Consider the following 71,821-nt stretch of genomic DNA (forward strand, 5'->3'; position numbering starts at 1 on the left):
ATCATGTTTTAAGATTGTTAGAAAATTTGTCTTAGGAACAAATAAAGATGAACAGAAAAGGGGATGGAGATCAAAAACTTGAAACGTGTACTAGGTACACTTTTCTTAAAACCTTATTAAAGGTTACAAGGCAAATTGTTTACCAAGATATGATAAGCCTTTGTGAAATTACACAAAGTAATTTGTGGAGATTTCAGGATAGGAGCATAAGAACATGTCAACATGATGATTACGGAAAAGATATTTATTAGCATAAAATCTAATATAATGGTTTCTTCTCTCTCAAATTCTTTACACTTTTGATATATATTGATCACTTCAAATCAGATTTAAGAAACACTTATCATCTATATAACAAAACAGAACTGGGTAAGCTGACTAGGACAAAATAAATACAAGGCTGACTAGGATAAAATAAATGAAACTTATTCAAATCTTAAACCTTTCAGTCTCAACTGAATCTGAACCCTTAGATCCTCCTTGAATTAGCCATCGAAACCCTTCTTTCGCCTATCTTTTCCTTTACAACGTTACACACCTCTCTCTCATTACTCGAGTTGATTCTGAATTTCTTCCTCTTCTCAACAACAAAATCGACTCCAACTTAAGCGTCTCTCTTCCTAAAAGACAAGAACTTGGACGGTTTATGGTAATCATATCATCTCCCCTCTCTCTGGTTCCATCTCTCTCTCAAATGGATTTTATTTTTTTCAAGCACATAATTCACCAATGTGTTCGAGTTCATGCTGATGAGAATGTCGTGGCTTGCCGTGTAATTGAACATTCATCTCAAGGTCTTCTGGTATCTCTTTTTTTTAGGCTCAATGGGTTCAAAATCATTTTCTTTCTTCAATTAGATCAGTGGGTATTTGGTAAGATAATTTTAAAATGAGGGGAGTGTCTTTTCTTCTTATGATCTTCTTTGTGTTCTTAGTTCATGCTTTTGTTCTTTTTTGTTTTCAGATTTTCTTAGTATTTTTTTTAGGGTTGCATTAGTAGTCCGTTTAGGATTTATTTCATGTTTTCAATTTAGGGATCATTGTTGTTGTGTGATCAGGTGCAGGTTAGGTTTTCTCCTTTGTATTTGATTAGAGAGTAGTTGATACCAATTGAATCCTATTCATTATATGTAAAACCCACTAAAATTATCATTTTTGTGCCTTCTATTCCACTTATTCAAATTGTGAACTTATTTTTGACCACTTGTCTTTCAGATATTATTTTCAATTTGAAGTTCCTTATATTTCAAGTTTGATTGGGAAGCCTGAACTCAAAATGCTAAAATGAAAACTGGAAGCCTTCCCCTTCCTAGACAAAAGAGGTCAAGAAAGAACAAACAGGTTTTCGACGAGAATGCTCCTTTATTGTTAAGGAAGCAAGATGAAGATGGTGCTGGAATTATGCCTTTATAGTGGAGCAATCTTTGGTTTATCAACCACCATTGTTGGTGCTGGAATTATGCCTTTACCAGCGATCATGGAGGTTTTGGGGCTTATCCCTGGGATTCTCATGATCATACTTACAACATTCTTAACAGAAGCATCAATTGAGTTGTTGCTAGGGTTTAGCAGGGCAGAGAAATCGGTTTCTTATGGAGGACTCATGGGAGAAGCCTTTGGAAAGATTAGGGGGATGGCATTGCAGATCTGTGTTGGCGTGCTTATCGTTTACATGATTATAATTGGTATAGTAATTTCTGTGCAACTGATACTTGTTGTTGCTTTTGCTTATTATTTTTCTTCGAACATCATTTGCTACGTTATGGGTGCTTGCTTTAGTTTATTTATTAGAAACTTGTGGTGGTTAACAGAAAAAGTTTGTGGACTCTGTCATAGTTATTTTGGTTATTGGGGATTAGTGCCAAATGTGTCGGCTTTGAATCCTTTCTTTCTGGGTTTCTTTTAAGGTGATATACTTTTCGGGACATCTTCAGGCGGGAAGCATCACTCTGTTCTCCTCGAGGGATGGTTCGGAGTACATTGGTTGACCGGTCGTTTCTTCGTGCTGCTTATTACTACTCTTGCTATATTTGCCCCATTAGCGTGCTTTAAGCACATATGTAAGTTTCTTCCCTCTTACATGTACTCTGAGTATATATACTTTGGTAACCCTATTTCTCTATTCTCTGCTTTCTCTGATACCCAAACAGTAATTATATGTCTTTATCTACACCATTGTTTCTTCATTCATTGTTAATTTGTTTCCAAATCAGATTCTCTAGGTAACTGATTGTTTTAAGGTTTGATTTGCAGAAAATTAAAGTTCATCATATCTAATCAAGTCATAGAGGCTTGCAATAACTCAATCCTCCTTCTCCGACCTCGTGGTTGTCGAAAAATTGTTGTAAGATTTATTTTGCTGTTTAAGGACCGCCTCAAATCACAACTACCATTTGATATATGATGTTCTTGACTGACCTTGTCATTTTATAGATTCACAAAAAAATGTCACTGCAAACTCCTTTTCTTATACCATATAATTAGTACGAGGGCATTCCTTACATTCCCTGAGAGATTATTATTCACTATCCTATTAGTAAGGATGATAGATTTCGGTTTGAGTTTTGTTATTTTCATATTAGCATAAACAGTTTGTACAACACTACGGTTTCAAGGTAGCGATATTGGTAAGGATTCTTATTTAGCTATGTAGTTCTTACATTTGACATATGTTGTTTAACACTTTAACTATCTTATAAATTGATGCAAATTGTGCATATCCCCATAAGAATATTTCTTGCGTTTCAGATTCTTTACATATGAATATTAAGCACAAGAGGTGTACCCTGTCTTGAATAATAGGACCTCTATTAATAACCATGTTGCTTTCAGCTAAACTCATTGGTTGTATGTGGTATGATCATACAACTATTTTTGGCAGAGGAGATCGTGAAGGTGTTGAAAATCCCAAAGGGCAAGGAAAAGCCTTCTTCAACCCTTAAAAGAGTTAGATGTTTTTTTGAAAAAAAAACTAGAGTAAGAGCTATAATTTCTCTAAGTTGAGTGTGGCTATAAATAAACTTCGATGGTAGAGACAACTTGGTTCCTATATTTCTTCAGTTGGTTTCTGCGTTAAGTACAAGAAATATGATTTTAAATCAATATCGTTTCGTTGTTGTTGTGAATTAAGTAGATTTTCTTGCCTTTATGCTAAAGGATGTTCACAAAAGTTTTTTGTCTTGCATATTGTGACTGTAGAAGGAAGAATACGAACCGTTTAATGATATATTCGAAGGTAAAGAACTCAGTTGGTGTGGATTGTGAAGTAATGTCCGACGAGGTCGCAGAGTAGAGAGAGAATAATTATTCTTCTCTATGCTACTACAATAGAAGACAAGCTTCAAATGTGGTGCAAGTATCTCAAAAACTTGCGTAGTTTTCTTTTCAAATATTCACATTGCAATTGACATGGGATGCCAATTTGTTATGTCTAAAATGAGTTTCTGGTTGTTGAAATTGGGCGAACTTGCACAAGTTGGTATAAAGATATCGGTTTTGACCATGGATAAATTGAAAATTCCCAGCAATATCAGGTATGCATAAAACATGTTATGATTGTTTGTAGTATTTATATATAGCAGTTAGGTATCAGCTAGGCAACATTGCCGACTAGAATGAAATTTATAGGTTCTCATGTAGTTTGGATAGACAATAAAATAAAACAAATTATTATCACCTCAGAGACTCCATAAATTAAGGCAACAGAAAAAGAAATCTTAACAAGTCTACTATCGGAAAGGTAAGAAATCATATTTCATTTCTTTCCTACATTTTTTTTCGATGCTGTCAACCATTACAGATATAATGTTTCAGTTGAAAGGGTGAAAACGACATGTGACAAGAGTAAAACCTTTGGAACCATCCGGTTACAAGTTCTTGGACTATTTGGAAGTGGAGGAACTCAACCATTTTCAATGAGAAGAAAGTGGATGCAAGAGTGAGTATTTTTCTCAGGATAAATAATCTTTGTACTTGTTCGAGAAAAACACCTTGCCCTTTAAAAATTTGTGTATTAATTTCATGTATGGATGCCACTATAACTTTGTGTAATGACTACATCTTAGTAACATTGTTGTGGAAGCCAAAGCATACTGTCTTAAAAAAAATTTGTTTAAGCTTAATGTAAAACCACTTGGTGATTTGTATACAACATTTATTTGCAGTAAAGAACAACACAAGAAATATTTGCTAGAGCTGCAACCTTGTGAATTGTTAATGTTATAGGCTTACACATCATTTGGTACACGCATATATTTTTATGATCTCCAAAGTTGATTGAGCACCGAACTCTTTTTAGAAGGTTATTGTTTGGTCAATAGATCAGGCTACCATACGTATTACCTCAGTACTTAATTTTTTTACATCTTGAAAAATATGAAAAAAATTTAGGTTTCTCATTTTTCCCGTGCGATACATTATGTGATTAATGATTTTATTCGTACGAGTTGGAATAGTTTAAGAAACAACAATTGCAATATACGAATACCAATAAAATTACTCGACTTCCATTCCTGCTAAATAGTTAATAGCGCACCTAAGAAGTTTTACCGTGCCGAAGGCACGGGATATACCTAGCATACATTAAAACAATTCAGGGTACAAGTCTGGTATAATATCTCCTTCATGTAAATTAAATCAAAATAGAAGGGTATTAGTGTAAATTGATTTAAACTTTTTTATTGGTTAGTATCTCTTCCCTATTTTTTATGAGTTTGTTAGTGTCTCTTCCCTATTTAAATCGATTTAAATTCTTTATTTTCTTTCCAAAATCGACATCATCTTTATTACTCATTCTTCTTTGTGTTTTCAATATCCAAGAGTTCTTCTTAGGAATTTTGATTCAATTGTCAATTTTAAATTTACAAGTGGTAAATTTAAAAACAAACGGGAAGTTAAAATTTTTTTCTTTAAATTTACAATTTTTATTTCGATTTGTTGTGAGTTATCAATTTTAGATTTCCGATAAATGTTGTTGGTAAATTAGAAAAAAAAAAAAAGACTAGTAAATTTGAATTCAAACTATTATTGTGAATAGTCACAACTATTACAAATCTCTTTTAATTTTTATAATATTAATTTTATTAAGAGTCCATGGGTATATAGACCAAAATTAATTTGATAATAGGTCTATAGACCATTCTTCTTAGATTATGGATTTTTGGTCCTTTTACAAGAAGGGTATAAAGTATGGCTAATTTATTGGGTAATACCAAATGTATCCCAAATCAAAAAACCCCGGGTTTTTTGAATTTACGAGGGTTTTAGGAAACTTTCCCAAAACCCGTGGGCGTGATTTGTGGGGGATCTTTATTCAGCCGAAACAGATTGGATACCAATCTTCATAAAGACACTTTCTCTCTCTAAACCTACTTCATTTGGGATTTCAATCGGTTTAATGTACCTTGATTTTAGGATAAATTTAGGAAAAAACGGTTAGATTCTCACGAAAATTTCTCTCTCTTCTATAATCTGTTTAGAAACAAAATCTAAACTTTCCCAAATCAATTTTCTCTCTCTTCTTTACAGATTTAATATGGAGATTTATTAGCCAAAAATATGGAGATTTATTAGAAAAAAAAAGATAGAAACAAATCATAATTTCTCTCTCCTCTAAACAGATTTGGAAATCAAATTTTTTATTTCCTATTATCTGAATCAATCTAGCATCAATTTAGCGTGATTTGGGGGTTAATATACAAAACATATATATCACTTTCTCTCACTTAACTTTCAGTTTTGGAAATAGTATATTTTTCTGGGAACATTAAAGCAGCATTTGTTTTCGTTTTTACTCATACATAAATACAAATCGAATACAAATTATGAAACAAATACGTAAATTATGTATTATTTATGACGAATAAACCATCATTAGTCAAGTATACAACGTAATTTATCAAATGTATTTGGGTCTTGTTCAGTAAATTACACATACTTTCTATTACATAACACATAATTTCTTTTACATTACACATCGTTTACATTCTGTTACCAAAAAATCGTTTACACTATATTGTCGAAGAGCATATGTAGTCTTGAGCAGGACAAACAACATTTACACTATATTGTCGAAGAGCATATCCAAATGATTTTGCACCACCAGGAAACAAATGACCAACTTCAGTAGCAAATTCCATAAGTAACAACAAAACTGCAAAAAGAAAACATATACATTTGTTAACAAAACAAACAATTTACTGGAAACGACATGTATAATGGAATAAATTATGCATACTGTTTGTTAAACTTCATAATGTGTTAGAAGACAAACATAACGTTAGTTCGAATCACAAGGTCACTGTTATGTGAAAAAATATGTATAATGTGCAATAAATTACATATAATTTTTGGAACATTTATTGTACTATAAACGGCAACTGTTTTGTGAAAAAAGTACGCGTAAAGTACATGTACTTTATATCCAGAGAAAACAATGAATCTGAATATACCGCAAATCTGAGTCCGTCAGTGAAGATGAATCTGATCTGAAAAAAACTTCAGTAATGATTAAACGAAAATCTTAAGATACATACCACGAAAATTGAAAGATATAGAACATACCTAGATTCAATAAAACATTAAATATGATATAAAGATCAAAGATTTCATTATTGATATTAAAATTTTAGAGAGAGAGAGAAGTTTAGACTTCCATTTCAGATCTATCAAAGATGGAAATATATATTATGAGAAAGATCTACAATTGAATCGTTTTTTCAGAAATAATACATAACAATTTGATACAGTTTAAAAAATTAATTATTAGATCTTAAAAATGAATCTAAATACAAAACAGTAATATCAAATACATGAAAACAAAAACGAAATCTTACAAATGAATGTTCTCATTATGATTTTAGCAAAAATAATTACCTTCAAGAATTGATCTTCGATAAGTTTAATGGAGATGAATGTAGAGTTCTGATGTTAATAGTGGTTAAACAACTAGGTTAATGTTCTTGAAAATGAGATATACTATATTACGGTTACATATTAGATTTGTTAATATTTCTTTCATTATAATTCTGATTGGAGAGAGAAAGATGGAGACAATTAAGGAAATGATATATACATGATTATTTTGGCAAAAACGGTTACAAAATATATGGAAAGGTTATAATAGGTATTAATAAGGATTAAATATTATAGAGATTTGATATTTCTCTCGAGATGAATACAAATGGACTAGATCTCTTTTATGATGATTAATTTGGTTTTTAAATCCTTTTTAGGATTATAGAGGATTAAATCTCCTATTAGGACCCTATTTTTGGTCTATAGACTCAAAAATTATTTTATTAATTTATGTCCAAATTTTCAACATTTTTTGTGTCACCGAAATAATATATATTCGGTGAAGAGACTAGTAAATTTTATCCTCGGGGCACTTTATCTTTGTAATAATTTAAATTATCTAACAATATAAGCAACCATTTGTATTGGCTAATTGATAAACGTATCTCCACTCCTATAACTACAATTTCAAGTAGTTTCAAATATGTATCTTTTAATTAATATAAGTGGATATGTATCCATTTGGTTGTTTAGCAAATTTTGACAATTTTCACAGTAGGGATATAAATTCAGTCAAACGCGGATAAAGTTAATGCTAAAATCAAGTATTTATAAACTTAAACCTTATTTTTTCTCTTAATTTTTTTACAAGATGAGTCATCATTTCATTCCCAAATTAAGATCGGTTGATTGGTGTTTTAGGCTTTTTAGCCGAGTCCGAATGGAATATGTTTTTGTTCAACCCAAAAATCATGCCTTTAGTTCACCCAAATTTGACCTGATTTTGTTTTGTTATTTTAGATTTGAGCTAATGAGATTTGTTGGTGATTGCATGTGGCCTACTTAAGTAGCCATCAGTGAAGAACTAAATTTAAATTAGCAAGGGAAGCATAAGCTCTAGTGGGTGGGGGCACGTACAACCTTCCATGGGTGCTACAGGCATAAAAGTTTGGTGCAAGTGCAGTAGTTTTCATAAAATGTCATGAAAATTCTTAGATCTGTAAGGACAAAGATACTTAGAGGGTCACTCATTAACATCTTCCAATCAATTTCATTTTTTTGCAATTTTTTCTAACACGATTTTAGATTTTATCCGAATCTTAATTGATTTGGATTCCGTACCTGTTCTCGAATAGCAAAACCCGCACAGGTAAAGGGCTCCTTCTCACTCAAGCCCACTCGAAAACAACGGTAGGTTAGACAGTGCAGTGTCAACAGGGAAACCGCCTGCACACCTTGCCTTGGAACTAGGGCTCACCCCTACTGCACTGCGGAAAGCGCACCTGACTTACAAAATAAATGGATAACTAGTCTTAACTTGGTCACAAATAAGTGATCAACTGAATGATAGTTTCAACTTTTTTTTTTTTTTTTTTTTTGAGTTGTCAGCGTGTCTCGAATCTGTGACTTCTAAGATAGAGAAAGTTCACACAAGAAATAAATTCAGTAGAATTCAAACCCTAAGAATTGATAATGCCTTACTATTGAACCGTAATTTCATATATTTTCATGATCCATTGGTAATTATATCATGGTGAAAAGACCGAATGTTTGTGCCACTCAGAATTGAGAATTAATTCAGTTGGTTCATGTTACTTTCAATCAGTATTCATCACATAAACGAGTTTGTTAGCATGCATGTAATTGCAATGACATATTCATTTCTAATGCATTTTTGTCCGATTTTTTAATCATATGTATATCTATATATGTACACAATTAGCTCTACCATTAGTTAAACTTTGTGTAAGGATTTTAATATGAAAAAAAGATGAGGGATGAAATGGTGAAAAGAACATTTTTGAGTGATAAACGCTTTGAGATGGTGGAGGAAACTTTAAGTGGTAATTTTAGTAAAAAGAATGTTTTATTTTACAAGTTTGAAGATTCATCTCATATGTTAGCAATAAAATTACACATTAACAAAGAGATTACTGGGAGAAGAAGGGAGAACAATTATAAAATCTAAAATTTGGGAGGGAGATTTTATAGGGGCCTCCCATTATTGTTAAAAGGCCCCTCCTTTAAAAGCGCCCCTCAAATCGTAGAAGGGCCCCTTCAGAAAAAGGCACTCCCTTCCTTTTGTTTGACCTAACGGCAAAGTTCAAACTAAAAAAAACTCCCTTAACCAATCAAAAGTCCCACCCCTCTTTCATCTTCCTCATCTTCATCTCTCCCTCATTCTCTCTCTCTCTCTAATATTTACCACTACCTCCATTTCCACGTTCGTCTCTCCCTTGTTCTCTCTCGTTCTCTCTCTCTCCCTCTTTTCATCTTCATCTCTCCCATTTTCATCTTTCTTATAATCCTAGGTTTAATTTTTTTCTCAATCTTTTGAAACTACATTGTTTGAATACTTGAATCTACTGGTTAGCTACACAAGGAAGAAGATTAAAATCAAGAGAGGAAGAAAACCCCCAAGTGAGATTTCTGTTGCAAATAATTTGATGGGCTCAGTCCGAATTTTGTAACATAATTCGGTGGGCTCAGTCCGAATTATGTACATAATACGGACTAAGCCCATCGAATTCGGTGGGGTCGGGCCGAATTATGCAAAATTTTCGGCCCGAGCCCACCGTAGGTGATGAATTCACTACGGTATTTTTCTATCGATTAAATCTCTTTACTAAGAAAAATTCTATTCGGTCTGGTCTCACCAATGCTCTCATTATTCGGTGAAGCAGACCGAATTGAGGTTCGTGTTGAAAGCAAAAGAAAAATCACACAACCAACAAATATATCATAAAACATGTAAAAAAAAGTGTTAGGAAATGTTCATGTAGCTCTTAAGAGACTGAATTTTGTGAGAAATTGATTTTTGAGATCGTTTGCTATTTCTCCAAAACTTTTAAAAGTTTCTTCATCCATGGATGTTTGCAACAATGAAGATACTTCGTGGCTTTAGAGATGAGTGCAAAATAATGTGGGGTACCATACAATTTCGGCTAACTTAGTTTGTTATCAGTGGTCATCAGCGATGGATGACAATTTCGACGGAAGAAGATGGAAGAAGAGTGAAAGAAGAAGAAGAACTTTTTGGAGAGATTTAGGGTTGAGATATGAAGATTGCTAATGTGGGTGATACACCCTTAAAGTGGGTTTTTTAAAACACATTATATGGGAGGCTCCTTTAACCAAACATGGTCAATGACTATTTACCAAGTCAATGTGTCCATGGGGAGGCCCTTTAACAAAAATAGGGAGGCCTTATAAAACTTCCCAATTTGGGAGATACTACGAAATCAATTCGTAAAGTACAATTTTACCCCTAAATGAAATTTCTCGACCAAATCAACTTGAAAAATATTTTCAATCTGTTTTGAACAACACTAGCATTTTGGCTAAAACATTTTTCAATTTGTCTTATGAAGGAAGAAATAGTTTCCACATTTTTGTTATGCTTTTGAAATAAAAATTTAGACTAATAATGCATCTTTTAATTTGTCTTTTGCAAAAATTAAAATGCTATGCATATTACCCTTTGTATTTTGACAAATCTATTAATGGAAAAATAATATTTTGACTAATGCATTATATATGTTGTTAAAAACATAATTATATATATCGTAAACATTTTATAACAAGTCACAACAATTATATATGTTGTCAACATTTTATAATAAGTCATGACATTATTTCATGTGTTGTCAAACGTTTATATATAACAAGTCACGACAATTATATATGTTGTCAACATTTTATAATAAGTCATGACATTATTTCATATGTTGTCAACCGTTTATAACAACATATTTATATATGTTGTCGACATAGAAGGGTAAAAATGGAATTATGAAAAATATGACTGTCTTGTTAACAACATAATAATATATGTTGTCAATAGTATAAAAAGTGTTACAAAAATGAATTTTTTTACATTATTATTTTTGAATTGATTTCTTTTCTTATTAAGGTCAATATTTTGGATTTTTCATGCACTTTTTATATGACTAGGGTATATCCCGTGCCCTAGGGCACAGACACTTGTATCAATCAAATGTTACGAAATTATTGTTATATTTTATTGAGAGAGGGAGTTTTATTAGTTATTATTTTTTTGTAATACTTTTTTGTTTCTTTTCTCTTAAATTAGTTATTATTCTATTGAGAGAGAGAGAGAGATTTCAATTTCTTTTTTTAACCCTTGAAATTTATTTTGTTTCTTTATTCTTAAATTAGTTATTTTATTTTTAAGAAGGAAACGATTATTGTTTTTTAAATAGGTAACTTTATTTCTACGAAGGACTATATTTTAAATCTTGAGAAGGGCTTTTAGACAATATCCTTTATTAAAAAAGGATGTTTGTCCCAGTTATCGTTTTCCCTTCTGTTTTATTATATAGATGTAACGATGTCACTAATTCGTAAAAATGAAGAGGAAATTCGTTTAATAAAAAGTGAAGAAGAATAGATGAAATTTACATTTATGAGTGACCAAACACTCGGGGATGATGACTAAAGGAAACATTAATGATTAATTTAGTAAAACAAATGCCACAATTACATTTTGGAGACTTATCTCATTCATTTTCAATCAAATGTTCTATCTTTTTAGAGTGTTCTAGAGTTGAGGGTTGAAAAGTTTGGACATTGTATGGACCAAAATGCGTCACCAACGTCTCATAGAAATCCACGATTAATGGGCTCACATGGTGACCAAGCCTATGAATTTACGGCTAATGGGCCCGATCCACTAAGTTTTGGGCACCCCAAAGCAACGTCAAGATACGCAAGTATTTCCAACCCTGGATAAAGAGGTTCGTCCTCACCAGCAGACCTCCCACCATATATCTGTTGGGGGGTGTTACTCTCATTCAAGACGGCAATATCCTGGATATACCCGTTAAGGGGAGTTACGATACCCACATTTATGATGACAGCTCTATGTGTTACCGCATTAAAGAGACGGTTCATTATCGGGTAACAGTAAACCCAAAACACTAAAAATGAGCAAGCAGATGAAAATACGGATCATCTGATTCTAGGCAAACACATCGAAAACTGGCTTAAACATCATCACATGCTATCTAAACAACCCACATTCTCTCTCATAGAGTCTTGTTCTTTCATAGAGTCCCGCTCTATCACATAGTCTTGTTTCTTTCCTCTCATCCAAGCACCAGTCTTACATTCACATACAGAACCTTATCAAATATTGTGAACAGGGATACGAGATTTTATACCATTCACAAAGGTATGGGATCTCACCAGATACAAGACTCTACCAAGTACAGGGTTATCTTATCAAGTGCAGGACCTTTGAGGAGACAAACACATACTTTCCCGTGAAAGTACAAGTACAGGTTTTATTAAGGGTTTGTCTATTTTCTCTCTCCTGACAACCACTTTACCAAGGGTTTGTCTACTTCATCAAGGGAATTCATCTACTTTAAGGGTTCCTTACTTTAGAGAGGTCAGGCCCTTCCTACATCACCCACGTGGTTATCTATAAAGGTTTGCTCACTTTATCTCTCTAGAGGTCAACCCTTCTTGTCCACTCTCCACATGACTATCTACAAGGTCAGGACTCCAAAGATTCCCACCTATTTACGGTAGATACTCCTGGACAAGGCAAACCTATCCAAGGATGTCTCATCCACAAGGCAGACCTCGTAAGTATTGTTACAATCTCTTTCCAAACAAGTCAGTCTATCCGTAGAGATCGAGCTCCAGCCACTCTACTAGTTGTGCCTAAACTCCGGCCATTATCCAACCAATGGTAACATTCGAAGGATATCACTCACGTATCTATTACTTCTTTTGCAAGCTTACTGACTTGAATGTCGGAGCCCCCTTAGGCCGGCGTCATCCTAGTGCCCCATGGATCTTACGATCACGTGTATTTTGTGTCTTTTGTCACAAGTTAAGTCCAAAAACGTCGTTGGTGCCTGCAAAAATATCAAACGGTGAAGGTCCAACTTCCGGTCAACAGCCTGGTCCTATTCATTTCTTAACCCGCGAATTCGACCCCTCGCATATATTGGTTCAAATTAGTAGATATACGAGTAAATCTAGCGGTTGAAACGTTTTGGGCATTAGTTCTGTACATATACTAGGGTATATCCCGTGCCCTAGGGCACGGACACTAGTATCAATCAAATGTTACGAAATTTATTGTTATATTTTATTGAGAGAGAGATTTTTATTAGTTATTATTTTTGTATTATATTTTTGTTTCTTTTCTCTTAAATTAGTTACTCCCTCAGTCCCATTTTGTTTGGGTGTTATTCCTTTTAAGGAAGTCCCAAAATGTTTGTCCACTTACTTGAAATAAGACTCATTTATTACTAATTTTATTGATGTTTCCTAGTCTACCCTTACTTTTAATACTAATAAAAAATTTTATTGGTTCTACACTAGTTTCAATGTAGTTTTAATTGTAATACTCTAAAGTAAATATGAGTAATATAGGAAAATACATTTAGTTAGGAAGCAATAAATGAAAATCCTTAATAAGTTGGATCTCCCAAAAGGTCAAACAAAATGGGACGGAGGGAGTATTATTTTATTGAGAGAGAGAAAGATTTTAATTTCTTTTTTTAACCCTTGAAATTTATTTTGTTTCTTTTTTTCTTAAATTAGTTATTTTATTTCTAAGAAGGAAATGATTATTGTTATATTTTATTAAGAGATAGAGATTTTTAATAGTTATTATTTTTTTTGTATTATTTTATTTCTAGGAAGGAAATGATTATTGTTATATTTTATTGAGAGAGAGAGAGAGAGAGATTTTTATTAATTATTATTTTTTGTATTATTTTTTGTTTCTTTTCTCTTAAATTAGTTGTTATTTTATTGAGAGAGATTTTTATTAGTTATTATTTCTTGTACTACTTTTTGTTTCTTTTCTCTTAAATTAGTTATTATTTTATTGAAAGAAAGAGATTTTAATTTCTTTTTTTAACCCTTCAAATATATTTTGTTTTTTTTCTTAATTTAATTATTTTATTTCTAAGAAGGAAAGGATTATTGTTTTTAAATAAATAACTTTATTTCTAAGAAGGACTATATTTAAATTTTGAGAAAGGCATCTAGACAATATCCTTTATTAAAAAACGATGTTTGTCTCAGTCATCGTTTTCCCTTCTGTAATAAAGATGGTTTAATCTAAAACAAAATACTTGAATATGGTTTATCCATAGTATACCTATATTTATTTGGATTTTTTTGTTACGATGAACTCTTTTTTCGGTTACGATAAGGTTACAAGAGACAAGTTTTAACAATTGCACTATGTGGGACTATATAACAATTCAAACATTCCCCCTCAAACAAATGACTTTTGCTCGTGAAAAATTCATGAGTTTGTTAAAAATTTGTAGAGTTTGACTTGTTATTGATATGGAGACATCATTGTGAGGTTGTTCGTGTATTTATATCTTGTATTTTTTCTCTATTTGAAGAAAAGTTGGCACCATTGTCAGGTGTTGGCACCATTGCCAGGTTTTTTTGTTATTGCTGCCGTCTTTTCTTTATTTGAAGAAAAGTTAGCATCATTGCCAAGTTTTGACAATTACTAACTATTATCCGGTTTTGTTTGGAGTTCTTCCTCCCTTGGTTTTAAAAGGTCTCACACATGATGCATACTCCATCATTGTGAGGTTGTTCGTGTATTTATATCTTGTATTTTTTCTCTATTTGAAGAAAAGTTGGCACCATTGTCAGGTGTTGGCACCATTGCCAGGTTTTTTTGTTATTGCTGCTGTCTTTTCTTTATTTGAAGAAAAGTTAGCATCATTGCCAAGTTTTGACAATTACTAACTATTATCCGGTTTTGTTTGGAGTTCTTCCTCCCTTGGTTTAAAAGGTCTCACACATGATGCATACTCCAACATCATCAATGTAATATATTTCAAACCCTTGATCTACTTGATTTTATTCTTTGTTAAACATAAACACTAGCAATCATCGTTCTTGAGTTTTTCCACTTCTATTCTTCTTTATATTCTTTCTCTTGTCTCCTTTTCATTTGATCTTACGGAAAAACTAACGGAACAAATTAACTATCTAACGGAACAAAGGTTTGAGAGTTCTCAACTTAGAAATAAGACGTATGAGCAAATCACATACACCATTATCAATATTCCTTATTTCATAACTCCAATGGCAAATAAAGTAAGAGATAAAACTTGTTTGACTTGAACGAACCCATGAACATGTTTAAACATCAAAAGCAAACCGTCTTTGAGAATACCATCATTTCTTCCCACGTTCTATCGAACACTTGGTGTGCATACTTTAGTAAATCAAAATTGGAAACACTATAAGTCTAATTTCAAGATATACATGGGGTAAATATAGTTTTAATAATAAACCTATGAATTCTTTCCCCCTCTCTAATAGCTTCTCAATTTCTCTTTGTCTGGACATCCCAAATAGAGCTTCATTTAAATGATCCTTGATGAACATAGGTTTTATGTCGTGGAGAATTTGGGACATTTGAAATGCTTGAGATCATTTAAAAGCTTATCTTTTGATTTCTTCAATAAATTACTCTTGTTTTGATCTTTCTTTCTTGTTAATCTTCATCATTATCAAATACTATAGTAAAAGGTATTGAATAATGACTAGATTTGAATAATAGAAGAGAACTACTCTTATTGAAAAAAAAAAAAACTAAAAACATAAGTTAAATTCCGGTGAAAGTCCGGCGAACGGTAACCATTCATGGGACTACCGCTGCCGGCTTAACGGAAGACTATGATTGACTAACTATTCTCAAGAAAGAAAACCTGGGAACCGTTTGATACATGAGAAAGTGAAGTGGGAAAATCGATTTTCGTAAGAAAGTCGATTTTCCACTATTTGAAAAAAAAGTGAATTTCCATTGGAAAAAAAGATTGGAAATAGGGTCTTAAAATTTTCCCATAAAAAAGATCTGTAACCGAACCAAACCATGAGCGATTTGAGAAACCACTAACCAAACCATGAGTCGTTTGATAGCGAATGACACCAAAATACCAGATACCAAACCAACGAACACCCCTACTTGGGCACAAAAAGAGAAAGCGGGTAGAGTAGAAGAACGGGGCGCCTACAGACGCTCCTAAACATAAAGCACAAAAGAAAGAAATCTATAATCATTGACATTGAAAAAGGTACATCTAGAAAAGAAAAGGGACAATAGACTTGACATGTTTAGGAAAATCTGGGAACTTAGACAGGTACCATTCCTTAGTAGCATAACTCCTACCTGTCAAGTAACAAGCAGTGCCAATAGTGAAGCAAAAGGGATACACAGTTTGAGATGTTAAAGAGATTCCAAGGAATATCAGAATTTCAAATAGATAATGTGGGCAAACCACAAATCCAAATAGACCTCCCTTGGGTATTTTATACCCTTTGTCATTCTTATTCCTCAATGTTGAAAGGATGTAATGGTGGTACAAGTTTCCAATCATACCCACCAAGAACACAGCTATTCCGACAGATTTCAGATCGATTGGGGGATCGGGGATACCTTGAATCAAGTGTTGGTTGTAAATCATGCTCACTGTTGAGAGGAAATAACTTAGAGAGATCATGAGGGTTGTGTCAAGTATCATCTTCCCACTGTAGCTGTGAACAAATAGCACCTAAGAAAACCAGCAAAATTGAAAGGTTAAAAATAGCACCCTATTAACACAATAAGGTCATGTAAAGTTCAAATTTTCATACTTCTAAGATCAATGGACATTGCTCATCAAAAAGAAAAAAGATCAATGGACATGTTCATGAATCACTTAATATGTCCTAAAAACTCATAAATTGGTAATGTAAACTTCTTTTTAGGCTCGTGGAAGTCAAAATTGTTAATAAACCCATACAAGGAATGTATGAACTAATAAGACTATATTCACGTAAATGTAATATTAAAAAATCTACTATTTAGCTTCTGGACCAACCGATTGTTTAACCCTTCATGCAATGCAGGTCATTAGTCATCCAAAAGGAGATTGTTACCCTCACTTAAGAGTCTCTCATTCACGGCATTGATGATACAATATGTTATTTTGATTTTCAACTGTTAAGATTTTTAAAACAGTGGATGAAAGTATGTGCTTAAGATTCTAAGAGAAAAAGAAACAATTCTCATCAATTAGTACGTAACCTTGTGGGTCCAGTCCTGGCCGAAGCAATTTACCTTAAGATGGGTATAAAGAAAGTAGATGGTAGTGAGTGATGACTTTAAAGGTCAGGAATGTTGTTTACATTGCGAAAAAGAGAATTTATTTTAGGCGGACATCCAAAAGAGTATAGGAGAATAAAGATTTAACAAATCAAGATTAACTTAAGGGAAATCCTTATTTTTAGCTCAAAAAATGTATTTGATTGCATATTGCCTCCTAATTTTAATATTCACCTCCACCACCACAACTTCTAAATTCTAACCACCGACCACCTCTTCTCTCTCTTCTTCACTCTAGCTCTATCACTCGTGAGAGAACAAGATGAGCAGATATAGAGACAGAGAGAAAAAGATGGTGGTGGTGGATAGTGATAGAAGGTGGGAGATGAAAATTAGAAGGCTAAAGTTAAAAAAATTAAATTTGAACTCAGAACAAAGTGAAGACCACCATTTTACTATGTTGATGGGGTTCATCATTTTAGTGTGCACATGGTGAGGACGGCCACTTGTTATAGAAATGACTCTCAAAGCCAGTATTTACACAAGTGGTGATCCCCACCATGTGCATACTAAAATTGTGAATCTACCAACACATATAAAATTCAAGAGCCCCCTTACGGAAACCTAACTGACTAAAGGACCTTTTTGAAGGAAATGTCCTTAGACCAAGATGCACTCAATTTGGCGGATGGGACAAATGATGATTTTGTCCAGAAGATTGTCAATTTCGGTTGATTTAGGGATCGTAATGCTAACCTAATAGCCAACTACGATCGTCGAATCAATCTAATGATTCGCGGTTAACTTCGACCAGACCTTACAACGGGTTATTACACCAATGAGTGTCACTTTGATCGAAAGATATGACTAAAGAGACAGAGTAAAAGGTTGGATTAGATCCAATTTGATAGGCTCAAAAAGTCCGGACAATAGCCGGACACAATCGAGCCCAAAAGGGACACCCGGATATATAGAAAGGTGCTGGCCATTGCTATAGTCCAGCCAGGCCCAACCCACTAAACAGGCTGCCCTGATTAGCCACATTAAGGGATGTCCCAGATGGGACAGAACTCCCATTTGGGAATCCCACTCAGAATAGGATTTTGAGTCTTTCTATTTTTGTGATCATTTAGAAAACCTAATTTGATTAGGATTCCGACTCTAATAGAATAGAAAAACTTTAGAATTTTCTCCGAGTAAAATCAATATCTGTCATGTCAAACAGAGAAAGAGTTAGAGAAAAAATCCCAAGCTATATATCCAGTCTAAAGAAGAATCGCTCTTCGTATTAACTTCTAAACAAAGGTCATAGTTGACTCTAAAGGAGAGAGAACAAGTCAATTGCTCGGATGTCTCAAGTAGAGGAGCTGTAAATTTAGTCTTCGTGAAAGCGATTCAGGTAAATTTCTATCCTGAACGAGTTCATCTTTAGTTTATACATGAGATCATGGGAAACTAGTATTAGACGTCTAAGATTCCGCTTACAACACTAGCGGACTCCATAACCCCACACTTTTTTTTTTCTTTAGGATGTCCAAAGCCACGGCCTATAATGAATCAATGCCAAATGAATCTTGAAGACACTATTTTTTTTCTTTTTGGTTCAAACCAATCTTTAAGAAACTTGCCCCATAGGTGAATTCTGTCATGCCCTAACAAATAAGAAAATGTCTCAGCCCCTCCCCCCATCCCCCATCCCCCATCCCAACCAAAATATACTGGGACAGGATTGTGGCAAGGGCAGAGCATCAACCTGTGAAAATAGATATACTAGATCCAAAGTAAAATAGGGTTTCCAGATTTACCTCGAAGTCCCTTTTGAAGAAATGAAGAGTAAGAGCAGAAGTAACCAACAAAAACCTAAGATCATGGTTAGGGAAAATCAATAATGAAATAGCTCCAGCTAGAAAAGCAGGTGTATATAGAATTAACATCCCTATTCTGCTTGATATCTTAATCTCCTCCTTATTAATCTTAGATGATGATTTCTGAGAAGACTTATTAGCATTCCAGAATTTGGAATATTGAAGATGTTTTCCTTTGATCTCTGAAATTCCAGCATTTGCTAAGCTAATAAAACTGATAGCTGACATGGCTGTTATGTATATAGATGGTGGTGGTGGGTATAAAAATTTATCAAACAAAGATAAAATGTTCATCGTCTCTCTCTCTTGTTTGATCTTTTCTTTCTCTCTCTAGGATTTGTGTATGGTCTTCTTCTTCTTATAAAAGTTCAAAGGGTTGGTCTGGTTGTGGAAGGTGAGTTGTTTGATCAAAAGAGGAAGAATTAGGGATTTGGTTGGAAAGAAGCCACGCGTTTGTGATGTAGTGGCAACTTTAAAGCAAGGAAGTTAGTAAGGAGTTGGATTCTTTTCCCTTTTGAGGATCCATTTGTTAAGTGTGAAAATATAGTGGAAAAATTAATTTTTCTACAAAAGTCGATTTTTTTGTTGTTTAGTTTTTTTTTTTTTTTTTTGTTGAAATTTGTTGTTTAGTGATGTAGAAACGCAGCGGAATTAAAGATATGAAATAACTAAATAAGAACAATGAAATTAAAGATCAAATAACTCTAAATAATAAACTTTATTAAAACTTCAATGGGGTTTTTCTCTCAAATCTGAAAATAATAGACAAACTAGATATCCCTCTTATAGGGTTTTGGACTTTCCTAGATAGACTTGAATTAGAATTCCTAAATAATTAAATACTGCAACTTGCCTAAATAACTGGACTAACTCTGGACCTTTCCAATTATTGGAAATATTAAAATAGCATAATTCCTAAACCAAAATTAATTAATAAACATACTAAAATAAGAACTTTCTAAGTCTTCTCTCCTTGGCCGGTTGGACCATGACCGGGTTCGGTCATGGAATTAGTCTCCATGCCGGGTGCCCCTGCATCATTTAGTTAGACTAAAGTGGTGATAAAACCGATTTCTATGAATAAAATGGTGAGAGAACCTATTTAGAGCATCTCCAATGCAAAACTCAAAAAAAACTCTAATTGGCTTATGTGTTGAGTCTCAATTTAGATTCTCTTTCCTATGTGGCTAACTTGAGTGTCTCTAATTCAAGTCCTTCTCCAATGCAATACCCAAAAAAACTCTAATAGAGACACATGTCACACATACATTTAATAGAAAAAAGTGGTTGAGAAAGAAAGACTTTTTATTGGTCCAAAAATTAAATTTGATGACTATGACACTTAAGACTCTCAAAAGAGATCTCAAAAATAGAGTTTCTAGTTGAGACATCTTAAAACTTAATGCTTCCACATCAACTTAAGATCTCAATTGAGTTTTGCATTGGAGAGGTTTTTTCTCAAAAAAACTCTAAAGTCCTAGGTGGCACTTAAGATTTTAAGATTGAGTCTTGCATTGGAGATGCTCTTATGTGGGAAAAAAGATTAGAAAGTTTAAAGACTTTTTATCACGAAAAAAGTACATGGAGCCGATTTCAAGATTCTTTCTCACTAGTTGAAGATCATTCAATTGCGGCCATTAAGTGTACCTGCAAGCAGGGGCGATGCCACATAGGGGCATGTGGGGGCACGACCCCCACAGCCCCTGTGGCTTGTACTATTTACTTAGAGCACAGGTACACTGAAAATGAAACTTGGGAAATTTTAAAAGGCCCCCCCGTTTTTGTTAAAAGGCCTCCCCGCTAAAAGCGCCCCTCATTATAACCCATTTGGTTATAGGGCCCCCTCTACAAAAGAGCACCTCCTTCATCAATATTTGACCTAACGGCAAAGTTAACGCCGTTAGGTCAAACTTAACCCAAGACCGGTGATGTTGACCACGCCACATCATCATCTTCTCCGGCAAGGTCGCCGGCCGGCGACCTTCAAATTTTTTTTTTTTTTTTATTCTCTCTCTCTCTCTCTAAAAACAAGTTTTTTTTTTTTTTAACTCTCTCTCTCTACAGATCTAGAGAGAGAGCAGATCCTTTGAGGTCTGCGAACAGACCCCTTTGGAGGTCTGTTCGCAGACCTTCAATGGATCTGCTCCCTCTCTCTCTAGATCTGCAGAGAGAGAGAGGGTTTAAAAAAAAAAAAATTTTTTTTTTTTAGAGAGAGAGAGAGAAGAGAGAGAATAAAAAAAAAAAAAAAAATTTGAAGGTCGCCGGCCGGAAGTATGGCCGGCCGGCAACCCTGCCGGAGAAGATGATGATGTGGCGTGGTCCAATGTGGGTGAAATACACCTTTAAAGGGGGTTTTTTCACCCATTCAAAGAGGGGGGCCCTTTAACCAAGCTAAGTCAAAGGCTTTTTACTAAGTCAACGAAACTATGGGGAGGCCTTTTAACAAAAACGGGGAGGCCTTTTAAAATCTCCCATGAAACTTATATATATAATTGACGCACCCTACATCTGTAGACCTTCTCTGCAGCCTAGCTGGTAGTACGGGAGAACCCTTTACATTTGGTACACCAGGTCATGGGTTCCAAACCCAGGACATCACTTTTTCTTTTTTTTGCAATTCTCAACTTTTTTGTATTCTTAACCCAAAACGATACGTGACGGGTTCGAAACTCGGGACTTCAAATTTTTTCCTTTCTTCGTTCATAGTTCTTAAATTAACTTAAAATGACACATTAAGGCTTTTAGTGCTTATTAACAATTTAATTGATGTGGATATAAGAAAAAGAAGTCAATGACATTTACTTCCGTTTATAAAGATTTATTTTGCTTAATTCAGTTAAGGCGTACAACATAAATATTTTACGCTAATATTTATGGTATAAATAAAAGTGTTTATTTGTTGCCCTAGCTATTTCATATTTACAAATCATGTATGAACATAGGTATTTCATATTTGTTGCTCTAGGTATATTATATTTATACTAAATCATAGATCCACCATTATTTTCAAGTATGAAAATTGTTAGAACTAACCACAGTATTGAATGGTAAATGTATAGATATAAATGATAATTTGTTGTTTGATGTAATGATTTGATAACTATTATAATGATGAAGATTCTTGTACAATTATAAATATGTGTTGGTTGAATGAACCACTAAATATATATTTTTTTTATTTTTTAGTAAGTATATTTGATTTTTCTGAAGAATTATGACTGAAAAGTGTCCCCATTGATATAAGTTTCTGGCCTCGCCACTGCCCGCAAGGCTGCAACCGGTTTTAAGTTCTATAATCCCTTCACTACAAGCTATCTGCTCACTATTTCTTCAACCAAAAAAAATGAATTTGAGTGAGATTTTGGAATATTTAGAAAGTTATATTTTTTTGCTTCCCAAGAACAACATAGACTTCTGTAAAACCAACCTTGATTACAACAGGTGCCTCTTCATGTATACAAAGAGTTCCAACAGTAATATTGTTTGGGTGCTCTTAGAAGTTTCTCTCAAAATTTCCTTTACCAAATTCAAAAAATTGATTGTGTAAGAAAAACTTGATTTCCTTCCCATAAAAATATGGTTTTCGCACATATCACGGAAAGTCACATAGGATGTATGTCCAGAGTCTGTCTAGTTTTTCTGGTTTTCTATCATTCTAATGAGTAATGATAGGGAACGAAATAAACTAGACAGACTCTGGACATACATCCTATGTGGTTTGTTGTAATTCGTATTTTTGATGATTCTAATCTATTAAATAACGAATCACGGAAAGCCACATAGGATGTATGTCCAGAGTCTGTCGAGTTTTTCTGGTTCTCTATCATTCTAATGAGTAATGATAGGGAACGAGATAAACTAGACAGACTCTGGACATACATCCTATGTGGTTTGCTGTAATTCGTATTTTTGATAATTCTAATCTATTAAATAACGAATCATGGAAAGCCACATAGGATGTATGTCCAGAGTCTGTCTAGTTTTCTTGTTCCCTATCATTATTCAATTAGAAGAGTAACGGGAGGCACCTTTAACATTTGTATGACCTATAAGAGGTTGCATTTATTTATCTTAAAATCGAATTGTGTTTTTATTTTTAACGTCTGCAAGAGTCATTACAAGACATTGATATATTATTTAGAAATAATAGAAAGATACATCACAATTACGAATTGAATAACACTATAGCAAGCTAAATTTAAGACATTCAGAGTCTTAAAAGCGCCATAAATCAACCCTTAAAGGCCATCTACAAGAGACGTTACAATGTCATTTAGACTTGGTCGATCGACCCTCTGCCAATAATCAAGCTTCATTACAAAAGAAAAAAAAAATTATTTCTCTTCTTCTTATCTCCTTCCACTCCCATCTACCACCAAATTATAAGAAAATATGCACTTTTGAATGAGATGTTTACTTTTTGTTGAAATAACAAACGGAGATGTTGAATACTAAAACCCAAATACTTATTCGTTTGCAAACAATATACACCTAAAATACAAAAGGGATGATTGCCTTAATATGTTTAGGGAAATTTGGGAACTTAGAGAGGTACCATTCCTTAGTAGCATAACTCCTTCCTGACAAGTAAAAAGCAGTCCCAATAGTGAAGCATATTGTATACACTGATTGAGAGATCAATGAGATTCCTACAAATACTATAACTTCGAAGAGATAGTGTGAGCAAATTGCATATCCAAATAGTCCTCCCTTGGGGATCTTATACCCTTTATCATTCTTATTCCTTAGAGTTGAAAGAATGTAATGGTGGTAAAAGTTTCCAATAATACCCACGAAGAACACGACGACTCCGACGAATTTCAGATCTACGGATGGATCGGGAACACCTTGCATTAAGTGTTGGTTGTATATCATGGTTACTGTTGAGAGGAAATAACTTAGAGAGATCAAGAGGGTTGAGTCAAGTATCATATTTCCACTATAGCTGTGAACAAAGATTACCTATGGAACAAGAAAAATTGAAGCTAAAATCAGTACTTTTAGAAGTCATGACACAATTATATAGATGCTTTGTAAAGTTTCTTGCTTAAAAGTTGTGGAGTCCAAATATGGAGAAAGGTTCATTGTTATTCTTGACCTCTTGAGGTGCTCTAAAATGTTAAAAAAATGTTCAATTCTTACGGGTATGAAATTTTGTTCTAAGCAAAGGCTCCACTAGCCTACCCAGAAAACCTCTATACTTACTAAATTTGTATTTGTATCTATAGTTCAAGGTCGAGGCGATCCCTTAAATTACGTGGGACTAACACGTCGTCCTCTTAATTAGCTCAACTAATTAGTTAAGTGGGTAATTAAGAAGTATATGATCTTAAAATCAAATCAATAAAGTATTACCTCCAAATCCCTCTTGAAGAAATGAAGAGTGAGAGCAGAAGCTACCAACAAGAACCTAAGATCATGGTTGGGATATATAAAGAATGAGATAGCACCTGCTAGAATAGCTGGTGTATAAAGAATTAGCATCCCAATTCTGCTAGAAATCTTAATCTCCTTGATTGTTTTTGGTTTCTGAGAAGAACTATTAGCATTCCAGAATTTGGAATACTGAAGATGATTTCCTTTTATCTCTTTTAATCCAAGCATTGATATTCCAACCAAGCTGATTATAGACATGGCTGTCACAAATATTGATGAAGGTGGTGGATACAAATACTTATCAAACAAATCCATCCTCTCTTTCTCTCTAAACTCTCTCTCTTCCTCAAAGTTGAATGTTTGAAACTCTGGTTTGGTTATTTAAAGGAGAAACAAGGAAATAAGAAATGGAAGATATTAGAGAAGTGGGGTGAGGTATACTATTCCTCTCCCTCAACAAAAAAAAAAAAAGAAAAGGTATACTATTCCTCTTGTTGAATATGAAACCGACCATATGGACATTTTGATTATGTGTGCATTTGATGCAATTATTGCACAAAATAATGTATGAAAGTTGACATGATCAATAGCTTGGTTGATGCCCATTTGATATTAGTTTTGCTATTAAACATATTTTAGTTGGGAGTGGTTATATGTTTGTTTCACTTATTAGTCTCTCCAAAGCTAAGAAGATTCTCTTGTCGAGCCAATTTAAGTGTCAGTTCAGGGTAGATACAATTTGAAAAATGATAGGGATCAAGAAAAACTAGACAAACTCTGGACATACATCTTCTGTGGCTTGTTGTGATTCGTGTTTTTGATGATACTAATCTACTAAACAACGAATCAAAGAAAGCCACATAAGATGTATGTCTAGTCTGTCTATTTTTTCTTGTTCCTTATCCATTATTCATACAATTAGTGTGTCGATCAATAGTTATATTTTAGCAGTAGCAAAAGATGCGTAACATATAGTATATAAATTTGTTTTGCTCAAATTTACTTCGTAAATAGATATTTACGTGATTAGTGAAATGTTCTCATATCTAATTGCATCGTACCAATCTCATCAAAAAGAAAAAATTTGCATCGTACCAAAGATCTATTAGCTATTGTTTTTTGTTCAAACGTCATATCTTGATTCCAAACTTAAAAAAAACATTTCACAAACTGAACCAAAGAAAGTTGAGTAATGTCGTTATTTCACGCCTTACCATTTGTCACTGGATTAAGACATTCACATCGGAATAGACATACATGAGAGATATTACCCATCAACATTACAAGTTTGGAATTACACATTGGGTTGTTATCAGATGTTGTGATGGACCTCCCTATTCACTAAGGTGTCACTTTAGACTTATGTTCATGGAGTCAGTTTGACATCGTTTTGTCATGGTGATATTCGAATCACAATCAGAGAGTCACGTTTCTTTGTAACAATAGAATAATAGTAAATTATAGACCGATTTCAAGTAGAAAAAGGTAAGAACCAAGAGAAATGAGATGACATTCAAATATAAATAATAAAATGTATAAAAAGTTGACGTGTTTAGCAAAATAAAAACTCCATGATAGTATTGATACGTTTGAAAACCGACAAAATCTGCTTCTTTTCATTAAGAAATGAAAACATAATCCACTCAAATATAATAATGTAATGACACGGGAAACCCGTTTAATTTTATACAATTATCAATCAATTGTTTAATCTTTTTGAAGATTTAGGGGATCCCATATCTACATCAAAGCAATATTTTTCTGATGATGATGTGTTATTCGTGTAACGAAAATGACTATAGGTACAAACCAATGTATTGGTGGAAGGTCCAAAATATGGACCCTAATAGCTAAATAAGTCCACTATTAACACAAAATAGGTCAAAAGTTCAAAAAAAATACAAATTTTGAAATGTACCAAACTAATCATTTGTGCATTTATCATTTTTTGAGATTCAACAAAAATAATCATTTTTGCATGACACTGTTAACTTATTGCATTAAACAAAACGTAAATAACCCTATACATTTTACTATTAATACTTGAATATCACGCAATTTGGTTTGTGTTACGAACAAAACAAACCTATTCGTGCACATATCTATACGTTCACTAAAAAATGAACATATTAATGATACATTTGCGTACTTGTACGAGGCAAAAACAAATATACAAAATGATGCAGGGGCACCCGGCGTGGAGGCTTTTTCCAAGGCCAAACCGGGCCATAGGCCGTCCGGCCATGAGGAGTAGTTTTTAGGAAGTCCCAATTTTAGTATGATTCTTAGAGAATCTAGGTTTAGGAAATTATGTTATTTTAGTATTTCCAATAATTGGAAAGGTCCAGATTTGAGTCTAGCTATTTAGGAAGTTGCAGTCTTTTAATTATTTAGGAAAGTCTAATTCAAGTCTATCTAGGAAAGTCCAAAATCCTATAAAAGGATACCTAGTTTGTCCATTATCCTCAGATTGAAGAGAAAACCCCTTTGAAGTTTAATAAAGTTTAGTATTTTCGAGTTATTTCATCTTTATTTTATCGTTCTTGTTAAGTTTATTCGTTTTCTTTAATTCCGCTGCGTTTCTACATCATGTGGTATTCAGAGCCACCAGAGTTTTGGGCGAATGATTCTGGAATTTTTTTTTCCAAATCAGTTAATTCAGAATCGGTCATATTTTATTCCTCAAGAGAGTCATAATCAACTAGATTATACTCATCAAGGGATAACGAATCAATGCTTATGCACATCTTGTTTTTCTCCAAATAACTCGTACGATTATCATTGGAATCCTGGAGAAACCTTAAAAAAAACCCATCACAACCTCCATCTTTTTATTATCCGACATCAACCGCACCACCACCACCACCACCACCTCCGTACTCTAATTATACACCACAAACTTTGCCTTATCAATACCAACCACCACCAGTGTTTTCTACACCATCACCTCCATCTTATTACTACTCTACATCAACCCCATATCTTTCTTGTCCTCCACCATATTCACCAACACCCCCATCTTCCTATTATACACCAACATCACCCTCACCACCACCTCCATACACTTATTATTCACTACAACCACCAACACCGATAGAACCATCTTCTCTTGACCGTTCCACTGCACCAACACTTTTGAAGCAATCCACATCGTTGTCTGAAGAAAAAGTCATTGATGATAAGAAGAAAAAGGATGATTCAATAAAAATACCCATTGAACGAGCTCTCAAATCGGTAAACACTACTGTTTCCACTACGCCCACTAAAGAGAAGACTCCAACTTTCGCTTCCGAATGGGACAACATTAGAGAAGGATTATCTTCGGTTTCGATGTTAGAAGAAGCGTTTGTCGAATACAAGAGAGAGAACACCGAAAAATTTGACCGAATTGATCAGCGATTTGATCAAATCAATGATACAATCAGAGATTTCAACCTCAAACTCAAAGGTATTCGTTCTAACTCTTCCCCGTCTAAACAACAACCGCCTACTAGTTATACACCATCTTCGTCCCAACATTCTACAACCACCACTACTACATCAAATACTTTTCTTTCCCTGGAAAATCAAGGAACCGTTTTCCTCCACCCTAATAAAGTGCATGTTCACCCAACAATAACAGGAGCAAACAATTCTAGTTTATGATATCCATAAACAATGCACCTAAGTGTTGAACCACCATTCATCCCCCTTCACCATACCAGGATTGAATATCAAACCATGCCAAACCGAACAACACACCATCCGCCTGTTACTCATAACCAGGCAGAATTATTCATGCCCCTACACCACCATAACAAGTCAATTGAACCATCACCAACCAGTTCCATTCACCTAGTTACACCACTAATCCCATCGTTCACCTTTCCTATGACTACCCAAATCCGGAATAAATACCAGACCTTCCCCGAAGCTTCTCAAAATCAATCAGTCAACCTACTCGTTACCCACACTCCGGGTTCTCCTCCTTATTCAACTTCATACCGTATAAGTGTGCGTTCTTTTTCTCCACATCTATACAATATCCCAACGACCATAAACCATTACTCATACTCTCAACTTTGTGAACACATCCTATCCCTTACCCCTTCCACTATTTTTGTTCATTCTAGAGGCACTTCGATAGAAAATTTAGACTCTAGGCGTGAGGATTTCGATGCACTTTCTTTTGTTTCTGTTGGCACCCCAAGATCCAAGCTAACAACCCCGTCTCATCTGTTAAAAGACGACGATAACTTCAAATCCGAAGAACCAACGTTAGTGATCATCGATGAAAGTGTTTCTGTTGGGTTTCCTCATGAAACTGATTGTACTTTTGTTAATGGTGAGGTCATGAAACATATAAAAGGAAGTATGATCATTCATCTTCGAGAAATTTTACGATGGTTTGCAATTTTTATTGGATCTTCTCGTAAGGATTCCACTGATGACGCCCTCTTTGATATTATAGAAAGCCTTGTTGCGTACTTCACAATATTACAAGAGGATACTCATAACAATACTCAGATTGTTGCAAGTTCTGCAAATTTTCATACTTTTATTTGGGAACCTGGTGATTCGTTTGTTTTTCTTTCTCTACACTTTCTCTCTTCGTATGATGGTCAAATCGTCGTTACGAGTATTCCAGATATTATTGAAAGAAGAGAGGCAGGAATCGTGATGGATTGGAAGAAGAATTTTAAGGTTAGAATTTTCATAGAGGAAAGTATGGTATTTGCAATCTTCTTCATCAAACTACAAGATGACGGGAGATGTCGAAATTTGTTGGAAGATTCTTTCTCACGATCGATCTTTCGAAATTCCTTGCAATATGAGATTGAAGCTAGTGCTATAATCCATAATGGTGTCTTTTGGTTATCATGCCCTTTCCATGCAAAGTGGGATTTACGGATCGCCATGATAGAATTCATCGTATGTGGGTGCATCACATTATTTTCTTCATCGAATCGGTCCGGGACGAACCTTCTGGGGAAAGGGGAGCTGATGCAGGGGCACCCGGCGTGGAGGCTTTTTCCATGGCCAAACCGGGCCATAGGCCGTCCGGCCATGAGGAGTAGTTTTTAGGAAGTCCCAATTTTAGTATGATTCTTAGAGAATCTAGGTTTAGGAAATTATGTTATTTTAGTATTACCAATAATTGGAAAAGTCCAGATTTGAGTCTAGCTATTTAAGAAGTCGCAGCCTTTTAATTATTTAGGAAAGTCTAATTCAAGTCTATCTAGGAAAGCCCAAAATCCTATAAAAGGATATCTAGTTTGTCCATTATCCTCAGATTGAAGAGAAAACCCCTTTGAAGTTTAATAAAGTTTAGTATTTTCGAGTTACTTCATCTTTATTTTATCGTTCTTGTTAAGTTTATTCGTTTTCTTTAATTCCGCTGCGTTTCTACATCACAAAAGAAATGGACTTTTTACCTATTTTATATTAAGTTTGGACTTTAAACTTAATTAAATTTTTATTTTTGACTTTTTGCCCACAGACCCTCAAAAAACTGATCATGATTTGGATATGTTGTTTTATCAAGAGCTTAAGTTGTTATGAGGTTCTTGATTCTCTGATGACAAAGTTTGTTATTACTCTTTATATAAGGGGTGAATCAATTATTGAATTAACTGTAATTTACAACTGAGGATGCCCTAAATTCAAACTTTTAGTTACATTTAGAGCAACCCAACACTGTTACTCATGCTTCACTGATAAAAAGAACCACATAAATAAGGAAACTCCTAAAGACAACAGTTTGGTTATCTTGTCCTAAGAAGATAAGAGATGGAGAATCGAGATCGCTACCAATTTGACAGCCATTACTTAACAGTTCCGTTATCTTGTTTGCCAGTTATGGGTCACTACTTTGCACTCTTCGAAGATCTCCATTGTTTCATGTAAGGATCCTTTTGTAGAAGATATCGTAAGCCCACATTGCTAGCTGATTTGCCAAACATATACCTGCCACAAATATACATGAGGTTATAGCTATATAATCGGTGTTTCGCCTTGTTAAAATGAAAATACAATAATATGGGTGAAACTCCGATTTGCCTAACTCAACCCAAAAGCTAGCTCAAGAGTGAGGGTTGTTCGGGGTTTATATTCTGAACTCCGATGTACCATTCTCAGTCAGTGTGGGATTATTCATCAAAAATGTTTCTATAACTCAGAAAACCATGTTCATTTTGCGATCAACAAACCATCTTAAAGTATATGGAAAGAAAAAGAAGAACAAAAATTAATGGCTGGAAAATCATGTGGTTGTGGAAAGCTGATGACCTGATATGACACAGCTCATTTGCTAAGTTTGTTGAATAACCAACCGAGGTTTCCATTTTACTCGGCTTTCTCTTATATTCCAATTTTCCTCTCCATGTATCTTGTAGTACCCGGTTTCTCCATAACAATCTAATTCTTGCTCAAAGGCACATTTTGCCATGATGTTCTTGCCACAGGTTCAAAAGTATGGAATATGGATAAAGTGTTACTAGAAAAAATTTAGATACCCACTCCAGACTCCAGAGATCAAAGTTTCAGAATGTTTCCTAAAACTGTGGAAAAACAAGAGCAAAAGATTTTGGGACGCAAAATTTATAGTCCTTGATCGTCGAAGTAATCAAAACCTGGGCGTAAGATCCGGAGTGCGAGATGCAAAAGGAGGTAGAGTTCCGAATAAAGCTGATCAAGAATACAAAGTAGGGTATCATAGACTAAATTCTATGCATGAATAAACACTGGAGAGAATTATGTACTTACTTGCTTCGCCTTGCTTTCTTTTTCCAAGAAACCAGGGACACAGCACACTGTTGCAAAAAACATCTAATACATAAACAAACACAAATTACAAAAGAAATAGTTGCAATATTCTTATTTATTACCAACAACATCGAAACATAAACTAAATTATGAATTAGTTAGTAATAAGCTTTGTGACATGGATACCAAAACGAGTCGTTGAATATGGTGAATGGAAAAAAGATCAACCGGTACGTCATACAAATATATTTCTTTGTCTCAGTTATAGCCCTTTATTATAACCTCCTTTGACTTTTTACTTTTGGCTCGACAATTTGGACATAAAAGAAGTCAACATCAAGGTAGCTTGTGGTCCTAAAAGGAAGTATCCATGTTGCACAGGTAATAGGAGGCACACTTCAACAAAAATGGCGGAAGACTTGTGTGTAAAATCACCTAGGACTATACATTCTAAAATGTAATCAACTAAATTAAGATGATGATTACTGAGTACCAACACTTGGAACCGAACTCAGAAATAAACATGCTAAACTAAAATGATTCTCATGGGTTTGATAATTGGAACAGTTTAGTTCATTGACCAATAACTCATTATGTTCTAACAGTTTTAACAACTTGTGAAACCCATATTGATTGGATGGTAACATGGGTGTCTTTCCACTAAAGAGATCAGGGTTCGAGTCTTATTGTTCCAAAAAAGAAACATTCACGACCTAATGATCTAAAATATACATCAGCTGAGATATACAGCTACTGACGATCACAAAGTTAGATGAGACAATGTGTCAGCTCAAATACGAAGTAACTAACAGAATCATAGAAAGCCACAAAATTAGAAGTACATAACAAGAAACAACAGCAAAATTACCTTCAATGCTGACTTTAAGGAAAGTTTCCCAACAAGGGATGACTTCTTCAAGGACATCCTTCTCTCTGGCGACATTTCTTTACAAAGGTTTTGGGCTATTTCTCTGAGTAGTATCAATTGGGCCCTGTCTGTCCGCATTGAAATAATTGCTTGCTTCATTGATTCCCTGTCTGCCTCAAGTTCCTGAAGCCGCTTATAGAGTGTCTTGATTTCTGGATCTCTATCACCTCTATACAGTGACTCCCTTGGAGAAGAAATATAATCATCACGTATTCCAATAGGAGCTTTGGGTTCCGGATAACTATAAGGTGCTCCATTATGGATGGAATCAATAGTATAAACTCTATCACTCATGTCATCTCCAAACTCTGAGGCATTCTCGACCTTTCTCAAATTAGAATACTCCAATGGGTGTGACAAGTAATCCATCTTCTTGAACCTAGGCCTGGGAGTGTCTCCCTCGCAATCCTGCCAATTTTTCTTAATTGGTCCAAAGAACGAACCACAGCTATCAACAGAGTATCTCCTAGTATGTCTAGATTGCCTGGGGGATTGACCAAGTACTGATTTCTCAAAAACATTCTTCTTACCTGGGTACTCCCCGTCCAACTGATTGCTACTCTGTGTCCTCCCAAATGGGTTCTTGTGCTCCAGATCATTCAAACTATCACTAAAACCACTTTGAGGGGTTTCGCCGAAAGGGTACTTCTCAAAATCAGTAACATCGCTGCGAGGGCTTTGAGTTTCATTCAAGTTGCACTTTAGCGGAGGATAGTTAAATGTCGGTGGGAATTTATATTCAGTTTCATAATCATCAGCCACATTCGGATTCTGATTCTGATCATGACTCTGACTGTAATCACATTTTTCAACCTCATTTTGACCACGATCCTGATCCAGATTCAAATCTTGTTCCTTGTTAGAATCAAATTTATCACCCTCTACCTCATCCTCTGTGAGTCCATAACTCAACATCCTATGTTTATAAACCTGAATCTCATAACTGAGAGCTTTAATGGTTTCCTCATGCTTATACAACAAATCATCCAATTCAACAAGTTCTTGTTGGTCATGGGCCATTTTTTCTTCAGCAAACCGTTTAAATTGCCGAGCTTCCATCTGAATCTCTGCCTTTTCTCTCTGCAATCTTAAAATCATTGACATAGTCTCATTAGCAGCTGAAGAAGAAGCATTTCTCTCCTCGTCCAACTCGGTATACAAATCTTGTATAGTTTGTTGTTGACTACTAAGCGCCTCCCTTAAAGCCTCACATTCATTCTCAGCCTCAACTCTAGCAGTCGAGAAGTAATCGAACGTATCACTTGGAAAATTTATGCTAAAACCATCAACCTGATCAAATTTTCTCTTCACGGAACGATTCCAAATCAAAGATTTACTATTAATTAATGTGCAACTACAACTACAGCTGCAACATTTAGCCCAATTATTTGATGGGAATGACACAGACTCAGATTCCATTATCAAATTTTCTATAACACCAATAAAATCCCAAACAACCTAAAACTCCATCAGAATCAGAAAAAAAAAATGGAACTTCTCTAATAAAACCCTCAAATTCTTTTCCAAAACCAATAGCATATAATCAAACAAAACCCGACGAAGATGAATCTAGATACAATCTTACACAGAACCCAATTCGCGTAATTCTCCTTCTTCCTCTCACAAGTTCAATAGCATTGCCTGAAATCCACAAAAGAGATTGACATTATCAACAATTTAGGGAATTATACATCATTTCACAGAAAGATTTGTTGAAAACGAATTAAATTACAGAAATTTTACTTACCTTAGATGAATCCGGGAACCAGGGAATACAAAAGAAAAGTTGAGATGAAGATGAACTTTTGCAGTTTTTCTTAGGGATGAGACCTGCAAACGATCAAACCTGATAGTTCCCTTTGATTATTAGGAGAAGGAAGGGAAATGGCAGGAATGTCGTTTGAGGACAGCGGGAAAAAAGGAAGGAGAAAGGAATTTGAAACCCTAGATTTGTTCTAATTTGATTTTTTTTCATGCAATAGTTTTGTTTAGAGGGAGAGAGAGGTTGGCGAAAATGTAGCAGAGAGATGGAAATTGGTAAGTTCTAATGGTGGGGGTTCGTTGGAATTGATTATAAAACCTAACCGTTTTATCAAAATCCTTTTCTTTTTTAAATTCTTATCTGGCAGTACTAAATAGGGAGAATTATACTTTTCACCTTGTTTTCATAATCGAATTTCACATATAACCCACTTTTTATTTATAATTACTTTCTACACCACGTTCCGTGAGATTTAACCAAAAAACTTCGTTACTGCTTGTTTAATGGCAAATTTACCCTTTTACATTTGTGCGCAAGTTTTAAAGGGTAGCATGCATGAAATGGGCGCCTTCAACAAAAATGGAAGGCGTTTCTAACACTCGAAATAAAAACCTGGGGTGAAACCTTAGTTCGATTTCCCCCAAATGCTCGCACTCATAAACCACAAGACAACTACCAGAATGTATGCCTGCAACCCTTCCAGAACTCGTGGGTAAATCTCAGATATCTCGTCTCGGATGCTTCATGTGTGTTTGGTCTTACATCAAATCTAACTACCTTCAGATTCCTCTCTCCCTCTCTTTGTTCAACTACTCGAATGTATGCCTGCAACCCTTCCAGAATTCGTGGGTAAATCTCAAATACCTCGACTCGGATGCTTCATGTGTGTTTGGTCTCACATCAAATCTAACTACCTTCAGATTCCTCTCTGCCTCTCTTTGTTGCAATTTTGATCTTTTGATAACCATGACAACCAATTGGAAAAATAGATTTTTTTATGAGGACGAAGAAGTTTTTTTTTAAGTTCATCATGAACCACCAAAATCCACCGCATTCGGAAAATTGACAAGTAAGAAATTTTCTACCAAATGATATTGGTTTGCCTGATACCATTACTTTCATGATTCCATTGCAATTACGTTCGTGCATCTTGAAAACATCCATGAACAAATCAAGCATTGAATGTCTGTGTCAATCGCAAAATTGACAAATAACATAAACAACATATTTAATGTTGTAAAACCCGTTTATGCATCCATGAACAATAAAGCACTGAATGTTTGTGTCGTTCGCAAAATGACAAATAACATACAACATATTTAATGTTGTGAAATTGAAAAAATGATAATCACATAATAAATTAAAAGAGCTAGGTCAAAAAATTACCTCAGGTTCATACTCAGGTCTTGCATTTTGAATAACATTTGATGAAGTTGAAGAAGCCATTAAAGTAAATGTTAAGTTAAACTTGTTGACGGTAGTGGCAAAGAGAAGGTAGGATTGGAGTTTTGGGGTTGTTTGATGGTTTTAAATAGGAAAATGGGAGTCTCTAACTGTCCAAAAAAAAGATAGTTTTGGGTTAATTATGTTCCTTTATCGAAAACACAAGTCGAAATCTAAGCATTTTCGTTCTTTTTTTTTTTTTTGAAAATTTGGTGTATTTTGTAATTGAATTATTAAAACCTAGTGTATCTGTAAGTGGGCAAGAAAGTCATTTTAAAAAGTATGTTAGATTTAACCGAATCTGGTATAAAATGTAATTATAAATAAAAGGTGGGGATTTGATTAAAACCTGGTCTTAAGTGTAATTCTCTGTACTAAATTTGTACAAATTCCAAGTCAAACTTAAAGGCTAAAAGCCCATTATAGTTGGGAAAAAAGAATAATGTCCGTTTCCGCTGTCGAGCCTTGGGCGACGAAAGATTTTTTCAAATTCAGATTTCTTGGCTCGAGGTTTGAGTTCAAGTGAGTCAAATTTCAGAATATTTGTATTATGTCTGGCACGTTTGAATAACTTGGTCGAGGGTAATCTAGAATTGTTGTTTGTGCCCCTGACTAAAATATGTTAGACTCTAAACATTCAAATTCAGACAATCATAAAAGAACACCATCTTAAACTAATTTGCATTTACAATGGATGAACTCTAAAAGCTTATGATATCAAAGTAAAGTGTAAATACAAATCACACATTGCATCAAACAGATCATTCCAGAACACCAGAAGTGACTTACAGTATACTACAAAGTGAGAACTCATTCACAACACTAAGAAAAAGGCATATACAAGTTTCTTTCTTATTCTCTCATTCAAAAGAAAACTAGTTTAAGATGAAAAACGATTTTCGTCACTAAGTAATGAAGTTGCTTCCGAAACAGACATTCGAACTTCTTCGATCTGTTCTTCTAAAAGTTGAGATACATATATTTGGCTGTCTTCTGAATCTGACAACATAAACGAGCACTTCGTGTCGTCCAAAAATTGTGCTCTCTTTTGCCCTTTTATCGCCTTAGTCATTTTTAATTCATCTAGACTTCTCATTTCTATCTGCATTTCCTCTTTCAGTAATTTCATCTCTTCTTCTTTTAAGTCCAGCTCGAACACACATTGCTGATATTCAACAATCATCTTCTCTATTTCGTTCATACCGGTTTCTTTCATCTCAAAAAGCATTTGTTTCTCTTGGATAACATTCCGGAATGCAAACTCCATTTCCTCTACATTCTGTAAACCAGATGATATTTCCTTTTTAACGATTTCTATATCGGTGTCCAACTTCTCAGAATTTCGTCTCAAATCTTCAATTTCTTTCAACACAGAGTTCAGCTTTTTTCGGGTTTCTTTTATCTCGGCTTGAAGCTTCGGTTGTTCTTCTTCAGACATAAGAAGTTCAGTGGCCTTACAACCAAGATTCCAATTTCTTTGTGTAGGAACAACTGTTTTGTCAACATTCTCTATTGAAAGCAGCACTTTTTCACTCTCTATTTTCCGGTTTTTCTCCTCCAGTTTTGATTTTACGCAGGCAAGACTATTTCTTAACTCAACTTCAGATTGATTAGTCTTCAGTTGAGCAACCTCGATTTCATCCTTCCTAGCTTGAAGACGAGTCAGTTCTTCTTGTTTCTGCTTAACGTAAATCGAGGAAGCATCCATTCTTTCCCTCGCTCGATCTTCTCTCTGTTCCCAGTAACCAATCGATGAATAGAAATTTGAAAGAGATGATTTAAGAGCCAGGAGCTTGTGATTCACAATTGATTTTCTGTTCTCTATCTCAGAAGATTGGAGTTTGCAGTCTGCAATATCTTGCCGCTTAACTATGATAAGTTTCTCTGCAACTTCAGTTTCTCTGGAGAGTTTATCTTCTTCAACAGTTGCTTTCTCTAGTAACACAAACAAACTTAAAGCTTTAGCTGCAATTTCGAGCTTATCTTGAACATTTTCGAGCTTCAATTTAGCCAAATTTAGCTCCTCTGAATTTTCAAGCTTCATTCTTGAACCAAAGTTCTCAACATTAGAAACATTTCCTTGTATTTCCATCTGATTTTCTGCAACTTCCCCAGATTCATCAGGTTCAGTCATTCCAGAGGTACATATATCCTTTACTTCACTTCTCGATTCACTGGGTTGAGAGTTACAGTCATCGAACCTAAGTTTTTCTCCACCACCCACTTCAACGAGCTTCTCCGGACAATGAAATTCCCCTCTAACTTCAACGTTCCTTTGGCCAGTTGAAAGCTTTCTCTCAAATTCGTCCCTATCTTGCATAGCTTTCTCGTACAAACCCATTAATTTCCCGTTCTCTTCATGCATTTCATGAAGTTGGTTTTCTAAGTTTTCAATCTTATCCTTATGAAAATAAGAATCATCTCCGACTTTTTGTGCTTGAGCATCCTGGATAGCTTTCTCATACAAACCCATTACTCTATCGTTCTCTTCGTTCATTTCTTGAAGTTGATATTCTAGTTTTTCAATGTGCACTGCACTTTCCAAATTGTCGTTAGGGGAATCTGACTGAACATCAATTTTTCGTGATTGAGCATCCTGAATAGCATTCTCATACAAACTCATCAATCTTTCATTCTCTGCCTGCATTTCTTGAAGCTGGTGCTCCAAGTTCTCAATCTTTATTGCATTGTCCACATCTTTCTCTTTATGAAAATCTGCTTGATCTTCAGTTTTTTGTGTTTGAGCATCAACAGCTTTATTACCCTCTATTACAACACCTTCATAGAGCTCGATCAATTTACTGTTATCCTCGAGCAAAAGTTTTAGCTTCGTTCTTAGTTCATCATTCTCCTTAGCCAAGATAATTGTTGTTTCATGAGCTTTTGCTTCTCGTTCACTTGCTGTTGCAATTGCATCAACCATTGTTTCGAGCTCCGTAGGATCATTGGAAGCAGCCCCAAATTGACCAGGTACTTGCAATTTCTCTTTTGTTTCTTCTTCTATGATTCTCACTGATCTTTTCTCGTTTTCTAGCTCTGTAATCAAACTCTTCATCTGCCTGTTATGTTAAGAAAACGTGAGAACATATGAAGGAATAAGAAAAAGGAAAATATAGATTAAGTTGCAATGTGACAATGTCAATTAATATCTTATCTCCGAAAATATAGTTATTACATAATTTCGGGACCATTTTTTAGACGAATAAGACCATACGACATTTCCAATTATTAGAAAACACGATGTTAAAGAAGGCCAAAAACACATCTTTGTCTAACATCACAGCAGTCTCCAAATTTTACAAACTTCACAAGACCACAGTGGAGAAACGGTTTATTTTATTTGTCTACTACTGTTCTTTTTTTTGTCTGAAATAAAATAGAGAAATGCTAACTTGTTATGACCAAAATTCATTTTGGAAGTAAATCGAAGGATTAAACAACAAGCACCTTTCCAATTTTTCTTTCTCTTCGAGGCAGGAGTTGAGTTTCTTGTGTAGTATTTCAGTTTCCCTCTGGTTTTGAATAGCCTGCGAAATAAGAAATTTCAGCAATAGGTTTATTAAAAGATATGTCAAAAAAATTAACTTAGATCAAACAAAAGCAAGATTCATGTCTAACGATGTTGAATCCATTTTACCAGAAGCATATAATTACCTGAATACGGAGAAACTCATTCTCTGCATTCATGGAAGAAACTCTAGGTGATGTTGGATCCTGAGCAGAAATAAAACGGAGGAGTTAGAACTTAGTTGTTGGTTAAACTTTTACTCGGTAACTAAAGAAAATAGGTCATCATCACGACATCACCATAAAAGTCTCACCCCGGGCCTGTAATAATTTTGTCAATTCTTGAACTGAATTAGATTGGTATTCAGATAATTTTGCAAATATAAGTTCTCTTATATATTTATATGAACTAAGTGCTAGTAATCCCACACAAATTGAGCAAGTTACGGTTTTATATGTATGATTATGATTACCTGTAGAAAATTTGTGTGTCCTTTTTAATAATTTTGTCTAACATTTATTTGACCCATGCGATTTAGATTCTCAAGCTACGAGAAAAATAACTTCAAGATGGGTAACATATTGGTATTGAACATTCCAATATCCATACCAATCCTTATCCTTGCGGTATCTGGGTTCACACGGCTATTTAAGTCTCAATTTGATTCAAGCATAGCAGACCACAATGCTGAAAATAATTTTGATATGAGTTGACTACCGAATAGCGGGAGATTATGGCTTCAATATGTTAAGAAGAAAGCCATCTAAATAGGAGAGAACCTATTTATGCAAGGATATCTAAAGATGAAATATTAATAATACCTGACTAGAAGTGAGTAGACTATCCTCGAAGTTCGACAGACCTGAACTTCCTTTCTGTAAACAATAACCGAAACAAAAAAAAATCAGAAATTTAGGCAAAATTTCTCTCAAAGCTAGATTCCTTTTAAAGTTACAAAGAAGAATGTAATCCACCTTAACTGTTGCCGAGTCTGTTTCGTGCATGAACTTCCAATCCAATGCTTCCAGTAACTGCCATTTTCATAACCCATAAACAACTACTATTACACCGAATAGACAAAAAGAGAATCAAACCAAGGACCAATTTTAGCCGCATACCTTATTCTGTAATATCATGATTTGTTCATTCATCCTCTCACGTTCTCCATCCTCAGAAAACGACTTCAATCTGGGTCAAATAACAGATTTATATCTCATGAATTACAAGACTCTCGACCAGAATTAAACTGAGACTCAATACGTTATAACTTGACAGCTGCAGCACTCATAAAAATAAGTACTACTTTTGTCAGTGACATTTCTAAGAGATTTTCAAGCAAGAGTCAGTTTTTTCTTCCACATCAATTTTGTCCATCATCTATTTCCCTCATGAATGCCTTTAAGCTCCATTTTCTACTTCTCACCCTAAGCTAGATGTTTCATTAAGATCTAAATTGCTCTTTAAAGCAAACCTAAGATCAACTTGAAATATCTGACTTTCAAAACAAAATGGATTTCGTGTTTCAAACTTTTGATGACTAACCAAATAGGTTATTTTCTAATGTTTACGTGAAAGAAGATACGAGTAATATTCATCCAATAAAAAGGAAATATGGTAATAACTGAGCAAGAATATTAAATTATTTAAGGCAAACAATGGCATACCTTCTAACTTCTTCTTTTAACCGCAAATTTTCCATGGCAAACCTTGTAACTTCTTGGTTCCTGTCTACCTGTGTACGGAGAACCTCTATCTCCTTAAGATATTCCTCTTTTTCCTTCAAAAGGTGCATCTCAGCTGATATCTTTCCAGAAGAAAGTGCCTCCAACCTCTTGATGCCAGCTTCACGAAATCGAAGTCTCATTTTCAAACCTTGTATCTCGTCTTCTCTTTGTTTGGCCTATACAAAGAAGATATTTCATAAAAAAATCTTGTCAAGTAAAAAAAAAAAGACCCGTGCATGATGTCTATTCAGGTCCCCAGCTGCAGCAGCTACTCGAAGAGATTTGGCAAGCAGAAATAAATGAAACATTGCGCCCCAGTACATATCAATCTTTGACATTGTTACGAGATCTCGGACATGATGAGAGGAGTAATACAAAGACAAGAACGCAGATTATACATATTTCCTTCTCTTAGTTATTAGGTTCTTTGTTTTGCTTACAATTTTTACTTCTGGATTAATTGATACGTTAGCGATTAACCTATATTGGTATTTAAGATCCCAACATGATCACGTTCAAGTACACAAAACACGTTTACACCAAAATCTCGCATTTGACCCACTGAAGTGACTGCTATCGACAAAATTTCCAACATGGGGGGGAATATTAAACATGACATGAGTATCCATGTTATATAGGTGCAGAGGATATATAACCAACATATGTAGCTCTTAGTTCGGTCACCTATAAATTGATTGATCTATCATCAATGAAGTAAGCGAACTAGTTCAAAGAATGAATGAGACTAGGAGTTGAGGACTCACCAAATGCATTGCTGCTTGGTTTTCGGCAGTCAATGCCTGCAACGCAGTTTCTTTGTCCTTCTCTCTCCTGAAAGCCTCAATAAGAGCAGCTTCGTATTCCTTTTTCTGAAATTTTGGAGAAGAATTCAATTAAATTGGATAAAAACAGAGACTGGAACAAGCTGAAGAATGGACCAAATGATACCTGGGGCCTCCTCTTATCAGTCGTAAATGGACTGAATGATCCCTGAAGTCCTTCCCATTTAAAGGAAACTGGGGATCCTGGAAAGCATACACTTGAGTTATCATTTTCCTGCTTCTCGTGCCCACCATTAACTAAACTACGCCAGTGGTTCACTTCTTTCTGAGTACAAATCAAAAGCGAAAATAAGCTAACACTTGGAGTCCCAAAACCGAACTTTGTTATCGAAATAGAAAAGACAAAACTATGTTAAGAGTTAAGATTATAATCTGGACAGGATTTGGAAGTTGCATTAGAACTTATGAAGACTGCTAGAAAGAATAATGCTCTTCTGAAATGTCAAATCCTCCCCCGGTATATCATTTTATCAGGGTCAAACATATATAAAAGAAAACCTAATAGAAGAAAGTCAGAATATTCTAAACAAGAAGACGTAAAAATAAATTACTACATAGAAATGTTCGAAAATTGTAGAGCCGCATGATGTGTATATGTCAATCATGTCAAATTATCTTAAGCCAAGTCATTCTGACAATTTAACACCCAACCAAAAATATTTATGTTTTACGGTCCAAGAGTCGAGATATAGCCACCGCTTCATAAATAAATAACACAAAAAACCCTGTACCTTTAGTTGTTGAATCTGCAAACGCATAGTAAGGACATCTCCAGATGCATCTTCATTCACAACTGCCTGCAAATGAATAACAAAAGCAATTTTCCAGTCCATGATCACTATATAACATATTTAAATGGAACTTACAAATGGGTAACGACCAAATAAAACAACTTACATTGTTCTTGATGAATTTAGCACGTTGTGCAAATTTTAACGTGCTTAGTGTCTCCAATGAACAACTGCAAGGAGCCAGAGAAGTTACTTATGTAAAAAAATAAAGAACAAAAAGCAAATCACTTCAATGATAACATAGCCAATTTATATTATATTTAAAATGATGATTGTAATGTCTAAGGCCTCAAAGAAAATTAAGAAGATAATATAATGTTTATACTTGGACAAACCGCTTACCTAGTTGACGGACTTATATTTGCAATAATTGTTGTCTTTGCATTTCCACCAAGTGAGTCCTAAAAGAGAGGAAACAAATAAACTTAAGTCACGGTGAATTTCCACACAAAATAGTGTACTGAACTACTGAAGGACATGTTCTCTGGCAGGTGACCATTAAATAGAAAGCCACAACAATCATCGATTTCACCTTTCAAGAATTAAAATAAACGTAACCTGTAATACTAATGATCTTAATGGACATCAGATGGAGACCAAATCTTTAGTTCTTTATAATTAAGTTTTTTAATGGAAGACCATACCTGCAGCAAAAATGTGAGCTTTGAATCTCGGTAAGGAACATGCAGTGACTTCCCGTTTGAAATATTCACTAGGTTCATGATTACAAGTCTGAAAGTTTCAAACATGCTCAAATCAAATGACCATCCGAATGAAGAAATAGTAACTCGATATTTTGAATATAATGTATAATCACTGAAAATTCAAAGACGGAAAAGATGAACAAACCCCAATGTTGAAAGTGACTTGTTTATGTTTGTAGCTTCCTTAAGACGTTCACCTTCAGCACCTGAGCTTTTCTGCCTGCAGTCAAACCACTTTGATATTTAAAAGGAAAACTAAGGTGGTGAAAGGCCTTTGAAACTGTAGTTTCTAACAAAATCCTAAATTACGACTGCGCAATTCGCTACCTCTCAGAACCAGCCAAATCCACGAGATTAAGTCTAGCAAATCTGTGATGAGTTACTCCTTGAGTTTCCCACTGCAAAAGAGATCTATATGAGGACCACTTTGATATGCATAAGCACAACAGTAGTTATGATAACTTACACAAAATTATGTTATTAAGGTAACTTATCAACTATCAAGATTTTCAGACAACAAGAGTACCCACCTTACTTTCAATAATACATGTGAAAACACTATGAGATCGACTACTTGCATGGTTCATGTTAGTTGCTGCTACTTTTCTGTTTGTTGCTCCCTGAAAACACGAACATAATAGATTTTTAAACACACATAAAAAAATCAACTTAAGGTTCAAAAATAGAGAAGGAATACCGATTACTCTTCACTCATCAATAGCAAGACATGACTGATAACACTAACTAGACAATAAAAGTTTCTTGATTACTGAATTGAAACTATGTCTTTTTGTGATCTAACTACCTAAGTCATCTATCTGAACTTTTTTACCACAACCAGAGACAAAAGAGTCGTTTATGATGTAAATATTCTAGGAGATTCATTTAGATAATATCATAATAGAATAGCAAGAAATACTGTAATAGTGGAGGAGAATACACTGTACTAAAATATTGAAGTTCACTACTCTTTTCAATTAATTGTAGAGAGATGGTAGGCAGACCAACAATTAAGATTCGGCAAGTACATTCGTACTTCGTACATAGACAACGGAAAACCATCAGCATCAACATTCATGAAATGATTTACTATATCAAATCAGCGTAACAGAGATCAAATGCAAATAAAATCTAGTAATCAGATACCAATCATGCAATCAAGTAAAGTTGTAAGTTGTAACATTAAGTAAAATTCCCAAAGGGATACAAGAGAGGTAACTAAATACTTGAACAAGTTGTTGAATGACATCTCGTGCACAAGTTACTTCTAACTCCCTCAGATTCTCTACATAAACACCTTTTTTGGCATCTTCTCTTATCTGCAAAAATATCAAGAAATAAGTTTCACCAAGAAAGAAATCGAACAAATAGTAGATATTTGCTTGTGGTGTTATTTTTCAACTAGGAGATTTTCAAAGATACACAAATATATAGAATAAGGCCCTTGTTTGTTACATTTAAGGGCTCAAACAGAACCTCACTTATAATGAGTATGATAAGAAATGTAAAGAATAGTTGTAGGAAGTAACAGAGATTGATGCGAATATAGATGATTACCTGTAAATTAACTGAAGATGGGTCCAAGAGATCTAAAATTTGTTCATTGTATATCTCCAAGAATGAACATTTGCAAGTAAATCTCAGCTTTTCATCTCTACGAGACTCTTTCTCCTATAAGATTTGATGAGAACAGGAACAACAGTGGAGCTTAAGAAGTTATTCAAGCAGAAGAGACAAATAATTGGTTGTGAAGAGACACTCGACATTGGATTTCACTTGGATCTTGACATGCCAGTTTGTTGACTGATGTACTATGTGGTACTGTTTAGCAAAAGATATAGTCCTACTATTGTGCAGTTATTAGAGACAAAAAATAGGGGAAAACTAGGAAATTAGTATTCAAGTTTATTATAGAAATAGTTATTTATCCACTCAATGCATTTCAATTACAACAAATCACTTACCTTTTGGATCCTTTGGAATAAATGCTCAAAAACTCTTGGTGTCATTCCACAATTAACACTATGCCGTCTAGTGCCTCCATCAATGTCTCCCAGCATTGTGTGCGTCTTTCCACTTCCGGTCTAGGAAAAAGGAAATCCCTCAAATAAATTGTGGAACCAAACTAAAAAGTTGTGCTGATAGAAACTCAAGTGTGTTTCAATAAGTTTTGCGGTTCATAACACAATCACAAGTTCATAGCAGTGCTTTACGAAAGATTGAATGCTATAGATCACCAAAGACTTCGACCTTATGTTTCAAATTATAAACTTACTTGTCCATATGCAAACATACAACTATTGTAACCCCCCATACAGTTTTCTACCATGGGCAATCCAGCAACTCTAAATAGCTTTTCCTGTTACAGAAAACTTGAATGAAGTTCATTCTATGAAAGAGTGGCAAGGAAGAGACGCAAAACAAATAGTTTCCACAGGGTACCTGCGTGACATGCTCATCTGCGACAAGATCAAATGTAAAACGAGATTCTGGATGCCCAATCCAAGTAACTGTCTGATGACTGTCTTGCTTAACACATTTGTTGCAGCCTTGGGTGGATATTTCAGAAGTACTGAGAGGTCGTATTCTAATAACAACCTGTAAAAGATGAAGCAGACAAAAACACAAAGAAACTTCTGTATATCAAAAAAGTATGTAAGATAAAATTAGTAAGAGACGTGATGTTCTTATATAAATAACAATGAAACGCATTTTGTCCATAAACTTCTCCCATCCTTATCAATCCAAAATCAAGTTCTCTAACCCATCAATTCTTTCGTCACAATATGGTTCATGGGTGAGTAAATATACCAAATGAACTTGCTACTGGCCTTCCAAATGAAAATTCACTTCAGTCCAGGGGCCGCAAGCGTGGATAATATTTCAATTTAAATTTTTTAAAGTGTAGCAGCGATTCCTAACATAACCAAGAATTTGTACAAAATCCCTCCCATGATAAATACTGGAGCAACAAAATATCATTTGTTGTGAAAACTAAGATTATGACAAAGAAATTTTGTTAAGTTTCTGGTCATCCAACTAAAAACCACTTGGCAATGAGTGGAGAGGACCGAGATATTATATTCGGTTAAGAGATCACCATTATCCCATGTTGGACTATTCTAGACTATTCTCACGCACCCTTCACGTGTGGGATTCTTTGAGCTCATGTGTCGTCTTTTTCATTTTGACGTGGAGCACGTAAGGATTTTAAACCTATCGCCACATGTAGACCTAGCTCATATACCATGTTAAATTTGTCGCAATGAGTGGAGAGGGCCTAAACATTATATTGTTTATTAAAAGATCAGCATTTTCCTATGCGGGACTATTCTCACAACCTTAATTGCTACTATATCACTTAATTAACCTACAAACTCAGCAACCACAACTGAAAAGGAAAATAAATTTTAGGGTTTCAAAGAAAAATCAACATTTCCCTCACCATTTAGGTCTTACTCAAAATAAATCTTACTTCTAAAAATCCTTGATCTTTAAGACTACCTGAACATTATGATCTTTCCAGAAAGATGGATCTTCGTGTAACTCAAAGCTCTGGTTTGACGAACTCGCACTGATGATTTCATGATTGTTGTCTCTGTCATCGTTCTTCATCTTCACCGACGAATTGAAAAGATTACCTCTGGAGGCTGATTTCAAGAAAGGCGAACTCCGAATAGAATCTGGCTCTGAACTCTCGTGAAAACCAAACCGGCTTCTGAGAATGCTCGCTGCTTCAGAGATCGGCATTTCGATGAGCTTCTGATTTTAACAGATCCAGTGTCAAGTTAAAGATGAAATTTAGGGCAAAAAATGAACGTGGAAGGAGAGCAAGAAAGTTTGAACTGAAGTGAAAGGAGATAAAGAGAGAGATGGGAATTGGAAAGTAAAGGAGACAAGAAGTGAAGAAACTTTTGAGATTAACGGTCATGATTCGACGAATTCAAATTTCCACGACCGTTCGAAAAATGAAAACGTCAGAGGTGTTCATTATTTTCTATTTGCCCCCTAGGTTTTAACCAATATCACTTTTTAGCACCGTAATTTTTCAATATGCAAAGTATGACCTTTTCTTAATGGTTCCATCAATTTGACTGATAAGATATTTCATTTCTATCGGATGTGGCCTTTATTGTGTCGATTATTTTTCTAATTTATCTCATTGCCTCTCTTCCTTCTCTTTCGACATTTATAGATATGTGGGAGATCGCTTTATATATTCTTTACTTTATGAAATTAATTGAGACACGTGATGAAAAATTAGTATTAGAGTAAGAGTTAGAATAAAAACCATTTATATCAAGTACCAAGTACACTAAGAAGTGAGACACTTGATACCACAAATTTATGGAACTCGTGAAGATAAATGACAAACAAGGTAAAAGTTTGAAAAAAACTGTAACTAGAAATTCTTTTTGTTACAAAATAAGATTTGTGAAAACAGGTTGAGTCACATACGTGAATAAATTGATTGGTGAGTAACTAGACCAGCTTGAGTGGCATTGAGGGTTGACTTTTAACCAAAATTAATCCTATTTCAAATGACTTGGATCGTGTTGTAGGTTTGTATTGTGAGAGAGCCTCAAAGTGTGGTTCTACCTCTTTTACCATTAATGATCTTTGAAAATCCTCATAAGTTGTTATAGTCCCAAACAAACTAGGAGATTTTGTAAGATATAAAATAAAGTAATTAGATAATTGGTCATCCCAGACGTCAAGCGCTTAGAATACCAAAATCTTTCTCTTATTCTAAGATATCACGATTTTTCATCTCAAATTAAAAACCGCAAAATCTCATGACTTAACCGACGGTACAACAACCATGCGAATCTACATTCAATTGTTTTATATAATAGTTCAAATGACTTGGATCGTGTTTTATTTCAAATCTCATGACTTAACCGACGGTACAACAACCATGTGAAAGAGCCTCAAAGTGTGGTTCTACCTCTTTTACCATTAATGATCTTTGAAAATCCTCATAAGCAGGGACGAAACCAGGATTAATGATGTAAAGGGGCCAATGTAATTGGAATTAGAGAAAAATTTTAAAACAAAGATTACATATAAAAAAATTGCTGATCCAAGGGATTGAACCTGGGTCAGTTAGTTGGTTCCAATTTTATGTTAAACAAGCTTTTTAGGATTTCTGAAGGATCTAAACAAAATTTCTTCACAATTTATATCTGATTAACAATAATGGAAAATGGTAAGAAGTTGGATTTGGGTTGGTTCATTGAAAATGAAGAACTCCATGAAAGTTGGTTATACAATGCTAGTTTTGATGTTTATGTTTATACTTCTTTGTTCGATTTGTATGGATGTTTGGAGTTATAGGTTATGCAAGGAATGAGTTTGATAAAATGATTGAAAGAAATATCTTTGCTTGGGATGCAACTTTAGTTGTTTATACAAGATTTGGGTTGTCAGAAGGGGTTTCTATTTGTGTTGCTCATCCCCTTAATGGGACTATCGTTGCAGGAACAAAGGTTTGTATTTCGCGACATAGTTCGTTATATTTTTAGTATACTGAGTGATTTGGTTACTGGTTACATGATGGAGGCCATCATCATGGGCCTCACGTTCAAGTCATTGGGCCTCACGGCCGAGTTCATTAGGGTTAGATTTGAGAGTTTCAGGTTTAGAAGTTTCTATGTTTGAGTATCTTTGATATTTAGTAATCCTAATTTGAGTCTATCTAGAAGTGTCTTAGTTCCTATAAAAGGAAGTCCAGTTTGTGTTGGTCATTCAGATCAGAGAATATTATCAATCGAGTTTATTATTAATCAGGTTTATCGTTTTGTTCTTTACTTTATCAGTTTATTTACGTATTTTATCAGTTTATTTACGTATTTTATCATTGTTATAATGGTGGATTCCATTACTTTTACGCTTCCGCAACAATCTACATCAGCTGGTATCAGAGCTTTAAGAATCTGGGAACAGATAATTTTTTTTAAATACTTCTCATCTTGAATGTTGGAATAATCTTCCGCGTTTAGGTTGGGATCCTTTAAGAGATGCACAACAACTCTATGTTGATCGAAAAGATCAAAACAAAATTAATGTCGATTCCAAAATTCCTATGTTTGATTATCAATATCATATAGATTTTTGGATTCAACAGATGGAAGATTGGTTTATAAACCAAGAAGTCCATGACGAAGATAAGGTTTTTGTCATCGAACAACACTTGTCTAAAAGAGTCTGATCTGAATGACCAAGACAAACTGGACTTCCTTTTATAGGAACTAAGACATTTCTAGATAGACTCAAACTAGGATTCCTAAATATCAAAGATACTCAAACATAGAAACTTCTAAACCTGTAACTCTCAAATCTAACCCTAATGAACTCGGCCGTGAGGCCCAATGACTTGAACGTGAGGCCCATGATGATGGCCTCCATCATACTCCCCGTCCGAGAACGAACTTGCCCTCAAGTGAGACTTAACAATGCGATCCTTAATTCCCACTTTGCACGAAAGTTGGCGAAAATCTGAAGAAGACAATGATGGACCAAATCACTGACATAAATCTCATATTGCAAAGAATCTCGCAAAAACAAATGTAGGAAAGAAACTTCTAACAAATTGCGACATCTCCCGTCATCTTTTAGTTTGATGAAGAAGACCACGGACACCACATAATTCACTAAGGAAAAATTAACTATGAATTTCATCATCCACTTCATCACTTTCTCTGTTTCGTCCTTCTCAATAATAACTTGAATTATCTTCCCTCGTTCATCTTCGTGAAGTTTATAAACTCTAAGAAACCTAATATCGAACAGGTGAGGGGAATCAACTTTTACACCTATGTTCATTGTTTCTTTGAGAAAAGAGACTCCTACGCAAGAGGGAGCATGAACTTCTTGGTACTAATGTCTCTTGAAGGAAAATCACTTTCGTCTTCTTCCTCGGTCATTGATAGAATTTTATTTCGTTTGTCAAGAACTTCTTCAATATCATCGATCCCGGTAACCAACGCAACGTTGGAGAACTGTCTACTTGATTCAATCTTTGTTTCAGCATATGACAAATATTCATCCAAGGGTAGAAAAACATACCTGAAGATACTTTTCAATGTCGTCCAATCGTCTATGAATTTTTTTTCCTTCGTCAATGAGTCTCCATTGCATTGCATTGAATTGTTCATAGATTCTTTCGGACATATGTTGTTCCACAACAAAAACCTTATCTTCGACATGTATATCTTGATTTATGAACCAATCCTCCATCTGTTGAATCCAAAAATCTATATGGTATTGACCGTCGAAGAGATGAATTTTGGAAACGTTATTAATTTTTTCTTGATCTTTTGGATCAACTTAGAATTGTTTAGAATCTCGAAAGGGATCCCAACCTAAACGTGGAGAAAATTTCCTGCATTCAAGGAGAGATGTATCCATGAAAAAAAATTCATCTGTTCCCAGATTCTTCAAGCTCTGAATACCAGCTGATGTAGACTGTTGCGGAAGCATAAAAGTAGAAGAACTCATTAATAAACTAAAAGAGAAACGATAAATAATGTAAAGATAAATTGAAATAACAATGGAGGCCATCATCATGGGCCTCACGTTCAAGTCATTGGGCCTCACGGCCGAGTCCATTAGGGTTAGATTTGAGAGTTTTGAGGTTTAGAAGTTTCTATGTTTGAGTATCTTTGATATTTAATAATCCTAATCTGAGTCTATCTAGAAGTGTCTTAGTTCCTATAAAAGGAAGTCCAGTTTGTGTTGGACATTCAGATCAGAGAATATTATCAATCGAGTTTATTATTAATCAGGTTTATCGTTTTGTTCTTTACTTTATCAGTTTATTTACGTATTTTATCAGTTTATTTACGTATTTTATCATTGTTATAATGGTGGATTCCATTACTTTTACGCTTCCGCAACAATCTACATCAGCTGGTATTCAGAGCTTGAAGAATCTGGGAACAGATGAATTTTTTCATGGATACATCTCTCCTTGAATGCTGGAAATTTTCTCCACGTTTAGGTTGGGATCCCTTTCGAGATTCTAAACAATTCTACGTTGATCGAAAAGATCAAGAAAAAATTAATAACGTTTCCAAAATTCCTCTCTTCGACGGTCAATACCATATAGATTTTTGGATTCAACAGATGGAGGATTGGTTCATAAATCAAGATGTACATGTCGAAGATAAGGTTTTTGTCGTGGAACAACATATGTCCGAAAGAATCTATGAACAATTCAATGCAATGCAATGGAGACTCATTGACGAAGGAAAAAAATTCATAGACGATTGGACGACATTGAAAAGTATCTTCAGGTATGTTTTTCTACCCTTGGATGAATATTTGTCATATGCTGAAACAAAGATTGAATCAAGTAGATAGTTCTCCAACGTTGTTTTGGTTACCGGGATCGATGATATTGAAGAAGTTCTTGACAAACGGAACAAAATTCTATCAATGGCCGAGGAAGAAGACGAAAGTGATTTTCCTTCACGAGACATTAGTACCAAGAAGTTCATGCTCCCTCTTGTAGGAGTCTCTTTTCTCAAAGAAACAATGAACATAGGTTTAGAAGTTTATTCCCCTCACCTGTTCGATATTAGGTTTCTTAGAGTTTATAAACTTCACGAAGATGAACGAGGGAAGATAATTCAAGTTATTATTGAGAATGACGAAACAGAGAAAGTGATGAAGTGAATGATGAAATTTATAGTTAATTTTTCCATAGTGAATTATGTGGTGTTCGTGGTCTTCTTCATCGAACTAAAAGACGACGGGAGATGTCGCAATTTGTTATAAGTTTCTTTCCTACATTTGTTTTTGCGAGATTCTTTGCAATATGAGATTTATGTCAGTGATTTGGTCCATCATTGTCTTCTTCAGATTTTCGCCAACTTTCGTGCAAAGTGGGAATTAAGGATCGCATTGTTAAGTCTCACTTGAAGGCAAGTTCATTCTCGGACGGGGAGTATGATGGAGGCCATCATCATGGGCCTCACGTTCAAGTCATTGGGCCTCACGGCCGAGTCCATTAGGGTTAGATTTGAGAGTTTCAGGTTTAGAAGTTTCTATGTTTGAGTATCTTTGATTTTTAGTAATCATAATTTGAGTCTATCTAGAAGTGTCTTAGTTCCTATAAAAGGAAGTCCAATTTGTGTTGGTCATTCAGATCAGAGAATATTATCAATCGAGTTCATTATTAATCAGGTTTATCGTTTTGTTCTTTACTTTATCAGTTTATTTACGTATTTTATCAGTTTATTTACATATTTAATCATTGTTATAATGGTGGATTCCATTACTTTTACGCTTCAGCAACAATCTACATCATTACATATCATTGTTTTGCCACTTCTGCTTACAGAGTTTTACATACCGATCTTAACTTTTTAATACGCATAAACTGCTCTTCATGTGTCCTGGGAGTAAGATATACAAAAAAGTGTATTCATACTGCCATCTGCAATGAATTGCCTGAAACTCTATCTAGACTCTTACTTGCTCTTTGTCCGAACATCACTTCAAGTAATTTTCTGCCTTCATCGTACTGCATTTTTCTGAGCTACCTGCCAGTGAACATCTGCTCACTTGCTTTCATTGGCTTATACTTTCTCCTACTTAAGGTGGTATTCAGTTTGGTACTGCACAATTGCTCAATCTGGAACTCATGGACTGTGGAATGACCATATGTGATCCCAATTCTGAGGAGGATCTATATAAAGAGATTAGCGACGACGACCGAAATTTCCTACAAACACCATTGAACAGAAAATCACACCTTATGTACCAGAAGCTGATTATCAAACATGCACGCTTAAAGAAACTCAGTCTCTGGGGTTGCTCCGGCTTAGACATAAGCTCGATTTTACAGAATAAGAAACAAAACTTTGAAATTTCAAGTGTGTTTCTGATCTTTGTTTGTTATTGCAGGTCGTATATCTAAACTGCCCAGCTCTCAACGATCTCAATCTAACGTCTTGTACAAACTTAAACCTAGGTACTTGTCTGACTTCTTCTTGAACATTACAAGGTTTTCTTAGTCTGGGTAACTTACCAAGTGGTTTATCATGTTATTTGCAGAGAGGTTACTACTGCAGTGCCCTAGTCTTGAGAGTGTACATGCTTCAGGATGCACAGAAACATTGGTAGGAGCAATTCAAATCCAGGTAAATGATTTGATCTCACTGAAAGTTCGAGTATTTGAGATATATACAGTTCGAATACCTATTAAACAAACTCTTGTTCATACTAAAGTTTTTAATGTTGGATTTAACTTTATAAACCATCTTGCAGGTCTGCACTGATTTTGTTTTTTTAGTGATCACTTTCCTCTCAAGCGATTAGCCGACGGTTCAAAGAGGGTTCGAGTTCCAGACTTCGTCGACCCCCAGGTACAATGAAGAATCACTTAAATTTTTATACCCTTGTCTCATGTCCCAATCTCATACTAGTTCTTCATTGTGTCGTCTAGGAATCCTTCTCTTAAATGTTTTCTTGTTTTTCTTTTTTTGCAGACTCTTGATATTCAAAAGAGAAGGAAAATCCAACGAATTCATTGTAATGTTCATGTCCAGTGATCTGCTGTCTAAAGATATCAAAATATCACTACTGTGTCATTAAATTATTATACTCGTTGTAGGTTAATGGTCGAATCACTTATAAAGAAAGTGAATCGACCTCTTTGACTGTCATGATATACACTATTAAATTAATTAGGGTTTTATGTGTAGAAGAATCGCATAAATGTATTAAGAGCAAGAAACCAAGTTGTCTTGTCTCTAAGGACCATTTGTATCTAACTCTTTTTCTCTTTCTTTTTTACGTTAATAAATGGATCTTTGATCACAATGTTGTGTTATAATACCATTCTTCCATTTTAGCAATTGGAAGTAGTCATTGCAAATCAATTTGCAAACCACTGCAAATAAATTTGCGAACCACTGCAAACCAGGATGCAAACCACTTCAAATCAGAATGCAAACCACTGCAAATCAGTTTGTAACCCACTGCAAACCAATTTGCAAACAAATTTGCAAACTACTACAAATCAGTTTACAAACCGTTGCAAATCAATTTGCAAACCGTTGCAAATCAATTTTCACTGCAAATCAGTTTGCAAACTATTGCAAATCAATTTTCAAATACTGCAAATCAATTTGCAAACCATATTGCAAATCAGTTTACAAACCATATTGCAGATCAGTTTGCAAACCATACTGCAAATCAGTATGCAATTCAGTTTGCATACCATATTGCAAACCACTGCATACAGTTTGCAAACCACATTGTAAATCAGTTTGCAAACCACATTGCAAATCAGTTTGCAAACCACGTTGTGAATCAATTTGCAAACCACATTGCAAATCAGTTTGCATACCAAATTGCAAACCACTGCATACCATATTGCAAAGTCATCAAAAAGTTTCAGAATCATTTTCAACTTAGATGGAAATTGTTTTTTGAAATACTTGTATATCCTTTAATTCAAAGGAACTCAATTTATGTACACAATGTATGTTAAATTTTGATGAATTACAACCTAATTGTATTGGGTATTATTTTACGGCGTTTTCTTTTCAGATTTGAAAACAATTAATAGAATAAAAAATGAAGAATTAATCTTTGAAAATGACTTAATCTTCCCTTCATCCTGCATCTATTGAAAAATATTTAAAGAAACATGTAAGTATGTTGTGAATATTTTGAAAAAAAATAAATTGAAATTGACTTGTCTGCAAACAGTAATGCAAACCACTGCAAACAAAAATGCAAACCACTGTAAATCAGTTTGCAAACCACTACAAACCAGAATGCGAAACAGATTGTAAACCACTGCATACTAGATTGCAAAGTCACCAAATAAATTTAGAATCCTTTTCGAACTTAGATGTTAATACTCGCACATTCTTCAATTCAAACAATTTGAATTACGTGTTATTTTACGGGGGTACAGGGGCGTAGCTCCCGTTTTTTTTTTTTTGTAGAAATTTTGAAAACATTAATTGAATAAAAAAAATGTGAAGAATTAGTCTTTCGAAAAGGATTCAGTCTTTTGATTTTAATCTTTCGTTTATCTATTGAAAAAGACTTAACGAAACATATTGTGAATATTTAACGAAAAATTGTGAATATTGAATAAAAAAATGTGAAGAATTAGACTTAACGAAAAATTGAAACTGATTTGCGGAGACATGCAAACCAATGCAAATCGGTTTGCAAACCAATGCAAATCAGTTTGTAAACCACTACAACTTAAATTCATAAGACCAAATAAGTAAAAAACACATTCATCAAAATAAGTAATCACTCAACATAATAAGATTAAAATACTATTACAAATTCATCAAACTATTCACAAACACATTCATCAAAATTTTCAGAACAAATACTATATTCAAACGACTTTTTTTATTGAATCCAACAATATTTTATGTTTCAATCTTTTGAGTTTAATCTTCCGTTCGTCTATTGAAAAGAGTCAACGAAACATGTTGTGAATATTTAAAAAAGAAAAAGAAAAATTGGAACTGATTTGAGAAGAAATGAAAACCACTGCAAATCTATTGGCAAATTAATTAACAAACCACAATGCAAATCAATTTGCAAACCACAATGCAAACCAATGCAAATTAGTTTGCAAACCAATGCAACTTAAATTCATAAGACCAAATAAGTAATCGAATATTCACTCAACATAATAGGATTAAAAAACTAGTAAATATTCATCAAAATATTCACAAACACATTCTTCAAAATATTCAGAACAAATACTATAGAACGCCTTTTTTTGTCCAACAATATTTTCCATCTGAAACAATTTCAGCGACTATCTTTCCTCTAAGTTTCGTAATCTCATTAGGTTCAACCTCCATCTCTTCAAAATCCTGACCTTTTGTAGCATTCAAAATGTACTGACATACTTATAAACCACAATCAACTCTGTAAAGAAAAAGAGTCATTTATTTGATAAAATAAACAAAAGAAAAAAAAATAACAAATTATTAGCTACACTGCCAATTTTCAATTCCTAGTGAAGCATACATACCAACGAAGCATAAACAGTAATGAAGCATACATACCAATGAAGCATAAACAGTAATGAACCATCCAAACATTAAGAAACTAGTAATGATCAAAACTTAATTATGAAAAAACTAAATGAAACATTGAGGAACAAGGTTGATGATTCTGAAAAAACTTCTGTATTACCATCGAATTTCCTTCATTCGTACGTAAAACAAAAGCGATACAAATCGAAGAACAACACTAATACCTAGATTAAGCCTTCAACCAAGCAACAAATCATATTTGCAATCAAATATGATGGAAATGGCGTCCATAATGAGAAGAAATTAAATACCTGATATGGATCAAAGATGTCAGTCTCCTGTACTTTGAGAAAGGTCGCCAAACAAATAAGCTGACATGAAAAGAAAATAAAACAACATGCAAACAAATACTGTAAGTACATGAAATGGACTAAGATATGATTATATACCTATACTGATCTAATCATGGTGGTTCACTCAACAATTGATACAATTCTACAAGATTTTAATGCTCGCGTCTCTCTGATTTAAGGCCTTCTCTAATGATCATAACATCAAGATTTCAGTGCTAATCTCACTAGAAGCTATTGCTTTACTGGCATTAACTTGGCCAAATAAGGTTTATAGATATCACAAAATCCAGTTTTTCGCCCCGGAACTATTGACTTGACAGTATAAACTTTGGCAATAAGGTGCATTGATATAAGGAAATCAAGTTCAGGTGTTCAATACATATCGAAATCAATAATTCCATTTATGCTACTCATAGTTAACTGCTCCTCCTAGAAACCCACAACATGACTTCTCATAATTACAAATTGGAGTTCACTACTTAATTATGACCTTCAGTTCTAAGAGAGAAAATTAGTGTACTAATTCAAGGCAAAAAAAAAACAAATTAAGTCACCCATTTATGTCATAAAAAGAACTCACCAATTCAACCAATGAACAACTCATTCTTCCAAACAATTCAAAAAACTAGATACACAGTTTCACCACCAAACTCTAGAAACGTTAATCTTTTTCAATTTAATAATATTACCCTATATGCAAACCATTTACAGGGTTAATACAATATGAGTACCATAGTAAACCCTAATGCAAAGAAAAAAAACTAATTTGATACCAGGCTACGAACACTTGATCGAAGCATTTTACTTCTAATGACTTCTCATAATATAGATATAGAGTGAAATAAAGAAACCCTAAAACACAGATAAACCCTAAAAAAATAGCGGAAAGCTGGAAGTAACAACATAAAGGAAATTTCAAAAGAAAAGTGGAATAATGGGAGGGAATTACTGTTGGTTTGTTAATAAGTAAGATGGTTTGTTAGGTAATCCGGAAATCCTGATTGTTCTTGAAGAATCCCTTGAAGAAATTGGATGAAGTCTGAGAGAGGAATCCATTGTTCCTTAGCCTCTGAAAACCCTAGAGTTTTTCTTAGTATCTGGTAAGAGAGGGAAAGTCGGAAAAACAGAAAAATAGAAAAAGTAAGAATTAAACGAGTTTTTAATTTTCTCTGATAAGTAAGGTTACTTTAGTAATTTCCCTATATTTGATTATTTACAGAAATGCCCTAGGGAGCTGAAGCCTATAAAAAGTTTATAGATCTTTTTTGACCAAAGCCTTAATTTTGTAGGGAGTTTTGGCCAAATTTTCCTTCTGATTTAGCCCTGTCATAATATATATTTTTTACCTTTTTACCTTTCATTTAAAAAGGTTTTCTTGTTCTTCTTCCTATCTCTCCTGATCCCTCCTAGGGGTGGGATTTTGTTCCAGAAACTCGAAACCCGCTCACGGCCGTCTGAGTGCGAAGGGGTATGTGACCGTCTGATGCCTAAATCAGTTTGTACCCGCCCGACCGAAAGAGCTCAAGCAAACGGACACGGGCATAGGTCCTTACCCGGTGATCCGACCGAGTCCGCTCGCTTATATAGTCCGCCGACCGAACCCGTCCATACCCGTCCGTTTATCCTACCCGTCATACCCACACGCCTATATGATTGATTTTAAGCTTTTAGATTTGTTGGGTTAGCTACAACCGTTAGATTTCAAGAGTAAAAATATATAACCTAGAAATCACTTTTCTTAATATTGTTCATCTCCCTACTTCTCTAGTCTCTATCTCCTCTAAAATCTCAATATCTCATCAGTAAACCTAGAATCCACAATACACCGATCTTAATCCATGAGAAGAAGAATATTACCAATCGTAATCCATCAGAAATCTCAACGATTATCTTTTAATTTTGTAGTTATTTACTTTTTGGAATTGTAAAGTGGCAGTTTCGAAAGTTGTATTTAGCTACTAAACAATTTTAATTTCGAATAAAAAATTCTTTATTAGTGACCGGTGCCTGACTGACCGATACTTGGTTTGCCCGACTATCAAAACGGTCACGGACCCCACTTTGTTGGGGAAAATCCGAAATGTTCGCCCGTTTTGTCCAGACGTCGTGGACACTTAGGACTTGTGCCCCTTCCGCCCGAACCGGTTGAGTCAGTGTCCGTTTTCCGCCCGCCCGGCCTGTTTCCCGCCCCTAATCCCTCCCATCAGCTTTGCCATCTTCATCTTTCTCTCTAGATCTGGAGCAAAACCGCTTGCAATTCATGGGGTTTCACGAGCAGAGACCTTGTGGGATTCACGTTTCTTTCATGAGCAGAAACCCCATTGATTTCATGGGGTTTCAACTATACATACAGAAAGAGAAAAAGGTGAAGATGGGGAAATGGCGGTGGAGGTAGGGAATGGAGGATATAGAGAAAAAAATAACGAGACTGAATTTGTTTTTTAAAGTTGAAAGTCGTCGGTTGGTTATCCTTTCGACGAAGAAAAGAAAGGACAGGGAGAAGACCCTCTTTCTATGAAGGGTAAAAAGGAAAATATAATATCGACGGTTAAGTTTAACTAACGACATCCCAGTCTTGGGAGCTAAATTCTCTAGTTGGTCAAAAGTTAGGGATCAAAATGAAATTAACTCAACTATTAGGGCTTATTCTGGTCATATGGAGGTGAGGAAGATGAAGAGGGAATTAAACCAAGGATTAATTTGGTTTTCATCCCAATTTGTGACTAACTGACTATTTTGGCCCGTAAGTGTCTGACGGTTCAATTTGCGCCCAATTGTGTCAGGCAGTTCAATTTGTCAATTTTCTGTCAAATTTTACATTTCTACTCTTGTACCATATTTGTAATTATAACTTTTTTTATTTGACCCACTAACGACGACTTTGAAGCTTTTTACTCAATTTTCTAAAATTGTTATTTCTTTTTCTTCCACTGACAACGACCTTGAAAAAGGGAGAGAGAGCATGGGGAATGGAGGGGGAGGGAGAGTGAGAGAGCACGTGATAACTGATAAAGAGAGGGACAGAGGAAGAGGGAGATGGAGAGGGATAGGAATAGGGATAGGGAGAGAGAAATATATATAAAGTGGTCTGACTCGCTAACAACCTTATTGAGTTGAAAAAAGAGTTCAAAAAATAATTCCAAAGTCACGCGACAATGTTCTGCGCGCCCAACGAGCTTCTTTTTATATTTTTGTTGAAAGGCCCAACGAGCTTCTTAAGTTGAAGAAGAGAAGAAGGTGCAGTTGAGGAGAGAGAGATGAAGTAGAAGAGTGAGAAAGTGAGGTAGAAGAGAGAAATATATAGATGTGGACAAGTAAAAAAATTATAATTACAAAAACGTCATAAAATTAGAAATAAAACATTGACAAAAATTAGAATCGATTTGAACTACCAAACATAACTGTGCCAAAGACTTATGGGGTATCATGAAGTTCGAGTGAAACGTCAGGATTCTTTTTTTTGTTGAAACAAGTTCGGATGGAGTGGTAAGAGGTATAATCTTCCACCTAAAGCTCAAGGGCTCGAGGCACACACTGAACAATTAAAAAAACAAAAAAAGTTCGGATTTATTCGTAGGCAGATGATAGAAATTTGTATGCCTAAAAGAAAAGAGGGTGTTTCTAAAGGCACCGGGCCAAAAGGCTGTTAGCATCCATAATTTTTATTGACTTGGGTCAACGATCATTGACCCGATGTCTCTATAAGCACCCGTTTTTAATGTGGGTGACGTTCACCTTCGTTTGACGACAACAACACCGACACCTATCTACGATCATTTTTTTAGGGTTATTTCCCTAATGGCCCCCTACTTTGTGACCAGCTTCCTGCCTGGCCCCCTACTTTACAAGAAATACCCATATGGCCCCCTTCCGTTATAACACCGTTACTCTCTCTCTTCCATTTCTTTTCTCTCTCCTCCAACATGTTTTCTCTCTCTGCCACCTTGTTAAACCAGCCACATCATCGTCTTCACCGGCAGGGTCGCCGGCCGGCGACCTTCAAACTTTTTTTTTCTCTCTTCTCTCTCTCTCTCTAAAAAAAAAAAAAATTTTTTTTATAAAAATTCTCTCACCTCTCTCTCTCTAACTCCGGCGAAGGGAAACCTTCGCCGGAGCTAGGTCTGTTCATCACGAACAGACCAGATCAGGGTCTGTCCGTGATGAACAGACCCAGATCAGGGTCTGTCCGTGATGAACAGACCCAGATCTGGGTCTGTCCGTGATGAACAGACCAGATCGTGGTCTGTTCATCACGGACAGACCCTGATCTGGTCTGTTCGTGATGAACAGACCTAGCTCCGGCGAAGGTTTCCCTTCGCCGGAGTTAGAGTGAGAGAATTTTTATAAATTTTTTTTTTTTTTTAGAGAGGGAGAAAAAAAAAAGTTTGAAGGTTGGCCGGTCGGCGACCCTGCCGGTGAAGACGATGATGTGGCTGGTTTAACAAGGTGCCAGAGAGAGAAAACATGTTGGAGGAGAGAGAAAAGAAATGGAAGAGAGAGAGTAACGGTGTTATAACGGAAGGGGGCCATATGGGTATTTCTTGTAAAGTAGGGGGCCAGGCAGGAAGCTGGTCACAAAGTAGGGGGCCAGGCAGGAAGCTGGTCACAAAGTAGGGGGCCAGGCAGGAAGCTGGTCACAAAGTAGGGGGCCATTAGAGAAATAACCCTTTTTTTTTATTCGGAACCATCAATCCGAGTGATTTGTTCATCATTTTTTTTATTCAGAACGATAAAGAAAGAAAGATTTAAAAAAAAAAATTCCTGGTACAAAATTTCAGTCATGTAATAATCCGAACAATCCTCCTGTTCACTCTGTACTGTAACGGGTGATACGAGACGTTTCATTGTTTCTTCATCTAGGGGTTCATCTCTTATTTTTCTCTGCATCTTTGAAACTTTTTCCATTATTGAATTCCACAATTTCAACTCTTCTTTATTCCCAATTAATGAACCTCGAGATGATGAAGATGATAATTTATAAGGTATAATCGAACGGTGGAGATTCGATGACGAAGATTCATCACATCTTCCATCTCCATTACTGCCAGTTCCACCAGCATTATTAAACCTAATTTTTCCACCACCGCCATTGTTTCCTCCTACTGAAGTTGATGATGAAACATAGAAAGTTTTAATCGATGAAGAATCAAACTTTGATTTATAATGATTTTGATTTTTTGATAGAATTATGTTTTTTGTGATGGCCGCCGGCTGAGAAGATGGAGTTGCTGCAATCGCAGTATCATTTGCCATTGAATACACAGTGAAATTTGCTTAAAGAATCATAACAGACACCATTCAAGTCGGTGTTTGAGAAAAAACTTGTTGAAATAACCAGACAAAGATGCATTCAATTCTCTCTCTACGCGAGAAAGAATTCCTTGAAGATCTTCATAATACAGATTCTCTCTCATCTGTAAACTATAACTCTGAATTTCTTTAGTTATAAAACCATTGATGAAAAAGCTTTTAAACTGAACCATGAAAAATTTCTCTTGCTTCTCCTAAACCTTCTTCCAATTGATGATTTTTTTTCTTTATGATGGATGGAGGGGTTAGGGCTAAGTGAGAAGGGCCGGTGCCTACATAGTTTGTTGGTGCTAATAGAGAAGTGAGCGGTTAGGGTTGGTGCTAACAGAGATGGCACTAACAGCCTTTTGGCCCGGTGCGTTTAGAAGCACCCAAGAAAAGAGTGCATAAGGCGAAAAATAATAAGTGGATTTGGGGGTCAAACAGGGGCGGCCCAGGCCCAAAGCAGCCAAAGCGGCTGCTTTGGGCCTCACTTTTGTAGGGGCCCCAAAATACAAGTTGATTAAAGGCAATCCCCAAGAAATAGAAAATAAAAGATTGAAAAGCCCAGCCAAATGCTCCAACCTGTTTGAAACGTTGCCAAAACGTGGGACCTCTCTTTTCTTTTGCTGTTAGATACCGTACTTGTCCAGGAGGGAGACAACTAATTAAAGTGTGGGGCCACAAAAACAATAAAATACGTATTCTTCCCTAACCTAGTTTACTTTTTTCCTTCTCTCTTTTAAATTAGTAAGTTTAACTGTAAATATTTATAAACTTTTGCTGCCCTCGTTTATGTATTTTGTTTGTTGCAATCTCTCTCTAAACTCTACAAGGAGGCAATGGTTTAGGGAGATTTTATAGGGCCCCTCATTTTTGTTAAAAGGCCTTCCCTCAGTGATAATTTAGCAAGTAAAATGGTTCATGGGGAGGCCTTTTAACAAAATTGGGGAGGCCTTATAAAACTTCCCAATGGTTTATTTGTCTCTTTTTTTCTCCCTTATTTTTTTATGGTAATTTTTATTCTTTTTTTTGCTATTTTTATAGTTTATTATATTTGATGTATCTCCCTTTTAAAAGAATCATTTTCTATTTTATAATTAAAATATATTGATTTTAATAGTTTTAAAATTAGATCTCAACGAATAAGTATTTATAGTCATAATTTAATAGTTAGTTTGTAAGTGTTATATTCGATTTTAACTACACACCTGTTTTGTTACATAAGTAATTTATAAAATTGTACTACTCAATTAGGTTATTGGTGTTTGATGTAATTTTTTTATTTTCATACTAATTCTCATATAGTATTAGGAACGCATAATTAGTAATTTTACATCTCAAAATGCAAGAATTGGACTAAGAACGAATAATTAGTAATTCTGTATCTCAAAAGACAAGACGAATGTTTTCGAAACATATTTAGCTCAACTCTGTATGTAAATTTGATCTTCTTATGTTGTTCATATTAATTTATCTGTTACAGCGAAAAATTAACTTTTTTAGAGCTAATGTAAAAAGGGCCCCAAAATTTTCTTCGCTTTAGGCCCCCTAACAACTTGGGCCGGCCCTGGGGTCAAAGCCAAGTATTTTACTTCAAACTTGTAAATGTCAATCTTCTCTTATCAGTAAAACTTATGGCCAACTCTTAGTTTGTCAATGGCGTTAGCAACTCAATCTTCCATTTTCTTCACTCTTTCTGTATACAAGTTGAATCCACTTATATTTTCTCGACATGGTCGTACTAAATTCAGCATCTCTTACCGGAATTTCATCCGTTCCAAACGAACAAGATTTTGCACTGGTAACTCAAAAATGTGTCATACTTTATAAATAACAATTGTTGATGTACAAATTTACTTAGGGTTTGGGTTGTCGTTTCAAAATTATTCGTCTTGTGAGTTCATATTTCACATTGGTTTTACTTAAAGTTATGTCTTTTATGTTAATTTTTAGTTGATATCTGCTCATATTCGTCATCTGTAGTTCTTAGATTTTATATTTCAGGTGGGAGTCTCAAGGGTATTTCAAGCCAAACCCTGATCAGGATGGAGACGCATTTGTCATTTCTATGCCACCGCCTAATGTCACCGGGTCATTGCGTATGGGGCATGCAATGTTTGTCACTCTCGAGGTAAGAGCAAGAGGATTCTTCAGTAGTTTCTGGGATGCACATTTTTTCAAAAAAGAACTAATGGATATATGTTAGAGTTCACGCTGAATAAAAACCCACTAACAGTCGTATGTTTTGGCATGCACTAGAAGTCTATTAGGTTTTAGGTTAAGTTGGTAGTGTAGCTATGTGAAAGTCGTACAAGGTTCTGGTTAATTCCATTCATGACACACATAGAAGCATTCGTGCTAAAATTTCATTCGAATTGTTAGTGAGCACCATTTGTTAATTTGGCGATGTACTTTATGAGCACTCTGTTAGTGATATGTACCTCATTAGTCTGTCATCAACTTCGAGTTACTTTATTTGTTACCTGTCTATGATTTGTTATTGGCGCATTTCTTCGAACCTGATGTAGCTCAGAGCCCTGGGAGGGGGATATCATAAATTTGAAGCCAATGATAAAGCACTTTCTGTTTATTGTTATTAAAAAGGACGGAACTTAGTCGAGAAGAGTTCACAAGCAGGGTTTGGGAGTGGAAAGAGAAGTATGCTACTTGTATATTACCTTGTTTACTTCCTCCATGTCATGTACTTTATGTTGGAAGTCCTATTTTCTGGTCACGTGCTAGCATCTCATAGTGCTTCCCTTCATGACGTTTTCATGGTACCTTACAGTGTATACAGTATTTGATTGGTCACTGGTACATTGCCTTTTTCTATTCAGATATGGTGGAACCATCACAAATCAGATAAAGAGACTGGGCGCATCTTGTGATTGGACTAGAGAGCATTTCACCCTTGACGAGCAACTAAGTCGTAGGATATTTTACTACCTAACTCAGTCCTTCTACTAGTTTAACTGGAGGAGTTAAAAGCCCCAAGTTAGAACTTTTTGCAACGATTTGCAAGTTTATATTACAGATGCCTAATACGTCAACTGTGCTATGTTTTCATGCAAAATTTACCTGAAAACTTGATCTCGTGTATTACTTGTCTTTGTAACTTGTTCATGTCCGTGTGGATTCAACTAGTTGCAGCAACCCTTTGATATTATAGTCTGTAGTCATATTACAAGGAAGCCATGCTCTCTAAAAGTATTAGAACAGTATGACTATATGCCTTGCTGTACCTATATGCCTTCTTGTAATTTCTCAATTCGTGACTATATGCCTTGCTGTAGCTATATGCTCTCTGTAGTCATTCAATATTTAACTGTTATCGAGAGGGGGCAAGGTGACGCTAATCAAGGCCGTTCTTTCAGCTCTTCCGGTTTATTTTCTCTCCTTATTCTCTATGCCTATCAGTATAGTTAATCTGACTGAGAAGAAATTCAGAGATTTCCTTTGGGATATGGATGAAGAAACTAAGAGAATTCATTGGGTTGCTTGGGAGCAGGTTTGTAGACCCCTTCTTAAAGGTGGGTTGGGAATTAAGAGCTTGCGGATCATGAATGACGCCCTCATCACTAAATGGTTGTGGAGATTCGGGGTGGAAAGAGACAGGCTTTGGCGGAAGGTGATTTGTGAAAAATATGGTGAATCAGAGTTTGGGTGGATAACCCTTCAACCAAAAGGAAATTACGGATTCTCGGTGTGGAGGGGGATTTATAATAGATGGGAAACTTTCAAATCTTTAACTAAAATCAGAGTAGGCAACGGAAATCAAACCAACTTCTGGTTGGATATTTGGATTTCAGATCAACCTCTTCGAGCTAAATTCCCTAACACCTACGCTATCTGTTCGATCAAGAACGGGGCAGTGGCAAATTTCTATGACAAAGACATTAATGCGTGGGCTATTCCTCTTAGACGAAACTTAAACGACTGGGAAATTGAAGAGTTTGGCGCTCTTTTGGATTTGCTATCGGTGTGTTCTTTGACGGATGACATGGATTCCCGTGTTTGGATCTCAGACTCCTCCAAGGAGTTGTCTGTTAAAGCTTGCTACTCCTTTCTGGATTCTAATTCGCTGCTAGTCTCCCTTCTTTTCAAGGACGTTTGGAGATCTAATGTCCCTCAGCGAGTCAGCTTCACTTTGTGGGCTGTTTGTTTAGGGAAAGTTCCCACTATGGACATCCTGAGAAAAAGGGGCCAGTGTACCCCTAATAGATGCCCTCTCTGCAAGAAGGATGAAGAATCGGTGGCCCACTTGTTTGTTCATTGCGAGTCGACCGACAAAGTTTGGCAGTACTTTATTTCGAGTCTGATCTTAGCTTGGTCTTCCCCAGCTCAGGTCCCAAATCTGTTGCTGGCTTGGCAAGGTATTAAATTGAAAAAGCCAATCATAAACTTAATTCCTAAAGCCATCATTTGGGCCACTTGGAAGGCCAGGAATGAGGTCATCTTTCGCGACAAACATCGTTCAGCAGAACATGTCATCTTCTCTGCGAAGTGCTTCCTGTTCCATTGGAGTAGATCAATTCCGGGAGTTAAGGGTTATTCTTTTGTGGATATGGTCGAGAATTGGGATGCTTTTATCTTCTTCTTGTAATGATTGTTTCACTTTCTTAACCCCTAGGGGTTTGTAAATTCGTTTTCCTTTTCTTAATTCAATCAAACTATTCAAAAAAAAATACTTTCTATATTCTGAATTTGTCTTTCTTTGGTTTGCAGGAGCTGTGGTTGAGGCCTTCGTGAGGCTTCGTGAGGCTTCATGTTAGAACTAAAAGTCGCGGAAGCTATCGAACCTACCTAGAAATTGATCCGATTATGAAGATTAATCGAAAAGCTAAGTCAAAATCAAATATGCGAACAGAATTTAACGAGGTTCGGCTTTAAAGCCTACGTCCTCGGGCGAACAAGAAATCTTTATTGAAGGATAGATGAAGACGACTAACACAATCCGCAAGTTCGTCCCAAGATGGTACCGTATAGTAATAACCCTCTATACTAAATCTTCGACGACCGAGAAATTTAACACCGCTCAAAAACTATGAAAAATTTCTCTCACTCTTGCTCTCTCTCTAGCTCTCTAAAGAAGAGTTGTTGTTTGTGTTGGTTTTGTTTGATGATACTCAACCCCCTATTTATATATTATATAAGCCGGTGGGGTTCTAAATTTTTGGAAACCAAAATTTAGAAACCATCCAATTTGGAAACCCAAATTGGAACCGCCTAGCATTCAAAACCGCCTCTTTCACAATTCCATGAAACTGCCAATTGCCATCTTTCTCAAACCGCCACAAGCTAAACCGCCTCTTACAATTCTCCACCTCGTACACAATTTGATATACTTCAAATTTTGGACGAACACCAGGATACTCCTTGTAAGATACATCTGTTTCTTGTAACTTCATCCGACTGCACCATATGACCATGGTTGCCTACGTACCCTTTTACAGGATCAAGCCTACCGTAGTTCTACCAACCCTTCACATAAAGAAAACCTTGTCGCCATTTCGCCCTTTCGGGCAACTTAACACGAGCCGATTTGTAGCAATTCCAGACAATGCTGAAACTTGCTACATGTCACCACTTTAGTCAACATGTCCGCGGGATTCTCATCCGTGTGTACCTTCATGAGAGAAACATCCCCTTTCTCTACGACATCTCGTACAAAGTGATACCTGACATCGATATGCTTAGTACGAGCATGATGGACCTGATTCTTCGCCAAGTGGATCGCACTTTGACTATCACACCATACATCCACGCACTCCTGCTTAATCCCTAGATCATCCAGAAGACCCCACAACCACAATGCTTCCTTCACACCCTCGGCCATAGCCATATACTCGGCCTCCGTAGTAGATAACGCAACTGTAGATTGTAACATCGATCGCCAACTAACTGGAGCACCATGTACCCTAAATACATAACCAGTAGTAGATCGTCTTCTATCTAGATCGCCAGCATAATCCGAGTCAACATAACCGCTTACCTGACATGTGTCTCCACCAAAGCACAAACCCGTATCAACGGTACCCTTCAAGTACCTCAAGACCCACTTCACAGCTTCCCAATGTGTCTTCCCCGGGTTTGCCATAAACCTACTAACCACACTGACCGCTTGTGAAATATCCGGACGAGTACACACCATAGCGTACATCAAACTGCCAACTGCACTAGCATACGGTACACGATCCATATGATCCTTCTCCACCGTAGTAGTGGGAGATTGTTTTCCCGAGAGCCTGAAGTGTGGTGCCAAAGGTGTTGACACCGCCTTCGCATCCTGCATCCCGAACCGAGAAACTACTCGTTCGATGTAACCTTTCTGATTCAAGTACAGTTTCTTACTTGACCGCTCTCTTTTAATCTCCATTCCCAGTATCTTCTTTGCAGCGCCCATGTCTTTCATCTCAAATTCTTGACTGAGTTGAGATTTCAACTTATCTATCTCCACCATGCTTCGAGAAGCAATAAGCATGTCATCCACATACAAAAGGAGATAAATAAAGTCACCTTCGCGAAGTTTCTTGATGTATACACAACAATCATAGTCACTTCTGCGAAAACCATGTTTTAGCATGAAAAAATCAAATCGTTTGTACCATTGGCGAGGGGATTGTTTCAATCCGTAAAGAGATTTCCTCAAACGACATACTTGATTTTCTTTGCCCTCAACCTTGTATCCCTCAGGTTGAGCCATATAAATTTCTTCTTCCAAATCTCCGTGCAAGAAGGCGGTTTTAACATCGAGTTGTTCCAGCTCAAGATCCATGTGAGCAACAATACTCAATAGCACCCGAATAGAAGTATGTTTCACGACCGGTGAGAAAATCTCATTGTAGTCGACCCCTTCTTTCTGTGCATAACCCTTGGCCACTAGTCTTGCCTTATACCTTGTACCCTTGATCTCGGAAGAATCCTCTTTCTTCTTGTACACCCATTTACAACCAATAACAGACTTACCTTCGGGCAATGGGACAACCTCCCATGTCTGGTTCTTGTGAAGAGACTCCATCTCTTCTTGCATAGCAACCAACCAACTCTCTCTATCCTCCGCGGTAATAGCTTGTTTGAAGGTGACCGGCTCGTCGTCTTCCACCGAGAGTGCATATTCAACCAGATTTGCCTGCCCATAATGCCTAAGAGGTTTGTCTGACCCTAACCTCTGTACCGGCTTATATAACCGTTTCGGCCTAGTGTGTACCGAAACATCCTGCTGTTGTTGTTGTAAAACTTGTGTACCTTCCCCTTGAACCTCCTCATGATCGGGTTCATCAATTTCCTCATCCTGAGTATTATCCTGATGCTCCACCTGATCATGATTCCTAGAAATCCGTTGGTCTTCGATTTCTACTTCCACTACTTGAGCTTTAGTAGACCCAACATCACCACAACTAGGCACCGTAGCTTTCGCCATAGCTACAATAGATGACTCATCAAACACCACATCTCTGCTGATTACAAACTTCTTGTCTTCCGTACACCATAGCCGATAACCCTTGACTCCTGTAGCATATCCTAAGAAAATTGCCTTCTTTGCTCTATTATCAAGTTTGTTACCTTTAACATGGTAATAGGCCGTACAACCGAAAACCTTAAGTCTCCCGTAATCTGCATGTTCACCTGACCACACCTCGTAAGGTATGCCGCCATCTAAAGAAGAATGTGGAGACCTGTTCACAATATAACAAGCTGTAGCAACAGATTCTGCCCACCATTCTACACCTAGTCCCGAATTGGAGCGCATACATCTAGCCTTCTCAAGTAGTGTACGGTTCAATCTCTCTGCGACTCCATTCTGCTGAGGTGTGTTTACTACTGTCCAGTGCCTCACAATGCCTTCCTGATTACAAAACTCCTTGAATGCCCCATCCGTGTACTCGGTCCCATTATCCGACCTTAACGTCTTCAGCTTTCGACCAGTTTTGTTCTCAACCATTGCTTTCCACACCAGGAATGTGTTGAATACCTCATTCTTATGCTTCAGAAAATAAAGCCAGACAAATCTCGAATGATCATCAACGAATGTAACAAAATACCTGGAACCACCCTTGGAAGGTAACTTTGCCGGTCCCCAGACATCGGTGTGTACGTAGTCTAATACCTCTTTGCTCCTGTGCTTGCTTGTAGAGAACGTCACCCTGTGTGCCTTCCCGAACACACAATGCTCACAAAACTCCATGCAAGGCTTCTTCATGTCCTTCAACAAGCCTTTCCCGCACATCAAAGATAGACCCTTTTCTGACATATGCCCAAGGCGCATATGCCAAAGCCTCGTACTAGCCGTTGGATCCCTTCCACTGATTCCTACTGCTACATCTCCCGTAATTGTTGTCCCCAAAAGTTTGTATAAATTACCGTAACGAGTACCTCTCATTACCACCAAAGAACCCTTAACGACTCTTATGGAGCCATTCTCTATAATTATCTTACAGCCGTTCCGCTCCAACACACCAAGGGAAATTAGATTTTTCCGCAAATCGGGTATGTGTCTTACGTCCGTCAATGTTCTCACCACTCCATCGTGCATCTTGATCCGTATTGTTCCGAGTCCCACAGTTTTACATATACTATCATCACCCAGTATAACTGTACCACCATCTATACTCCTATAGGTAGTAAACATCTCCCTATTTGGGCACATATGGTGTGACGCCCCTGAATCAAGCATCCACTTATCGAAGATCTTCTCAGACACCTCTGTCACCGAGAAACATTCGTCCGCCTCTTCTGACACATATCCCGCCTCTTGCATCTCTTGTTTCTCCTTGTAGCCTTCGTTCTTTTGCTTCAACTTTCTCTTTGGACAAGCCGCTTTAAAGTGGCCAAGCTCACCACAACTAAAGCACGTTTTCTTGAAAGAGCCTCTAGATTTGGATCTAGATTTCCCGCCCTTTCCCTTTCCCTTTCCCCTTTCATTACTCCTCCCCCTCGTTACAAACAACCCTTGTGCTTGTTCTTTGTCTACTCCACCCGACGCCATACTGCTAGTAGCAACCTTACGAAGGTCATCCGCTAATAGCGAATTTCTCGTCTCTTCCATGCTTAGACTATCACCAACAAGCATCAAAGTTTGAACAAGGTTTTCATAGGATTTAGGTAATGAAAGTAACAATATGAGGGCTTGGTCCTCATCCTCAACCTTAACATCAATATCCTTCAAATCTGAGATAATCCTGTCAAACCTATTCACGTATTCCTGAATAGAAGAACCCTCTTCCATTCTACATGTGAATAATTTGGATTTTAAGTAGACCCGATTCGTTAAAGTTTTCGTCATGAAACTGCTTTCTAGCTTTAACCACACACCCGCCGCCGTTGTTTCTTCGTCTACTAGGAACGCCACGTCCCTCTCAAGACACAACATAATGGTAGCCCGTGCTTCGAGATCTAACTCTTCCCAATCCTCATCTGACATATCTCCTGGTTTCTTTCCCGTCAACGTCTTGTGTAATTTCTGCGAGATTAACAGATTCTTCATCTGCATCCGCCAATAAGAAAAATCGTTTTTCCCATTGAACTTCTCTATCTCATATTTCCCTGATTTGACCGTACCACTTCTCGATCCCATCTTCTCTTCGTTCAATCTCAACAAGGCTCTGGTACCAATTGTTATAATTGAAAGTCGCGGAAGCTATCGAACCTACCTAGAAATTGATCCGATTATGAAGATTAATCGAAAAGCTAAGTCAAAATCAAATATGCGAACAGAATTTAACGAGGTTCGGCTTTAAAGCCTACGTCCTCGGGCGAACAAGAAATCTTTATTGAAGGATAGATGAAGACGACTAACACAATCCGCAAGTTCGTCCCAAGATGGTACCGTATAGTAATAACCCTCTATACTAAATCTTCGACGACCGAGAAATTTAACACCGCTCAAAAACTATGAAAAATTTCTCTCACTCTTGCTCTCTCTCTAGCTCTCTAAAGAAGAGTTGTTGTTTGTGTTGGTTTTGTTTGATGATACTCAACCCCCTATTTATATATTATATAAGCCGGTGGGGTTCTAAATTTTTGGAAACCAAAATTTAGAAACCATCCAATTTGGAAACCCAAATTGGAACCGCCTAGCATTCAAAACCGCCTCTTTCACAATTCCATGAAACTGCCAATTGCCATCTTTCTCAAACCGCCACAAGCTAAACCGCCTCTTACACTTCATGAGAAAGGCCTAATTTATCAAGGTGTTCACTTAAATCTAATTGCAAAACAGTTTTTACCAGCGGGACTGTTATGAAGTTTACGATCACTCTGAGTTTTGAACATTTCGAGAAGTTCTACTTTTCCTATATTTCTGGACTTATTTCTCTTCATATGTTATGGTGCTTTAG

At 35.7% G+C, this 71,821-nt stretch overlaps 4 protein-coding genes and 4 long non-coding RNA genes across 9 annotated transcripts; 2 read left to right on the plus strand and 6 right to left on the minus strand.

Annotated features, from left to right (window-relative positions):
- Positions 1-380: 380 nt before the first annotated feature.
- On the plus strand, positions 381-3,501 carry LOC147568757 (uncharacterized). Its single transcript, XR_015231124.1, has 5 exons — positions 381-649; positions 1,215-1,684; positions 1,907-2,059; positions 2,253-2,343; positions 3,198-3,501. It is a non-coding gene; the product is annotated as an uncharacterized LOC147568757 (long non-coding RNA).
- Positions 3,502-5,822: 2,321 nt separating this feature from the next.
- LOC147568758 (uncharacterized) lies at positions 5,823-7,030 on the minus strand. The gene is made up of 2 exons (XR_015238432.1): positions 6,873-7,030; positions 5,823-6,150 (listed from the first exon to the last, which is right to left on the minus strand). It is a non-coding gene; the product is annotated as an uncharacterized LOC147568758 (long non-coding RNA).
- Positions 7,031-15,968: 8,938 nt separating this feature from the next.
- LOC147568759 (uncharacterized) lies at positions 15,969-19,318 on the plus strand. The gene is made up of 2 exons (XR_015231125.1): positions 15,969-18,432; positions 18,501-19,318. It is a non-coding gene; the product is annotated as an uncharacterized LOC147568759 (long non-coding RNA).
- On the minus strand, positions 16,076-19,393 carry LOC147568760 (uncharacterized). The gene is made up of 2 exons (XM_086655170.1): positions 18,927-19,393; positions 16,076-16,588 (listed from the first exon to the last, which is right to left on the minus strand). The coding sequence occupies exons 1-2, from the start codon at positions 19,278-19,280 to the stop codon at positions 16,118-16,120; spliced, it is 825 nt and encodes a 274-aa protein (XP_086511296.1). The 5' UTR covers positions 19,281-19,393; the 3' UTR covers positions 16,076-16,117.
- A 4,037-nt stretch (positions 19,394-23,430) lies between these two features.
- Positions 23,431-24,761, minus strand: LOC147568761 (uncharacterized). The gene is made up of 2 exons (XM_086655171.1): positions 24,342-24,761; positions 23,431-23,948 (listed from the first exon to the last, which is right to left on the minus strand). Exons 1-2 carry the CDS (start codon positions 24,675-24,677, stop codon positions 23,478-23,480), a joined length of 807 nt encoding a protein of 268 aa, XP_086511297.1. The 5' UTR covers positions 24,678-24,761; the 3' UTR covers positions 23,431-23,477.
- A 5,167-nt stretch (positions 24,762-29,928) lies between these two features.
- On the minus strand, positions 29,929-34,193 carry LOC147568762 (myosin-binding protein 7-like). Of its 2 annotated transcripts, XR_015231126.1 has the most exons (5): positions 33,782-34,141; positions 31,975-33,675; positions 31,107-31,153; positions 30,630-31,028; positions 29,929-30,308 (listed from the first exon to the last, which is right to left on the minus strand). XR_015231126.1 is itself a non-coding variant. In XM_086655172.1 (4 exons), exons 2-4 carry the CDS (start codon positions 33,451-33,453, stop codon positions 30,209-30,211), a joined length of 1,626 nt encoding a protein of 541 aa, XP_086511298.1. In that variant the 5' UTR covers positions 33,454-33,675; positions 33,782-34,193; the 3' UTR covers positions 29,929-30,208. The 2 variants fall into 2 exon arrangements, 1 of the variants encoding a protein (XP_086511298.1); XM_086655172.1 differs by lacking the exon at positions 30,630-31,028 and having other exon boundaries at positions 33,782-34,193.
- A 1,700-nt stretch (positions 34,194-35,893) lies between these two features.
- Positions 35,894-46,850, minus strand: LOC147568763 (kinesin-like protein KIN-12E). Its single transcript, XM_086655173.1, has 22 exons — positions 46,313-46,850; positions 45,251-45,406; positions 45,084-45,167; positions 44,773-44,892; positions 44,366-44,479; positions 44,035-44,127; positions 43,339-43,428; positions 43,136-43,206; positions 42,954-43,028; positions 42,749-42,836; positions 42,447-42,505; positions 42,211-42,274; positions 42,045-42,110; positions 41,420-41,578; positions 41,236-41,340; positions 40,412-40,647; positions 39,866-39,935; positions 39,722-39,778; positions 39,569-39,622; positions 38,894-38,953; positions 38,687-38,766; positions 35,894-38,298 (listed from the first exon to the last, which is right to left on the minus strand). Exons 1-22 carry the CDS (start codon positions 46,556-46,558, stop codon positions 36,120-36,122), a joined length of 4,326 nt encoding a protein of 1,441 aa, XP_086511299.1. The 5' UTR covers positions 46,559-46,850; the 3' UTR covers positions 35,894-36,119.
- Positions 46,851-55,446: 8,596 nt separating this feature from the next.
- Positions 55,447-57,341, minus strand: LOC147568764 (uncharacterized). The gene is made up of 3 exons (XR_015238438.1): positions 57,142-57,341; positions 56,151-56,210; positions 55,447-55,729 (listed from the first exon to the last, which is right to left on the minus strand). It is a non-coding gene; the product is annotated as an uncharacterized LOC147568764 (long non-coding RNA).
- Positions 57,342-71,821: the final 14,480 nt, after the last annotated feature.

Source organism: Eschscholzia californica, unplaced genomic scaffold, assembly GCF_041429995.1.
Source record: "Eschscholzia californica isolate CP2 unplaced genomic scaffold, dmEscCali1.0.p SCAF_1, whole genome shotgun sequence".
Lineage (NCBI taxonomy): Eukaryota > Viridiplantae > Streptophyta > Magnoliopsida > Ranunculales > Papaveraceae > Eschscholzia > Eschscholzia californica.

Coding starts and splice junctions, on each gene's coding strand:
- LOC147568762 (XM_086655172.1), bottom strand. CDS start 33,453: ATGGAATCTGAGTCTGTGTCATTCCCATCAAATAATTGGGCTAAATGT. Junction 31,154..31,974: donor CCTTAAAGTCAGCATTGAAG/GTAATTTTGCTG, acceptor TTTTTGCAACAG/TGTGCTGTGTCCCTGGTTTC. Junction 30,309..31,106: donor AAGAAAGCAAGGCGAAGCAA/GTAAGTACATAA, acceptor TATTTGTGGCAG/GTATATGTTTGGCAAATCAG.
- LOC147568760 (XM_086655170.1), bottom strand. CDS start 19,280: ATGAACATTTTATCTTTGTTTGATAAATTTTTATACCCACCACCACCA. Junction 16,589..18,926: donor TCTTCAAAAGGGACTTCGAG/GTAAATCTGGAA, acceptor TGGTTTTCTTAG/GTGCTATTTGTTCACAGCTA.
- LOC147568763 (XM_086655173.1), bottom strand. CDS start 46,558: ATGCCGATCTCTGAAGCAGCGAGCATTCTCAGAAGCCGGTTTGGTTTT. Junction 43,029..43,135: donor GATTTGGCTGGTTCTGAGAG/GTAGCGAATTGC, acceptor GTTTGACTGCAG/GCAGAAAAGCTCAGGTGCTG. Junction 40,648..41,235: donor ACCAAGCAGCAATGCATTTG/GTGAGTCCTCAA, acceptor TTCTTTGTATAG/GCCAAACAAAGAGAAGACGA.
- LOC147568761 (XM_086655171.1), bottom strand. CDS start 24,677: ATGGATTTGTTTGATAAGTATTTGTATCCACCACCTTCATCAATATTT. Junction 23,949..24,341: donor TCTTCAAGAGGGATTTGGAG/GTAATACTTTAT, acceptor CTTGTTCCATAG/GTAATCTTTGTTCACAGCTA.